At 32.1% G+C, this 56,301-nt stretch overlaps 1 protein-coding gene across 8 annotated transcripts; it reads right to left on the bottom strand.

Annotated features, from left to right (window-relative positions):
* Nucleotides 1-4,129: 4,129 nt before the first annotated feature.
* LOC139517906 (ATP-binding cassette sub-family C member 5-like) lies at nt 4,130-55,687 on the bottom strand. Of its 8 annotated transcripts, none has more exons than XM_071309403.1 (33): nt 55,557-55,687; nt 53,873-53,998; nt 51,771-51,893; nt 50,845-51,003; nt 49,797-49,944; nt 49,223-49,370; nt 47,950-48,035; nt 47,385-47,558; nt 45,324-45,386; nt 44,490-44,574; nt 42,918-43,066; nt 42,470-42,577; nt 33,938-34,091; nt 33,277-33,416; nt 31,945-32,016; nt 31,168-31,292; nt 30,314-30,386; nt 29,720-29,923; nt 29,062-29,221; nt 28,175-28,336; nt 26,742-26,926; nt 20,192-20,368; nt 19,610-19,739; nt 18,623-18,905; nt 17,907-18,093; nt 17,516-17,605; nt 17,039-17,228; nt 16,360-16,519; nt 13,021-13,099; nt 10,462-10,575; nt 9,824-9,988; nt 8,556-8,643; nt 4,130-6,086 (listed from the first exon to the last, which is right to left on the bottom strand). In XM_071309403.1, exons 2-33 carry the CDS (start codon nt 53,992-53,994, stop codon nt 6,076-6,078), a joined length of 4,314 nt encoding a protein of 1,437 aa, XP_071165504.1. In that variant the 5' UTR covers nt 53,995-53,998; nt 55,557-55,687; the 3' UTR covers nt 4,130-6,075. The 8 variants fall into 8 exon arrangements, with proteins under 8 accessions (XP_071165504.1, XP_071165509.1, XP_071165507.1 ...); XM_071309408.1 differs by having other exon boundaries at nt 28,175-28,315; XM_071309406.1 differs by lacking the exon at nt 42,470-42,577 and adding an exon at nt 41,955-42,062.
* Between the last annotated feature and the right edge of the window lie 614 nt (nt 55,688-56,301).

The following is a 56,301-nucleotide window of genomic DNA, read 5'->3' as shown; positions in this document are numbered from 1 at the left end:
AGGGGATTGTAGTTACGACGTAAGGAACATATCCGATATTATTTGTGAAACGGTTATTCCATAACGGTCAACCAACTCGTGATGGCGTCCGTAAAATTTACGAAGGGATGATTTCAACTTCACCATTTGGAACTCTGTGTTTAATAGCTTCCTTGTGAGCAGCAACCCTCTATCAAGAAAATCATGATATGAAATGCAAGCACGGGAATATCGTATCAATTGGGAGATATATACCCCGTATGCAGGTGCTGCTGGAATGTTACTACTTAGAAATGGAAAGTTCACAATTGCCGGAAAGCTGAAATCATCTCTTTTGTCGTAAAGTTTTGTTTTCAACCGACCCTCATTGTCAATTTCTAGATGTAAGTCAAGATATGAGGCCGACTTATCTGTATCTGCAGTATCCTTTATCTCTAGTTCGATGGGATAGATGCGTTCAACATAGTCACCAAATTTTGAATTATTTAGTGAAAGAACATCATTTATATAGCAGAAAGTTGAGTTAAAGGATATTGCTAACTTCTTGTCTTTCTTCCTAAGAAGTTCCTGCATGAAGTCAGCCTCATAACAGTAAAGAAACAAGTCGGCAAGTAGAGGGGCACAATTTGTTCCCACTGGAATGCCGACAGTCTGTTGAAAAACACGTCCTCCGAACGTTACAAATATGTTGTCAATCAAGAAATCAAGCATCTTGATAATATCAGTTTCAGAGAATTTTTTGTTTGAATCAGAGTGATCCTTTACAAAGTAGATTTATCCCTCCCTAAGACAAGATACTTGTATCTACGTTGGCCATTTTTTTTATGAAGCAAAGCAATACCAACTCTTTCAATTTGTCTTTTAGTTTGGAATGTGGAATACTTGTGTAAAGAGAAGAAAAGTCAAATGTTTTAATACTGTTACAAGATGAAAGAGAGTAAGATTGTATGTACTCTAAAAGATGTTTGGACTTTATTTTATAATTTATATTTGTAACAACTAAATGAGGGGTCCAATTATTTTACCAAAAAATAAAGAATTTCAAGTCCAAGAACACTTCAAAATTCTTGTACATGTGTTGAGCATATAATACCAGATAGATCATTATAAGATCTTTAATTCTTTGGGAACAGATTTCTTCAAATAGTATGAATATGGGCTCATTTGTACTTAAAAAGTTGGTTTAAATGTCCTTACATGGAGGGGTTAACCTCGGTGTTGTTCCCAACCTGATAAAAGTCCTTCTTTGTGCATAATTTTAAATAGGAAAAGTCAACAATCATGTAATATCCTTACACATGAAAATAAATCCTGGGCTTATAGCTACATGTTCATCTTTTCTACTGATATAATTTACTAGAATCATGCAAATTAACGTAATAAAAAGACTTGAAAGCTCATTATGCAAATATAACACTTTTTCTAGTCCACAAAACAGCACCCGTAAAATAGGTCGAAAAGAATTATAACCTTTGAAATTGTTGTCGCGCACTAAAAACTCCATGGGCACTTTCAAAAGTTGGCAGCTATGTACTTGTATAACTATCATCCTCTATGTGGGTCTTTTGGGTTATAACAACACATATTTATATATAATCATGTCAAACAGATGACAAATAAAATGGTTTTGAAAAGCGGTATACTACTGTTGCCTTTATTTATAGTATTCATAGTTAATCAAATAAATCATTAGTATTGCGTTCTAAGTGTAAGTTTTTTAACGCCATTTTGGACATGCTGGAATGCCACAATAAAAGGATTTTCTACCATCTTTATCCCTTGGAAATTATGAATAAGTGAAAAAAAATCTCGAGCACTGCACATTTCTAGGCATAATATTTGTTTGCACCCAGACTGGACAAACTAGAAAACCACAATACATAATTTGCCTTCTAAATATTTTAGATAAAATAGTTTTATTTTTCGGAACATGGGCGACATAGCTAAAATAGAACATATGGGTTAAATTCAATGAAAACCACTAGATAGAGAAAATATGACGGTACATTTTCTTTTTTTAGAATGAGGAGATCTAATTGATGACTATTTTCATCAAAACTGTCAGACGACGACTTATATAAATTTTTGCTGATGAGTCTTATGTAGACGAAACGCGCTTCTGGCGTACTAAATTGTAATCCTGGTACCTTTGATAACTATTGAACACGATTATAGCCTGCAATTTGTGTTGGCTAAATGTTCATGTTCATGGTGTCTTGTTAACATTTCTAGTGTTCTTGTTTACATTTTTGTGTATGAGGTTTGCCTTTATGTCACTTAATTGTTTTGTTCGTTGATATATTTCCTTTTTTTATTGAGATTAAGATTATAACACAATGTTCACTGATGTATCCCTTAGTGTACTAAGTTTCAAGTTGATAGGACTTCAGCTTCAGAAAAAACTACCTTGACCAAAAAATTTAACCTGAAACTCTCACTTTTATTTTCTATGTTCAATAGACCGTGAAATTTGGGTCAAAAGTCTAATTTGGCTTTAAATTAGAAAGATCATATCATAAGCAACAAGTGTACTAAGTTGATTGGACTTCAGCGTCATCAAAAACTTTAACCTGAAGCGGGAAGAACGAACTAACGGACGAACGGAGCCACAGACCAGAAAACATAAGGCCCTTCTACTAACGCAGGTGGGGCATTGAAAGACAAACTGACATACAATAGTATTTGACACAACAGAGAAAACTAACGACTTAGCAACATGAACAAATATCATACAAGTGAGAGGTTTAGCTAGCTACAAAACAAGGTTTAATCCACCAACGTTTGCAACAAGTCAGGAACATGACAGTTGTGATCCGATAGTTTGATGTATTTGAGGTTTTGCTTATATCATTTGATTAGGGACTTTCGGATTTGAATTTTCCTTGGAGTGCAGTATTATTGTTATTTTACCTTTTGAACAAGACAATTTATTTTAAGTTTTCAATAGAAAATGCAAGTTTTTGCTTATGTTTTTAAACTGCTTTTGTGAAAAATAGAAGCACGAATTACACACAATTCAGAAATTTGTCAGCTAAATTATGTATTATTTAAAAGTTAATAATGAGTTCACATCCATTGGAAAAATTAAGGTTAAAACTGACAATTTGGGAATGTATTACTTGTCATTGTGGAAGGGAACATTGTCAGTTTTGTTTTTGCATATTTTTTAAAACAAGGATGTGCATGCTGAAATGTCTCCTCTGCTTTATTATTGTGAAAGTCTGTTATAAGGAGGTTTTACTACAAATATCACAAAAACATAATTGTGACTTATCAATGTAAATGTGGCCAAGGTAAGATGAAACCTGCCAGCCAGATATACACTTCACAATCATACCATACACCAAATATAGCTAGTCTATTCTTTTAGTATCTAAAACAGATCTCATTACGAACACTGATCATTGACTAATGAACTACCAAAATGAAGTCAAGATCAGATGAACCCTCAAAGACAAAAATCTACACCATGCAATCATTCAAAATAACCAATCAATAGTCAACCTTGGGTAAATAGCACATTGTGTATCTTATGTTGACAAATACACCATATTTTTGAAGTAAAGGCTGGAGGAAACCTGTGGTAGACAAGTTAACAACAAGATCCATTTGGTTCAGTATATTTCTATTGTAGCCCAGAATATCATATCAACTGGGAGATATTATACTGCAATATGCAGGCACTGCTGGAAATTTGCTACAAATATACTTGTAAAACATATATGACTAGCTTTTCTTATATGACTTCAATATATCTAAATGTATTTTGTGTTTTTGTTGGGTTGAGATCTCATTAGGGGGTAACCCACACCTCTTTTGGAGTTGCAAGAAGTTAATTGAAATTCACTTTATAACTATGATGTCAGATCTTTTGAATATGTCTGTCGGTACAAACTTTAATTTTGACATTTTTCTTAAACATATACTAGATCTGGGGTAAGACCCTATCCAGGCGCTGTAGACATTTCTAAGTTTTGTAGAACCACTGTCCTAGGTAAGGGAAGGGTTTATTGTGTACAAACATGTTCAAAATTTAATTCAAGGTACCAGGCTTATAATGTGACAGGCAAATACAGCAATCTATTCCCAGTGATAGAAAACCTAAATGGTTCGAAATTATTAAACATTTTAAAAATAATAAACCATTGCATTGTTGTAAAATGTTTTTACTTCTTTATTGTAACAAAATTTGAAAAAACAAAATATAATGCTCCTTCATCATAAAAAATCATTTTAATGAACTAGTTTTCATGTTCTAAAAATAGAAATGTAGTAATAGAAGTATATTTTTCTATACATATAAATACATAACATTACCCTTTTGTTTCCAATTTACATAATTACATATAATCAGTCATAAACAACTGTCGATCATTTCATCTAAAAAAACAAAGTGAACATATGATAAAGACTACAATGTACTTGCTTTTCATCAAATTATTTTAAATATTACTAATCATAATTTGTTTTTCAAATTCTCAAATCTTAAAAAAATAGTTCTTGGGGAAAACATTAAAAAAAAATCTAATCTAAATACAAAACTGTACATAAAACAAAATAGCAGAGGAAACTTAACTGTTAAATGGAATTACTTAAGATGTTCTAGAGAGAATTGTTAATCTAATAAATGTAAAAGCAAGGGAGCATGAGTACAACTATATCTTAAACAAAACAGTTATATAAAATAGCTTTAAAATCAGAACCACAAAGTAAAATATTATAATATTTAAAAACAACTGGCAGTACCACATGTTTAATCAATGCTGCATTTGATAGTAAATTATCCCCCTCATTTTAGAGGAAATAATCTACAGTACCTATGAATGTTCTCTCTAAAAAGTATGGTGTATTAGAAAGTAAAATCACAAAAATACTGAACTCTGAGGAAAATTCAAAACGGAAAGTCCCTAATCAAATGGCAAAATCAAAAGCTCAAACATATTAAACAAATGGATAACAACTGTCATATTCCTGACTTGGCGCAGTAAATATATCAGATGACTGAAAATAATATAAATAAAAATTGGTTCTAGAAGAGTACATTAGATTAGATAATATAGTTGTTGATGCATACTATATTAAATCGTTTTAGAAGTGATCATGTGTATTTTATTTTAAAGCCATTTTAAAAGAAATGTAAATAAATTAAACAAAAAGGCTGTTGAAAAAAGAACTTCAGCTAAGAATTAGAGAATTATATTTATAGCAAACAATGGAATTCATAGGAAGACAGAATGACCAGAAAACCAGGGACATGCCCAGTCTCCTTTCAATTTGTATTAATGATTACATGGATATGCCCAGTCTCCTTTCAATTTGTATTAATGATTACATGGACATGCCCAGTCTCCTTTCAATTTGAATTGATGATTACATGGACATGCCCAGTCTCCTTTCAATTTGAATTGATGATTACATGGACATGCCCAATCTCCTTTCAATTTGTATTAATGATTACAAAGACATGCCCAGTCTCCTTTAAATTTGTATTGATGATTACATGGACAGGCCCAGTCTCCTTTAAATTTGTATTAATGATTACAAAGACATGCCCAGTCTCCTTTAAATTTGTATTGATGATTACATGGACAGGCCCAGTCTCCTTTCAATTTGAATTGATGATTACATGGACATGCCCAGTCTCCTTTAAATTTGTATTGATGATTACATGGACAGGCCCAGTCTCCTTTAAATTTGTATTGATGATTACATGGACAGGCCCAGTCTCCTTTCAATTTGAATTGATGATTACATGGACATGCCCAGTCTCCTTTCAATTTGTATTGATGATTACATGGACAAGCCCAGTCTCCTTTCAATTTGTAATGATGATTACATGAACATGCCAAGTCTTCTTTAAATTGATGATAACAGGAATAGATAACAGCCCAAACAGGAATACTTGACTTCATCTGAAGCCTGTGGTGCCTTGAGTCATGTTTCCTCACATGACTTTCTTATTGAAACCATCAACAAAGGTGAGCTGTTCTTCTACAATATTTTGCATATATTTTCTTTCTTGCTATCTGCTCCAATTTTCTTCGACCATTAATAGCTGAAGGTTTACAACCACAACCACTTAGGTGCATCCTTCTGTTATAACATACCTACAACAAAATCAGATTAATTATGGAGAAAAGGATATGTGAGGTACCGGTATAGTTCAATGTGACAGTTACCCAAAAATACAGTCATTTAGTATGAGTTCTGTTATTTTAAGAAATAAATTGTGTACTGTTTAAGTGAAACTTATTGTGCATTATTAACTGTGCACTCCTGAAACAACAATTATAATATGATTTATTAAACTATTTTAGTATTACAGGATTAAATCATGCAATTCCAGTACATATGATAAATAAAAGCAACAATATTTTTTAAAAGTAACACTTTTAACATTGTTCTGATCTGATAAATAAAATCAAGGAAATAATTTCAAAATAGTTTCTATACTTAGGCCAACTAAAATTAATTAGTAGATTTTCATCCAAATTTTTAAAAATAATGGGGCGGGTGGGAGGATTTTATTTTTTAAATTTTATTTCATATGAAACCTTCTTGTCACATGTTATTCATATATGCAAGTGTAATAATAAGCTTATATCATGTAAATACATCCATAAGGTATCGTGTATTATAAGACAATAACAATCAAAACCAAGGAGTAACCAAAGACTCATAAAACCAAAAGACATTTACATCAACAGTTACAAATAATAAGTAGGAAACAACACGAACTCCACTAAAAACCAGGAGTGAAATCAGGTGCTCCGGAAGGGTAAGCATTTCCTGCACCGTATATGGCACCCATCATGTTATTTCTTTGTTCAGTTCGGTAATGATGGAAGGTTGTTATGATTGAGGAAGAATATCACTGAGATATGATTTCTGACACTCTTTTGTCATAATGGCCAATCAGCTCATGATGGCGACCATAAAATTGCTTGAGTAATGACCTTAATTTGATTGATTCATAGCCCTGTCTCAGCAACTTTTGAAAAAGCAGTATTCCTTGTTCAACAAAATTAAGGTACTTTTAGCTAGCTCTAGAGTAACGTATCAAATATTGAGACCCATATACTCCATATGCTGATGCCGCTTTTTCAAATTCGTAAATATATATATCTGATTGGCAACCACTGTTCTACATGTAATTGCCACTTTAGAAACCTATTTTATAGTAAACAACAGAAATGTGGAGAAATGCTCTCTTAAGTTGGACTATCTATATCAAATGTATTTTGCTTTCTAAGCAATGTTTTTTTTTGTCCTAATAAAATGAAACAAAGGCATTGGTATACAACACAAGCACGATAAGTACAGAATAAAATGAAAACTCAAACAGTGTTGAAATAATAGGGTTGGTCCTTAATATGCAAGATGCAAATATAATTACAATGTAGAACATAAAGTTGTTTAATGACTCTATTGTGGGTATTGGGACAGAGGATGTTTGCTGTTTTTCTACAAAAAACGAAAGGCATGGATAAATCTAAATCTAAGAGCTTGCTATAAATTAATAAATTAAAAATGCGTATGTTTGTCGATTTTCTGAACTCAAAATACGGTCACCAATCTATAAAGTTCATGCTTGTGTCAATTTCTGTATTCCAGTCAAACGTGTTCCACGATTCTTACGCTTTTGGGTTTCATTCACAGTCCAAATAATTTTCTTGACACAAAGTCATTGTATAAATAAAAGAAATCCAAGGTGTTTTTCTCACAAACATTTGTGTCATTTGTGACATACTGCGATTTGCGTTCTTGGACACAGCGTATTACTCGTAACCCGAATATTTCACGCCCTTCTCGTAATCAATCTCTATTCTCGGTAAATGATGTTGTCATCATATATCAGCAGAATATATCGACTTAATCATTCAGTAAGAATTCTCTAAGAAATACGAAAACCGAAATTAGAAAAAGGAAGTTTCACATGAAACAAAATTATCGACGGTTACCGGTAACGGAAATGAACAAAATACGGAAATCGTAATTTTTTCAAAAATAAAAAAAAACCGGGCGGGAAGATTTCAGAGGGGCGGGCGGGGATGAAAATCTATCAATTAATTTTAATTGGCCTTAGCTTTCTCTAAAAATATATGCTATCAAGGTCACTAAATGTAAATTATATATGTGTATGACCAATCTCAAGGTCACTAAATGTAAATTATGTATGTGTATGACCAATCTCTCAACAGAAAATACTTTAAAGTCATGTGGTTGTCAAGTTACAAAAATTCTATTACAAAATAATATAATCTTAAAGTATGTCGAACCATAGAGCTTATGGTTCTAGACAAAAATAAGTAAGAGAATAAGGTTCAAGATTGAACTAATGTAGATCTGCATTAAACACCCTGTTTATTAATTGACAATAGTTTAAGAAGTGAAGTTTCCTGACTTATAATTGTTGAGATTACATTAAGTGCAAGTATTGATTTAGGAAATATTTGGGTAAATAAACTACATATAATCCTACAGTGTTCATTTCAAATATTGTTAATGGGGACAAAGATCACATAGATTCCTATCTTATGTCATATTCAGATCAAATGTTTGGATTAATAACTCACCTTGCTGACTCTCGACTGCATCTAACATCATTTTAAATTTAGATTTAGGATTAGCTGTTAATGAAGAGGGTGAATCATACTCCACAACCTGCAAACAAACATCAGTGGAAATCAAAATTACACATCACAAAGTTACAATGTAACAGGAATTATACAGCAACCTCACAGGAACCACAACCTGCAAACAAACATCAGTGGAAATCAAAATTACACATCACAAAGTTACAATGTAACAGGAATTATACAGCAACCTCACAGGAAAAAGACTGAAATAACAGCAATTATACAGTACTGTCCCAGGAAATGGACTGAAATAACAACAATTATACAGTACTGTCCCAGGAAATGGACTGAAATAACAGCAATTATACAGTACTGTCCCAGGAAATGGACTGAAATAACAGCAATTATACAGTACTGTCCCAGGAAATGGACTGAAATAACAGCAATTATACAGTACTGTCCCAGGAAATGGACTGAAATAACAGCAATTATACAGTACTGTCCCAGGAAATGGACTGAAATAACAGCAATTATACAGTACTGTCCCAGGAAATGGACTGAAATAACAGCAATTATACAGTACTGTCCCAGGAAATGGACTGAAATAACAGCAATTATACAGTACTGTCCCAGGAAATGGACTGAAATAACAGCAATTATACAGTACTGTCCCAGGAAATGGACTGAAATAACAGCAATTATACAGAGCTGTCCCAGGAAATGGACTGAAATAACAGCAATTATACAGTACTGTCCTAGGAAATGGACTGAAATAACAGCAATTATACAGTACTGTCCCAGGAAATGGACTGAAATAACAGCAATTATACAGTACTGTCCCAGGAAATGGACTGAAATAACAGCAATTATACAGTACTGTCCCAGGAAATGGACTGAAATAACAGCAATTATACAGTACTGTCCCAGGAAATGGACTGAAATAACAGAATTAATACAGAAATGTCATATGAATGGACTGAAATAACTTGAAATATACTGTAATTTTGCAGGAAATGGGCAGAAATATAAGGAATCATACAGAAACGTCATGGAAATGGACAGATGTAGCAGGAACTATTCACTAACGACATGGAAAATGGGCTGAAATAACAGGAGTTATTCAGTAATTTCATAGGAAAAGGGCTGAGGTCATATTTAAAAAAATTCACTTTGGCCATAATGAGAAACTAAACTCCTGTTTATTGCTGCTGAACATATCACAATGCAAAAACGAAAATCTTATCAAAACTTAGTACATTACATACCCGACCATCCTCCATGACTAATATTCTATTACAGCTAAGTACAGTGTTTAATCTGTGGGCTATAATTAACATTGTACAGTCTGAAAATGCTTCTTTTATTGTGGTTTGTACAAATGAATCTGTTTCTGTATCTATTGCTGCTGTAGCCTCATCTAATATCAATATCTATCGAAAAAAAATGTTCAAATTAGTATAATAATAATACTGGTGTGGCAGCAATCCAACACAATATATAAAAGTATAGTGTATGAAATTCTCTGGCAAATTTTGTTGTCTTAAAGATTAGTTGTACACTTTGAAAACAGTATACCATGAATGGTTTCCCCTTGCATATTTTGTCTTTACATTTGGTCAATAATATTTTGTTATCCTGGAACATACAATTGTACAATTTAAATGTTCTCTTTTTTTTATTCTTTAAAAAGATTGTTAAATTATAGTCTTGCTCGTTATTTTATGTGTATTTGAGTCATTGTCTCATTGGTATATGTTCAACATCTTCCTCTATTTATACCACTTATCGTACATCATATTAGAACAGTTTTGATCTTCCCTTGCTATTAGACTATATGATTAATAGCTGTTTTTATCTTTCGTATTAATCAAATGTGAAGACAAATAAAGTATATATTTCCTACCTTACTATGTCGTAATAAAGCTCTTGCTAAACACATCAGCTGTCTCTCTCCTACAGAAAAATTCTCTCCATTTTCTACAACTGAGGAGTCCAATTGAGAATCTAAAGCAGCTACCTGCAAATTAATTTTCTAAGTTAGATTTTTGCTGTGCTGTGTACTTTATTAAATGTTTGACACTATCAAATGTTGTTTTTTGGGTTTTTTTTCACAACGTAACAATATCTTTATTGCATATTTGTTGTAACAATTTACTAAGTTTACAGCTTTTAACTTAGTATCCCTCATGCTAGCTTACCTAATAGTTAAGGGAAGCACTATTTGGCAAGATATTATTTCTTCATAATATTAGTATTCATAACATAATTCGTTTCACAAAATATATTTGATAAATTATTGTGATTACACATACATTTTTTTTTCTTTTTCTCTTTTTTTCTATTTTTTTTTAGAGTACATATTTTCTAGAATCACCCCCGTTATCAGTATGATCCGTGTTTCCATTAATATTGGGCACAGTGTTGTTTTTCACATGTGCGTTATCGGGTATAGTTTTGATTTGTGTCGTCTAAATATTATTATTATTCACAGGATTTAACTATGTGATTATATATGGTGAGTATTCAAGATATCTTTAGTTATCTACTGATCTTTTGTTATGGTGAAATGTATATGTAATGCACAAGTAAGTAAAGTTTAGCATGTTTAAGTTAGAACACTCATCTGAGATTATACATCATTTTTCCACAATAATTAATAAATGTACGGATACATTTATACCTTAGCAATTCTTTTTATCTTTAGTAAATCTAAAAAATACAGTATAATTCACATGTGGAAACTCGTGCATGGCTGAACATGCTAACAAACTTTGGACATGCATGGTTGAACTCAATGATAAATATTACCATACCAGTATTTGGCTTGTGCACTAGAAACAATATTGTACACAATGTTTTGTGCTTCTACAAAGGTTAATCAATTGGTGGTTTTAAAAAAGGGCTAACTAGATGTAGTTTATTATTTTTTTCTTCTGTATCAACTTAAATACTTGTGTGACTGTTGTTTTGGAGATATTCTACATTCTAAATGAGCGTCACTGATGAGTCTTATGTAGACGAAACACGCATCTGGCATACTAAATTATAATCCTGGTACCTTTGATAATTATTTACACCACTGGGTCATGCCACTGCTGGTGGACGTTTCGTCCCCGAGGGTATCACCCGCCAAGCAGTAGTCAACACTTGACATGAATATCAATAATGTGGTAATTTTAATAAATTTCCTGTTACAAAACTTTGAATTTTACGAAAAATTAAGGATTTTCTTATCCCAGGCATAGATTACCTTAGCCGTATTTGGCACTTAATGGAATTTTGGATCCTCAATGCTCTTTAACTTTGTACTTGTTTGGCTTTATTAATATTTTGATATGAGCGTCACTGATGAGTCTTATGTAGACGAAACGCGCATCTGGCGTACTAAATTATAATCCTGGTACCTTTGATAACTATTTACACCACTGGGTCGATGCCACTGCTGGTGGACGTTTCGTCCCCGAGGGTATCACCAGCCCAGTAGTCAACACTTCGGTGTTGATATGAATATCAATAATGTGGTCATTTTAATAAAATTCCTGTTACAAAACTTTGAATTTTACGAAAAATTAAGGATTTTCTTATCCCAGGCATAGATTACCTTAGCCTTATTTGGCACAACTTTTTGGAATTTTGGATCCTCAATGCTCTTTAATTTTGTACTTGTTTGGCTTTATAAATATTTTGATATGAGCGTCACTGATGAGTCTTATGTAGACGAAACGCGCATCTGGCGTACTAAATTATAATCCTGGAACCTTTGATAACTATTTACACCACTGGGTCGATGCCACTGCTGGTGGACGTTTCGTCCCCGAGGGTATCACCAGCCCAGTAGTCAACACTTTGGTGTTGACATGAATATCAATAATGTGGTCATTTTAATAAATTTCCTGTTACAAAACTTTGAATTTTATGAAAAATTAAGGATTTTCTTATCCCAGGCATAGATTACCTTAGCCGTATTTGGCACAACTTTTTAGAATTTTGGATCCTCAATGCTCTTTAACTTTGTACTTGTTTGGCTTTATAAATATTTTGATATGAGCCTCACTGATGAGTCTTATGTAGACGAAACGCGCGTCTGGCGTACTAAATTATAATCCTGGTACCTTTGATAACTACTTAAATGTATAGACTTGTCTTTAATATAATTAACATTAGTATACTTCTGTTCAAAATTCATAAATCGATTGAGAAAAAAACAAATCCGGGTTACAAACTTAAACTGAGGGAAACACATGAAATATAAGAGGAGAACTATGACACAACAGAAACACAACTCTAAAATGTAACAAACACAAAATGAACTAAAATAACAATATCTTTTTCCTGACTTGGTACAGGACATCTTAAGATAAAAATGGTGGGTTGAACCTGGTTTTGTGGCTAGCCAAACCTTCGGCTTTTATGGCAATCAAAACATTATAACAGATTTGATATACGTAAACCATATACTCACTGTATCTTTTATGTGACACTTCTCTAAAGCTTCCCATAAATCTGAATCTTTATGTTCTTGAAAGGGATCCAGATTATATCTAAATAAACAAAATACCAAATATTATTTTAAACATGTATTTGATTTGTAGAAAACAAAAACATAGATTAAACACATGTACATCAAAACTTAGAAGTCGTCTCCTAAATACTATCATCATGCCTGTAGCAAGGTGTAATGGAAATATTTGTTAGACAAAGCTCAATATGGCACCCCTCTCAGAATACTGTATACTGAATAGTGCCAATGACACAACGCTCTACCCAAGTCAAAACTTGTAAAAGTAAACCATTGTAGGTCAAAGTACGGTCTTCAACACAGAGCTTTGGCTCTCACCAAACGAGCAAGCTATAAAGGGACCCAAATATGACTATTCAAATGGGGAAAACCAATGGTCTAATCTATATCAATTAAGAGCATGATTGCTCTGAGGGATACGATTGCCATTGTTTTCATTGATACAGGTATTAGTATTATTTTCAAAAATAATTCAACTGCATATGTAAATTGCTCGGTAAAATGTAATTTACGTAATCTGAATAGTTATTCAACTTTAAAAATAGCCAATCCTCGATACAAGTGTAGGAACAATGTACTTATTGTGTTTTATTTTTGTACTATCAATTTCAAGTTTACTTTCCACAGCAGTCACTGAGAGTGAGAGAAAGTATTTCACTTTGTACCTTATCACCTATTTTCCTACGTGAATTCTAGGAGGAACCCCATTTTGAACTCTTTGAATACATATCTGCCAACTTTTCAAAATGCCCATGGGGGTTTTGCGTGCAAGATGGCTGTCATAGTCCTAAACAAGAATGTGTCCTCAGTACACCAATGCCCCACTCGCACTATCATTTTCCATGTTCAGTGGACCGTGAAATTGGGGTAAAAACTCTAATTTGGCATTAAAATTAGAAAGATCATATCATAGGGAACAGGTGTACTAAGTTTGAAGTCCATTGGACTTCAACTTCATCAAAAACTACCTTGACCAAAAACTTTAACCTGGAGCGGGACAGACGGACGAACGGACAGACAGACAGACAGACGGACGGACGGACGAACGGACGAACGGACGCACAGACCAGAAAACATAATGCCCCTCTACTATCGTAGGTGGGGCATAAAAACCTTCAAGGGGGCCTGCAAATACATTTTAATGTTGTTTTTTGGCCTCTTCATACTTTTATAAGCCTTAAGTCATTGTAAAATTAGTTGTTTTGTTTAAATTGTGGACAAAACTGCTCTTTCAAAATTTCAATTTGGGAGCCTCCATGGGGGAAATCCCCCGCAAATAGTGACAGTTGGCAGGTATGTAAATATTTAATTTCCTTTGAGTCAGTGGGCATGACTTCTTTCCATACACATTCCTCTGTTTAAATTGTGATTGCTTTTAATATAATACGATGTCTATCCACAGAACGAGCTATTTTTTCTCGGCGTATCGTTGAATTTTGGTTCAGAATTGACAAAAGTATAAGGGAGATAACTCAATGCGATAACATGGAAGACTCCATTTCAGCTGAAGGGGTGTTCTTGTTTCACCTTTACATTGTGGACTACATTTATTTTTAATTTAAATGATGCATATGATTTAAAATTATGCAACAAGAATAACCCTCAATAGCAGACAGACATAGAAAGGATCTCATGAGTTTCAAATTAATCAATGGAGTGGGGAATCCAGAGCAACCATTCAATCTGATACCCCTTCAAGTCAAGAAAACTATACCCATGTACATAATTACCTAAACAAACCCTAGACTTGTGATTTGTAGCAAGGACGTATATTAAATGTTAATTAAACGACCTCCATTTCTTTATGGAAGTACAATATCAAATATCAGTTTCATAACGGTGACATATAAGAAAACTCCACTTCAGTTCTTATATGATAGAAATAGATTTACCGATCGGAATTCAGGGAACTGTCGTGTGTTATCAAAACTGGGGAATTCCCTCTGACATGTTTTTTAATTTATAAAACACCAAATATAGATACTGCTTAATTCTGATTTTCTGTGTTGTTAGGCCTTTTTTTTTTAATTAGTTGGTTTACGGATCCGCCGACCCGATTTTGTTTAAAAGTGAAATAAAATTAAAATTTTGATTTCGTGTTGTTTTTTATTCCGCCGACCCGATTTTTCGAGTGCTGTGAATAAAAAAATCCGAGGCGTTCCAAAACGTTTTGTCTGTGTCAATAAAGCGTTTGTAGTGAACGGCGTATTTTGAAAAGCTTCGAAATGACGCAGACGAATTCAAAAACCCAACGAGGGAGGACCATGGAGTCTGACGGCTTCATCTACTTTCAGTTGAATATTAACTTTGATGGTCAACGTACAAAGACTTAAAAATTGATATCTGCTGCTTCTTCGCCAAGCACGCTGCAATTGCAATTATTAAAGGAGTCAGAATAATGTGTTTGGGTAAGGTAACATATCTTTGGGGGAACTGTTACCTTGTGAGCTACCACATTTAAATTCTGGCTCAGTGTGTCAGTTTAGCATTTCATTTCTCATTATCATATTCTCATCCTAATTATGCATCTGATTAGCCACTAGACATTAAACAACAATTGACCATCCATCCATCAAATGCAAAGCATATCAAGATAAGAGCTAAACTATTTCTCCTCCTCAACCCCTGTAATGTCATGAATGAACAGCATTTTTTTTTTTTTTTCCTCCAACTCAAATTTTTCAGAACAGTTATACGTGAACAAAAAAAAAATCTAAGATTGCTATTTTATTTTTATTTTTTTTACCTCCTCCGACCCTAACCTTTGACACTAGTTGTCCGTAAACCAACTAATTAAAAAAAAAAGGCCTTAATAACATGCATATAAGTCAAGGGAAATATCGAAATATGAAGATTATAAGAAGAACATTATAGGACAGTTGTTTAAATTCAATCCTTTTGTTTGTTTTTACCATTTCAAGCAAGACAATCTTAAGAATCTAAGATGTTCCTTAATGTTTAGAATAAAACGGTTGACATGAGGGCATTGCCCTGAGTCAATGGTAATAGTCTACAGATTGCTTGAAAGCAATCGTATCCCAATAAAAAAAATAGAGAAACACTTATAAACAATATCAACAAACAACAACCACTGAACATCAGGTTCTTGATTTAGGATTTTGAAAACAAATGCAGCTAAATGAAAAAGAATACTATCGAACCTATAAGAAATACATCTAGATGGTGATAAATATATCAAATAAATAAAAGAAAACTAAGATTCAGCATTAATAACAAGTTTTCAATTGGAGAAAAAAATACCTGGCACTTCAACAAACCTACCTAATAGTTCCAACAAATAATACAGGGTCCTGAGGTATGATGGCTAGCTTACTCCTTAGATCATGGAGACCTATAGTAGATACGTCTACATTATCTATAGATATACTTCCTGAGTCTGCTTCAACCAGTCTAAATAAGGCAACACCTAGTGATGACTTCCCTGAAAAATTATGCAGAAACTTTTTTATTTACAATTCAAATTTTAAGAAATATAAGACCACCAGTGTGTAAATATTGTTATTAAACTAAATATTTGAATAGTTGAGACTATCTGACTTAACATTGAACAAAATATCATATTACCCCATAAAAATGGTGTCTGCATTGAGAGTGCACAGGTTAAGCAATTACCAATCAATCACACATTTTTATGCTTTTTACAAAGACATTATTTTCAATATATGGTTTAAATATATTTCAGGCCTAAAAAATTAATAAAGAAAATAATTAATGGTTGATACACTGCTCATTCCATTTTTTTTTTATAAAATCAAGGTGTATGAGAATTTTCATGTACCTGAATATTCTATTTCCTGAAGCCGAAAAAAGAAGTGGAACAATAATTAAGTAGCCAAGGGAGATATCAAGATTAAATCTGGAAATGTTATATTTTCAATTTTCTTGGAAGACATTATGTTTTAGCAGTGTTTCTTTTTGATTTGGAGAAGAAATGACCTACCTGATCCTGATCGACCAACTATTCCAATCTTCTCCTGAGGTAGAACATCAAAGGATACACTTTTTAATGCAAGAGGTAAATTGTCTCTATATTTCATTTTATATTTTTTAAATGATATACATCCATCGGATGGCCAGTTGTCAGGTGGGCGTTGTCCTTTAATAATAGAATCGCCCTCTGATTCCACTTCCTGTAAAATAAGATTTATAATAAGTAATATATTTGGAAATGTTTATGTGTCTACAAACTACAAGATATTGTTACATGAAGGATGCTAAGAAAACATGTTTAGTTCATAATTCATATGCAAGAGGGATCTATTTTCATTCAATAAATAAATTAATTAAAACTGCAGTTTTATTTATAATGAGGTATTTTTTTAAAGTTGATATTGTAGGCATGAAAACTTTTTTGATAGTGTATACCCATTGATCTTTTTATGTCATGTCTTATACTAATTAATATTTGACCTCATACCCTAGAATAATGATTTAATCTTTCTACAGATGTGAACCTGGCCTCTGTCTCTATCGCCATTCTTATTGAAAACTGGAACAAACCCGTCATCTAAAACAGATAAATAATAATTTATGTTTACAACTTGAGATACTTGAATATAACTCACTTGAAGTAATCTTTGCAGGTAACATTCCATACGTCAACAAAAAGTTTCTCTTAAAAATAGTTAAAATCCATCACAATTGATATTATTATCATTATAATTAAAAATAATTTTTATTAACAAATATATTTAACAAATTGAAATAAGCCAGGCCTCTTTAATGAGTTTTTATACAAACATTGAAACATAAATTTGAAGTTACTAAAAAAAATGACAATCATGAAACAATGAAAAGGTTCTACAAACCTGGATGGAAAAGGCCAGCGCCATGCCTGCCAAAGCTGGAGTCATACTCTCATAATTAACAATAACTAGAAGACCTGTAACAAATATCACACACGCACTGATGATATCAAGGCGTATTGCTAACCATCGATTGGATGAAACGAACAGGAAATAGGGAACTGTATTGGTGTCAATTAAATTATGAAATCTGAAAAAACAAATATGGAAATTAATTTAACAGATAATTCCAGTTCATGTCAACCATCATTTATTCAAAAGACGAAGAAACTCTTATCAACAATTATATGAATTTAATTCAGCATAGAATATTTGTACAACTCAGTAAAATTGTTTCGCGTTTTTGACATTACGCAAATTTGACCTATTTCTTCAAGTAAATTCAACATCAATATTTATTCAGATTACAAACAAAAACTTGTTTAAAAAGCTATAAAGTACAAGTCTCATTATTTACTTTCATAGAAATAAACTAGATGTGTTTGACATAAATATCAATGCATAAAAGTAAAAAGTAAATTAGTAAATAAGATGAAACAGGAACCATAATTCCAGCAAAATGTTCAATAAGTGGTATTTTAAACTGAACTAATTTACAATAAATAAGTGACGATAATTTTCTTAAAAAAAATTCCAAGCTAACATTTTGTACTACATCAACTGTGCTTTAAAAACTGAACAGTATTGTATATTCTAAATTAAAATAACATTAGACTTACTTGTCTACAAATTCATTGGATTTTCCATATGCATGAATGGTTGATATTCCTTGAACAGATGCTTGCACATGACTGATCATTGGTGATTTTGTTACAGAATCCAGTCTTTTTAATTGTCTTATGCACGCAGCAAATAATTTGTTTAACATCACAAAAAAGAATATCAATGGCACAAGAGCTATCAAAAACCATGACGAAACATACGATATACTGACTAATGCAAAAATTATCATTAAAATGTTCTGTAAAAATATCTCCATATTTCCTGGAAGACGCACATCAACTGAAAAAGATTACATATGAGATTAACTATTTAGAAGTAGATTAAAAAACGAACTTTTTTGGCATTTAAAAAGCAACTAAAGCACCATTCCGTTGGTTTGAGTTGTGTCAAGTATGTGTATTTTAAAAATATGCAGTTTTATTGAAATGTTAAGTTTCCTGAGTCTCTAAATGTTAATACATATCGTAATCTATTATTCATATAAAATCGCAGGGTTAATTTGGCAAAGCTTGTCACCAAATTGAGCATCAATACAAGGTATTTGGATAACTACTGATTAAAAACATTTTTATGATGTTGAGGTCAAGTTGAAGGAATTCAAAAGTAAAACAAAGATCTAACAGAGTTTCATTAAACACAGGAAATATTTAATTGGTAACTTAGCTTGTTTTAATTAAACAAATATCTGATTTATGCCTATTAACAATAATTTTATATCTGCATTCAGGCGATAGAAACATACAAAAATTTAGCAGGATGACATTCTTTCAGATAAATGTTTAATTTCAGCAGAATTTCCTGATTAAATGGTATATTTTTGATATTTTAATGCACTTTCAAAACATACAAAGAAGAACATGTGAAAGACAAATCAAAGAATGAAAGATTGTAGTTGAACTATTGACATTCATTTTGACATCCTTAACATTGAGTTTTAGTTTTTAATTGTTTTATAATGAACTATTTACTATTTCTAAACTTACTTTCATCCATATCAGCAGAAAATCTATTTACAATTCTTCCAACTGGCGTTGTGTCAAAGAATTGCATTGGACAAGCTAAAATCTTGGAAAATATATTATCATGCATATTACTGGAAGCATGCAGCGTCACCTGTGAAAAGAAATTAATTTTGAAAATTTACGTAAAATTGTGTCAATTTCAAACATAGACAACGCTATATAGGTGTTTCTGTTAAAAGGACAAACAGTTTGGTTTATTTTCCAAGTGGTTTTCTGACTAGTTGGTACAACTTTACTTTCAAAGTTGTATACTTTTATAATATCTATTAAGTACAGAATTTCTGCATTTTTTCACCATAATTGTTTTCAATTTCGAATTCTTTTCCTAATTCCTAATTCTGGTTCATGACCAAAAAAAAATTCCTGTTTTGTTTTTTGTTTGTGATTTTGTTATATTTCTTAAAGTGTTTTAAGGTCAAGTTACAGTAATGACTTTAATGATAGTCTCAAAACACTTTGCACCAATTTAGGTTTTTGGCCAAACAAGGCAACCAAGTAGTATTATTCCATGACTAAACAAGATTTACCACTGTAAAAACCTACCTTCATGAAGATAGTTGCTCTCAGTAGCATTAAAAATACAATAGCAATAACAGAGAGGCCATACACTGTTACATAAAAATTCATATCCGGATTATCCCTTATGTTGCTGCTCAGAACTGTAACTGTTGTGATGTTAGTTGTATTGGACAGGTTACCTACGAAAGGTATGGTTATGTTCTACAATGAAATAATAGGATTATTACTATCTATACTATTAAACGAAAGACCTCATTTTTGGTGTCGCTTCTCTTCTTTCCACAATAAATTAATCAACACGCCTCTGTGTCCTATAGGTACAGTGCATAGTCGCATTTGTCATCCATTCATATGATTATTCAGATTGAGTTATTTTGGGAGAAAAACGAGAAAAAAGGCATCCGGACATTGTCCCGTCATCGGACGAAATTTTAAGTCTGATTAGACTTCCGGTTTGTGTTTTTCTGTATACTGTATTTTAAGAATTTTATCTGCTATCATTTTCAAGTTTACTATCCACGGCGGTCACATAGTTTATTAAATAGAGAGGGTCTGTATACTATATCAATGACCACCATGGATCGATTAGTAAACTTAAAATTGAAAGTAAATACACTATATTTATATAGTAATGAATGTTCATAATATACAGATTTATATAAGCGCTAAAATTATTCATGTGAACTTTTGATACCTTTTCTGAAATTCTCCAGTTATTAAATCTTTTACAAAATTCATTGATTACAAAAAAAGAAGATGTGGTATGATAGCCATGTTGAGACATCTCTCCACAAGAGACCAAAATGATACAGAAATTAACAACTATAGTTCACCGTACGACCTTCAACAATGAGCAAAGCCCATACCACATAATCAGCTTTAAAAGACCCTGAACTGACAAGGTAACACAATCCAAACCAGAAAACTAGCGGCCTTACTGATGTACAAAAAATGAACGAAATACAAATATGTAACACATAAACAAACAACAACCACTGAATTACAGGCTCCTTACTTAAATGTTCATAACATTCTCAATGTATTATGTTCATATTGAAATTGATAGAAAACCAAATATTGGGAATTTTGGAAATAAAGGAGGAGGGATACAAAAAAACATTGTCCTGTCCCCAATAACCTATGACTTATGATACTTTTGCTGAAATTCCCCACTTAATGTATTATGTTCATATTGAAATTGATAGAAAACCAAAATTGGGAATTTTGGAAATAAAGGAGGAAGGATAAAAAAAAAACACATTTTCCTGTTTAAGGGGTGTTACTCAAGGTAATTTGATAGTTCCAAAGCCAAAAACTGAACTGTTTAAAAAATCTTTTGCTTATTCTGGATCAGTTTTATGGAACGGACTACCTTATGAAATGCGTAAAGTGCAAAACACTTATTCTTTTAAACAAATTATAAAACAATACTTGAGACAGTCCCAATATTCAGTCTGAAATGATTGCAACTACATTGTATTACTCTTAGAATGTATGATTTTAATGATTTGTATATACTAGGTCTATTTACTACATGCGATATTTAACTGTTTTATATCTTTTAATCATGGTACATGTACACTGAACTATTATGTCTATACAATTGTGTTTATATGTTGTATGATTGCTTTTTTCTTTTATTATTACCATTTTGTTTTTACTTGTATTGCATACATGTATATGAGGGCCTCAGGGAAGATTAGTGATTGTAACTAACTGTGTTTACCCTCTTTAAATAAAGAATTTATTATTATTATTATTATTATTATTATTATGTCCCCAATAACCTTTGACTTATGATACTTTTGCTGAAATTCCCCAGTCATTCAATATTTTACATAATTCTTCCAACAACACTTTACATACTATAAACTACGCTCTGAATGCCCGCGATTTCGCGGGTGTGTTCTAGTTATCTTTGAAAAGAGAGTAATCTTCAAAAAAGAAATCAATGCTGTACATTCTATCACTTTTTACAACATTTCTGCATTTTCCAATCTTATCATTTTAAAGGTAATATATGTTCAAGATATAGACAATCACCAATAGATGTTTGTTCTTTTTGTAATATAACTAGACAAAGATTTGTTTTATTACCTATCCAATAACATTTGACTAGCCAACAACAACTATCTCTTTTAACCCTAGTAGTCATCACTAGATAGAACCAGACGTATAATTCTCCTTGTTACCTGACTAGCCAACAACAAGTATCTCTGTTAACCCTAGTAGTCATCACTAGATAGAACCAGACGTACAATTTTCTTGTTACCTGACTAGCCAACAATCAATGTATGTTTTTTACTCTTAACAACAACCATAAAAACCCTATTTCATGTATCAAACATAAACTAAAAGAACTAGCCAAGGAATTTGTTTTTGTCTGGGCTGATAAAGCTGCTAATAATATCATTATTGTTTGACATAAATTTTATATTGAGGTTCTGCAAAAGGAAATCACGAATTCACCAACATTCCAACTGACTTCATTTTCAGAAAACGACATCTGTAACAAACACAAACTTTTAGCTACTTCTTTACAAGCAGAACCAAATACAATGAAAGTCCCAACTATGTACTGGCTTCCAAAGCTACACAAAAAACCTTACAAATAAATATTTATTTCATCTTCAAGCCATTGTTCCACTACTAAATTGTCTATTCTACTTACTAGTACACTTGGTACAATAAACAAGAGGCTCTCAAGAGCCTGAATCACTCACCTGGTAAACAATGCCTTCGGCCATGTTTTTTGACGAAATAGAAAATAAAACACAAACTTTATTTTATACACCCTACTGATCATTCAAATGAAGTTTGGTTGAATATGGTCGAGTAGTTTTAGAGGAAAAGATTTTTTAAAGTTAGCAAATATGATGAACAAATTGTGAAAAATTGTCATTAAAGGACAATAACCCCTTAAGGGGTCAATTGACAATTTTGGTCATATTTAACTTATTTGTAGATCTTACTTTGCTGATCATTTTTGCTGTTTACAGTTTATCTTTATCTATAATAATATTCAAGATAATGACCAAAAACTGCAAAATTTCCTTAAAATTACCAATTAAGTGGCAGCAACCCAACAATGGGTTGTTTGATTCATCTGAAAATTTCAGGGCTGATAGATCTTGACCTAATGAACATTTTTACCCCCATGTCAGATTTGCTTTAAATGCTTTAGTTTTTGAGATATAAGCCAAAAACTGAATTTGACCCCTTTGTTCCATTTGAAGTAACGGTGGCCATGTTTTTTGACGGATCAAAAATCGAAGCACAAACTTTGTGCAGGATAATCTAAGGAACAATCATGCTAAGTTTCATCCAAATCCATTCAGTAGTTTCAGAGGAGAAGATGTTTGAAAAATTGTTAATGACGACAGACGACAACGACGGACGCCAAGTGATGAGAAAAGCTCACATTTCCTTTTAGGAAAGGTGAGCTAAAAACTGCAAAATTTCCCTAAAATTACCAATTCAGGGGCAACAACCTAGCAACGTGTCGTCCGATCCATCTGAATATTTCAGGGCAGATAGATTTTGACCTAATAAACAATTCAACCACAGTCAGATTTGATCTTAATGCTTTGGTTTTTGACATTTTACCCCTATGTTCTACTTTTAGCCGTGGCAGCCATCTTGTTTGGATGGCCAGGTCACCGGACACATTTTTTAAACTAGATACCCAAAAGATGATTGTGGCCAAGTTTGGATTAATTTGGCCCAGTAGTTTCAGAGGAAAAGATTTTTGTAAAAGATTACTAAGATTTACGAAAAATGGTTAAAAATTGACTATAAAGGGCAATAACTCCTAAAGGGGTCAACTGACCATTTCGGTCATCCGACTTATTTGTAAATCTAACTTTGCTGAACATTATTGCTGTTTACAGTTTATCTCTATCTATAATAATATTCAAGATAATAACCAAAACAGCAAAATTTCCTTAAAATTACCAATTCAGGGGCAGCAACCCAACAATGGGTTGTCCAATTCATCTTAAAATTTCAGAGCAGATAGATCTTGACCTGATAAACAATTTAACCCATGTCAGATTTTCTCTAAATGCTTTGGTTTTTGAGTTATAAGCCAAAAACTGCATTTTAACCCTATATTCTATTTTTAGCCATGGCGGCCAATTTGGTTGGTTGGCTAGGTCATTGGACACAATTTTCAAACTAGATACCCCAATGATGGTTGTGACCAAGTTTAGTTCAATTTGGCCCAGTAGTTTCAGAGGAGAAGATTTTTGTAAAAGATAACTAAGATTTATGAAAAATGGTTAAAAATTGACTATAAAGGGCAATAACTCCTAAAGGGGTCAACTGACCATTTCAGTCATGTTGACTTATTTTTAGGTCTTACTTTGATGAACATTTTTGCTGTTTACAGTTTATCTCTACCTATAATAATATTCATGATAATAACCAAAAACAGCAAAATTTCCTTAAAATTTCCAATTCAGGGGCAGCAACCCAACAATGGATTGTCCGATTCATCTGAAAATTTCAGGGCAGATAGATCTTGACCTGATAATCAATTTTACCCCATTTCAGATTTGCTCTAAATGCTTCGGTTTTTGAGTTATAAGCCAAATACTGCATTTGACCCCCATGTTCTATTTTTAGGACCATGTTTGTTGATAGATCAAAACTTCGGATACAATTTATAAACTAGATACCCAAAGGAACATTCAGTTAAAGTTTGGAAGTATTTGGCCTAGTAGTTTCAGAGGAGAAGATTCTTGAAATAATTTACGAAGACAGACGATGACAGACGACGGACGACGACGGACGCCAAGTGATGACATAAGCTCACTTGGCCCTTCGGGCCATTTGAGCTAAAAAACTGATAATGAATTGTTCAAATAAGACTTTTGATATAGTGGAATTAATTACTTTTGGAGTGTCAAAAACTCTTTGGAAGTACTTGATAAATTGCATGCATATATTGGTGATTTTTAATCTGTTCAAAGTTTTGATTTTTCTACCCTATATACTACTTTGCCTCATATTCTCATTAAGAAAAAATTGACATCCCTAATTAACTGGGCATTTAAAAAGTCAGAATGGGAGTACATATGCTCAAACTCTTTTAGGTCACTTTTTAGTAGCAATACACAAAAGAACTATGTCAATTGGACATGCTTTGATACTATATATGCGCTTGAATTTTTACTTGATAATATTTTTGTTCGCTTTGGAGTTTCCGTATATCCTCAAGTTATTAGAATTCCAATGGGGACTAACTGTGAACCACTTATTGGGGACCTGTTTTTGTATTGTAATGAGTTACAATTTATGACTAAAATTAGCAAAGACCCATCGAAACAACATTTGATACAAAAATTTAACAATACTTTTAGATATTTGGATGATATATTGGCTCTCAATAATGACGACTTCAGTATGTATACTAAAGAAATTTATCCTGTTGAACTTACTTTAAATAAAGCTAATACTAACAATGACCACTGCCCTTTCCTCGATCTTTGATATCATTAATGGGAAGTTTAATATAAAAATTTATGATAAAACCTTTAAACAGACTTATTAAGAAGGGATATAGTTATGATACTGTTGTCAGGTCATTACAGATTGCATATTTTGGCTTTAATATTGATTCACTTAAAGGGTCTTTGCATTGGATCTAAACATATTTATTTAAAAAAACAGTTGTTGGCATGTTCTTCTCATATATTTCATGATAGTATGAGAGATTGTGCCTGATATTCATATGATGAAGACATAATATTTCAATCAGTTTAATTGAGGTCTGGAACTGTCATGTCAGTTAACTGCTAGTAGTCTGTTGTTATTTATGTATTATTGTCATTTTATTTATTTTCTTTAGTTACATCTTCTGACATTGGACTTGGACTTCTCTTGAACTGAATTTTAATGTACGTATTGTTATGCGTTTACTTTTCTACATTGGGGGAGGGTTGAGATCTCATAAACATGTTTAACCCCTCCACAATTTTGCACCTGTCCCAAGTCAGGAGCCTCTGGCCTTTGTTAGTCTTGTATGATTATGTCCGTTATAACTGTACTAGTATACAAATTTTTTAAGGGGCCAGCTGAAGGACGCCTACGGGTGCAGGAGTTTCTCGCTACATTGAACACCCATTGGCAACCTTCGGCTGTTGTCTGCTCTATGGTCGGGTTGTTGTCGCTTTGACACATTCCCCATTTCCTTTCACAATTTTATTAATACCTGGTAGCCAGCACTAGATTTAACCAGACCATACAATCCATAGACTCTGGACTATTGGTCCAATCACTTTGGTCTAAACACTTTATATTTGATTAGTCTCTTTGGTCTAACCACTAACATTTTGCTTTAAATCTTGGTGAAGCAAATATGACATCCTCTAACAACTTGACCTATTTGAAGCCTAATATTCATAAGAACATGTAAATATAAAAATTGCCAGAAGTTTCTTATAACTTGATCCATCTATTAGATATAATGAATATGACAGCCCGCACCTACTGGCACTACCTGTCTGGACCTAGATATTTGCTACAAGATTCAATAACTTTATTATAAGAACTCATACAGGTTTCTACTCACCCCACCTCCTTGGTCTAACCAGTATGACAGCCACCAACTACTGCCAGTTTGGATTCCTATATTTAGAATAAACATGAGAACTGCTAGGCAAGATATTAAAACACCACCAGCAGCTTGTATATAATCCCAGTAAGTCCTAAATGTCACTTTGCCTTTTCCCATCTCCTCTGCAACCATTAGCTTTCCTATAAAACAAATAGATTAATGGTTGAGTTTCTTTAAGAATGTTTAATAGACATCAGCTTTACAATCATACAAATAATAGAATATTTAAACATAATTTTCTATAAATCAGCATTAACAACAAGAATGTGTCCATAGTACACGGATCCCCACTCGCACTATCATTTTCTGTGTTTAGTGGATTGTGAAATTGGGGTAAAAACTCTAATTTGGTATTAAAATTAGAAAGATCATATCATAGGGCACATGTGTACTGCGTTTCAAGTTGATTGGACTTCAACTTCATCAATAACAACCTTGACCAAAAAGTTTAACCTGAAGCGGGACGAACGGACGGAAGGACAGACGGACGGAAGAACGAACGAAGGGACGCACAGACCAGAAAACATAATGCCCCTCTACTATCGTAGGTGGGGCATAATAAAGAACCAAGATTGCACACTTTGTTGTGCTCATTATATCCCCACTGGTACTTCAAAGTACAGGGAACCAGGATGTTTGTATCTGTCAGATCTAAAACACTTGCATGTAACAACTCATCACTGTCAGCTGCTGATTAATTAAGTTTTACTTGAAGAAAGTGCGACACAAAATTTCAACTTTGTTCACCAAATTGAAAAATTCAAAGTATCAGTAAAAAGGAAGTAGGTGTCTGACAGAATCATAAAATGGTTACTCATTTCAACTCACCAATATGAAGTTTTTCTGTTCAGTAATTCAGAGAAAAGTGCGACAGAATAGCTGTTGGATAAAAGACAGGGTGAATGAAATATAGACTTCCTACTAGAGTTATACTATAAGGAAATGGGGCCTAATTTCAATGATAAAACCATCAATTGTTGGTCAACAAATTGATCTATCAAATTGCAATCTATATCTTCATGTATATTAACAATGAAGCGAACCAATAATTTAACTTGGTAATGCATGCTAATTTGTAATTTTCAACATTTCAATCAAGAGTTGAGTGCAATTTAGAAGTAACAGTTTGTGACAATTCTTAATTGGCTGAAACCATCTTTGTAAAAAAGCTGGGATTAAAAGACACAAACTACTAGAACTGATGTTTATATTCTGGTCTGGTCACTTTATTCAATGGTTAACATTAGGCTTGAGCATATAGTTTGAGGGGAGATAATCAACAAGAAAAAGAAGTGATGAATTTGAAATCACTGAAATTAAACATGCATTACCAGCTAAAGACCTGCTGATGGACCTCTGTATCAGTACTATATTTATAATGACCTCACCTGCTTTTTTCATTTCTTCTTTATCATTAGTAGCAGACATGACACTGGCCTGCTGATGGAATCCTGGTTTTTGAAATCCTGATTTCTGTGAAGAATCAGAAAATGTCCTCTGTCTTACAGTGGTCACTGGCTGTGGTGATCCTGGGATGGAATTAATTCTTTCTATAAAATATTTATTGTTCTTTTCATTGCTTAAGCAGAAGTTAAAAAAATCACTCAATTTTTCCCCCTTGAAAAGACAGTCCAGACCTACATGCTGTTTTAATATATTTATATTTTCAATAATAGAAAAAATAACGGTATTTTGTATCCATCCATGACACATAATCAATAGGGTATTAATGCCCTTTTCCGTCAGGCATCAAATGCTCATTTTTGACTACTATTAGTGTCAAATTGGTTAAAATTTTACTATGATTTGTCAAAATAATTTATTGTGATTTGTCAGAGGTGTAAAATAAATATCATTACTGTGAATCTTCAAAATCAGTTGATTATTCCATCGTCTAAAAGAATGTGTACATATTATCGTCATGCACCAAAAATTACAGTTAACGTCATTTGGCAAGATTTTTTTACCTTTATTCTTCATGAAGTAACCCCCATTACAACCATAAATCACTACATGCACAGCACAATAAAACATATGCTAAAAGGAAAATGATGTTATTGCTTGTCTTTATCTCAAAATTACAGTGAGGTCTTTTACATGGATAAAAAAAATCCAACTCTACCTCACTGTCAGTTTAAGACAACCCATAGCACATTAGGCATTTAATTTAAGAAAGGAATATACACAATAATTGAACATCAAACTTGTCAGATATAACAAATCAAGACATCATTACTCTGAATACACACTGTCAGAAATAACAATACAATATTACCTCTGATATCATCGTCCACATCCTCGTTGTCATCTTGGGTATAGTATGTAGTGATGAGGTTAGAATATTCTCCATTCCTAGCCATCAGTTCATCATGTTTACCCCTCTCTGTTATTCTCCCATTAGATAACACAATTATTCCATCACATTGGCTTAGATACTGTAACAAAATATATAGACATGTCCATAGAAAATTATATCTGTTACTTTTTTTACTAGTGTCCAGGTGTTTTGTGTAATAAAATTTATTCTGTTGCTTTCAAAATGAAGCTTCATGTACTTTCAGTGATTTAAGCATAATTTAATAAGTTTTCCTTTTTCTAGGTAATGTTTCTCAAACTAAGTAGCATAACTAAGACTTAACTTCTTGCTTTTTGCTTCTTGTTGTGTTCAGAGAGGGACGGTAGGAGGGGGTTTTCATTCTTAATTCCAAAAAAAATATAAAATTCCTTGCCCTAATCCTGAAAAAATAATCATCAATCCCTTAGTCCTGATTAGGGTAAATCCCAAATTCTTATAAAATAAAGGCATAATCCTGACGTGTCAAAAATGGTCCATCCATCATTTTCAAAACATTTGATCATTGGAATAAAATTAACTAAGAAATATATATAGACTGCACTTGTTTTAAAGATATGTCACCCTACATGTATATTACCTGTAACTGATGAGTAACAAAGATTACAGTTTTCCCTTTGAGAGCCTTTGTCAGGTATTCAGTAAAGATATGTCTTCCTACATGTATATCTACGGCTGATAAAGGATCGTCCAATAAATATACATCTTTATTTGCATACAGAGCCCTGGCCAAACTGATCCTCTGTTTCTGGCCACCACTCATATTTATACCTTTCTCTCCAATCTACAAAAGATAACAAGGTATCGTGAGGGATATAAGTCCTAATCAGGAAGTAATTCTTGCAATCACTATTGCCATTTTTCAGAGCATGTCAATGAACATGAAATATTTGTCTGAAAGGCTGCTGTTTTAAAATGAAAATGTTTCAAGTTGATGGATAATAAATGTGAGAAAGTGAAATAGAATGATGTTTGTAATGATTTTGGTTTAAAGTCTTGTCACTGACAATGTACCTAAGATAGGCCAAACATAGATATTTGTGTGAAAGTAGACATAATTTCAATTACATAAAGTCCTACGCTATGAATCCTATAGCACAAATCAAAACCATAATTAAAAGATTGCCTATAGATTTCTAATGTATGAATTTATAACAAATCAATTTCTATTTACCTCTGTTTCACTGCCAGATACAAAAGATTCCAAATCTTCTTGTAAACAACAGGCATGAATTACATCATTGTATCTAAAAATATAAAAAATAGTATAATTTATTAGTCTGGATTGTATGTAATAGTAAAAAGAAATATCCAATATCAAAAATTAAAACATAAGAGGTCTTCCCTTTGTCTGTAACACTCTGATCAGTACTTTATTAAATTGCACATCACAGCTTTGTAATTTAAAATTTTAATGCCCGTCAACTTATCAAGTCCTCTTTGAGGTTTGCTATTAAAAAAAAGAAACAACCGTTGATTCTAACACAAAAAGCACACAAAATTAACACCCCCCCCCCCCCCCCCCAATCATATTGATATCATCAGCTGATCAACAAAACACGTAGCCTTTTTTAACTCATTTACTGAACTCATTTAAAATCCTGACCTAATTTTTCAAGAAAACTCTTGTTTTCAGTAACAGTGACCATAATATTTGACCTCTCGGATCTAAAATCAATACATGTCTTCTCCTTCCCTACATCAGCCATCTGTATAATTTCTTGAAAACATGCAAAAAATAATCAAGTTACCATCTGGAAACAATTTGTTTGCAACACATAGATGGAAGGGAGGAAATACATAAAGATCATGAAAGATGGATGGAAAAACATCCAAAAAAACTATATATGATATATATGCTAAAAAAAGATTCAGGAAGCATAAGATAGTGGAATCTACTGCATAAAGTAAAATAAAAAGGAATTTTAATTAAAGCCTTTATTTAAAAGCATGCATGTTAAATAAAATTTAAAAGAATCAAAATTCTAATGCTTTTGTATACTAAGATTCTTTATATAAAGGATTTACTTTTTTTCATCATAAAGTTCTTCAAACAGAATATTTTCTTTGACTGTGGCATTCATTATCCAGGCTTGCTGAGAGACGTAGGCCAGACTTCCACTTACACCTATCCTACCTTCCACTAAAGTCATCTGCAAAAAGTTAAAATAAAATAATAACATTTCCATCAACCTTGAAGGTAAAACTGTCTTTACATGATTTGGTCAATTCTTTTTGATGCCTCATCATCATTCCATCAACCTTGAAGGTAAAACTGTCTTTACATGATTTGGTCAATTCTTTTTGATGCCTCATCATCAACCTTGAAGGTAAAACTGTCTTTACATGATTTGATCAATTCTTTTTGATGCCTCATAATCAAATTATAATTTGTTGTTTTCATTTGTTTTAGATGTACATCTCTTAAAATGGCTTACAGAACTTTATTCCCAGATGCACACGAACCGAGAAATAAATCTTAATTAATTATAACAAGACTGATTTTAATGGACAATCATGTACAATAAAACATAAAATTTTATAAATAGACATAAGTGATAAACCAAGAAACAATAATGATATTGGTAATGGTTATATAAAGTTATAGTTGTTTTCTTAATTAACTATATAACAAATCAAAGGGATAGGGTTGTATATTTCTTTATGTTCACATCAAAATTAGGCACATAAATCTTTTTTCTGTATCTAAATCATTTAAATAACTACAATTTTTAAAGCATAATCTGACATAACTTGTCTTTGTTGTTTGAAGGCTGAATATAAATTGATATGAGGTATACTTACCCTGCCAAGGATACTAGAAATAAGGGAACTTTTACCACTTCCAACACTGCCACATACACCAATAATTTTACCCTACAAAATAAAAAAAAGTTTGTCTTCTGTTGTGTCTTAAAATTGCATATTTAGAAACGATCAATTATAAATATAAGGAAAATTAGTATGATTGCCAAGAAGACGTCCAGGTTTTAAAATGGTCAAATCTTTAAAAATAACTAGGATGCAAAATAGGAGTATCAGGAGGACAAGTGCATGTCCTGTAGAAGAATCTGAACAAGGAAAGTTGAATTCTGTTTTAGCGATTTCCAAGCATTTGTGGATTAAGAAACTAACTTGTATAGACAGAACGATTTACTTTGGATTCATTATCATTTTTTGGATACAAATTTTCAATATCACCTATTCCAGGTGGACCACAAAATTTAAATGTTGAACAAATTGTAAATTTTCTAAAGGCTTATATATTTTTCCTCAATCTAGGAAAATTGGTTCCTGAAAAAAATTAATTCCACAGAAGTTTATATTTTTGATATGGTAAAATCCAAAAATTTATGTAGATCAAAATAAGTTTTAAAAAAATGCATAACTTCACGTAGATTGATTTTATGTGTTTAAATAAAAAGTGGCTATTTCATGGCATTTTTATTGGTGTAGGAATACTGGAGAAAACAATCCACTATTTGGCACTGGAGTTTAACACCAGTCACATGTTGAGTTTAAACTCATAACCTTTTTGTGTGACAGGCTAATGATTTTAAAAGATGAACTTCTTATAAGTTGTAATACCACCAAATCATGATAAGTCACATCCGGTTGTATACCAAAATAGGTCGAAAAAAAATATTCCCTTGAATTTGACAGTTGTATAGGTAATTAATCCTACATTTTATTGCAGTAAAAGGTTTCTGTGTCATAAACATATGTCTTGGGTATTTTAAAGCACCATTATTATTATTTGGGGGGATTTCTATATAGTATTTTGTAATCTTGAGGTTACATGGTGACTAAACCTTGTACACAGATAAAATAAGGGGAGAAATTTGATTGGTTAACTTCCAGTTATGGTTATTTTCTTATATGCAATGAAATGTTATGTGATTTTTTTTCTATAGTACTGGACAGGATAAAACTTTACTCATGCCAAGTATTTCTTTATTTGAAACAAAGATAAATTCTACACATTTTTTTGAAAAGTGCAAATTTAACAAAGACTAATAGGAGAAAATCAATGGTGGTATTACACCTATAACACTTGGCCATGGAGGCTGAAAGGAACAGGACCACATTGCTAAAAGCTAAGAAACTGAAGTATAACTATAATAAATATGTCTCAACCTTTTCTAAGGTAAAGTCAATATCACAAAGAGTTTGGTCTGGAGATGATGAGCTCTGATTATCATCTGTATCTTCTTGAAGTTTCTGTTTCTCATCAATGCTCTGTTTGCTGGACATGTCTTTTCCATTTGCAGCATTAACTATAATTATTAATAATAGATCAACTTAACAAGAAAGAAATAAAGGGAAATGATCAACCATAGAAATGAAAGGAAAAAATAATAACTTATATGATTCTTCAGTGGTCAATATCTTTGTGACTGTTTGATTTTTCAAAACAATATGATCATTGTTTTAAAAGACAGCAACTTCAAGAAAATCACTGTTCCATTAATCTTTGGTCTTTCTCCAATATTTTGTGAACTTTCTAACTTGTGCACATTCTTTTTTCTCCAAGATTGTCTTCTTGTACAAATGACATGTATTGTCCGTATCAAAACACTCATTTAAATCATTACAATTCTTAAAATAAAGCTAAAAACAAAACAAAACCTTACAGATAATGACCAACACAAGCCTATCTTTTTTAATTTTTTCTAAACATAGAGATCTACAGTTTAAAACTCTAAAAACTCTAAAGAAGGCAAATGAGTGGCTCTTTCATTGATTGATATAAAGACTTTCGTTTCAATCCTCCATTAAACAATTAGGTAATGCTAACCTTTTATTTCAATATCAATTCTGCCATCTTTGATTATTTCTATGTTTGCTCTATCAACATCCCATACAAATGAGGCATTTTTCATCACCACCATATGATTAGGGTTACTGATTTTGGTGGGAAATTCTTTGATTTCTTCCATCAGCAACACGCTCTACAACAACATAATTCACACATTTAATACACAGCAACTTATGCATACAATCCCTATATTATTCTAATTTATTTAATAAATTTAATTAACCATGTAATATTTGAAACAAATCTGCACAGCAAAAATAGGTAATGGTCAAAAGCTAAAGTGACTTTAAAAAGACATTTTTCTTCATTGCAATTATTTTTTCATAAATATTCTTATTTTGTGCATTCTCTCAATTCTTATTTTTATACACATAAAACTTCACTTATCTAAATTTTCAATTATATAATTAAGGAATATTCATGTTAGCATTTGATGAAATTAAATGAAGCTTGTTTCAAAGTAATATGTATCTACAAATTCAAATGAGCTGATCTAAAAGACCTTTGGTTCCTGTAATAAATGTAACTAATTTCATGATAACAAATCTTGCTTTGCCACAGCACAAAGTTAATAAAAGCATGAAAAGAACTGAAATATAGGTCCTCAGCAATAAGTATGGGTTCGTTGGATGTTGATTCTTAGATTACATTTCATGAGATGTACGCCCTTGATGACAAGTATAATAGCATATATAAGAAGTTGGGCCTATGAATAGGGATTAATTCATGAGATATGGCTACTTATCAATAGGTATCATCTCATTAGATTTAGGTCCTTAGTAACAAATACCAATTCATAAGATGTAAGTCATTATGTTGTGACAGATACCATTTCATGAGATGTAATCCCTTAGTAAATTATCATTTCATGAGATGTAATCCCTTAGTAAGTTATCATTTCATGAGAAGTAATCCCTTAGTAAGTTATCATTTCAATAGATGTAGGTCCTTAGTAACAGGTAATGCAATTATAAATGAAAGGTGAAACCTCATATTCTGTTTGAAAATGTATTATTGTAATATAGATGTAACATCAAACCAAATATCAAAGCTCTCTATAAGTGTTTCTTTATAAATGCAGCAAATAAAAGAAAACATTTAAAATATTGAGGAGTAAAGCCCCCTGTTTGAACCTATTTGTTACTACTTGTTATACAATCATCTACCAATTATCTTCTAAAGACATGTGAAAACAGCTAAAAATGGAGTAACACATTGATTTTATTGAACATAAGACACATTTCATGTGTCAACTGTCACGAACAATTTTTTGTGTAATTTTTCAAGGGAGGGTTGTAATAAGTATTACCTTTATCCTCTCTGCCGTTATAGAAACTTCAGATAAAGTTCTAACAAGCTTGGCAGCTTGTGCTATACTTCTTTTCATTGAGTTAAGAATTGCAACTAAAACAAATGCCTACATGCAAAAAGGAAGGTCTTTTAAATTAGTAAAATTCAAATCCACAACCAACATCAAATTAAAATTCTCAAAGTAGCAATTTCCTGTAATTAATGATAACCAATAATTTTCACATCAAACGCTTCCTTCCATATTGAGCATTTTTTTAGGGCACTAAGCCAGGAACAGAACTTCCATTATGAGGAGGGTCAGGTGACATTCAGGCCTAGTACAGGCAATAAAGTAATAACAAAATGTCTATGCAGCAATATGATAAAACTGCATGTTTAAACATCAGAAACTTGAACCACAGTTTTTCAAAAGCAAGTTTGAATGCATTTTCTCATTCATAATAGTACTAAATTTTCTTAAGAATAATATTCCAAGAAAAAAGCATACAAATAATATGCAAGACAGATAAAAGCCGAACAAAATGTAGTGCCCTAAATTTGTTTCTGGACTTTTAATTTTGTTTTTTAAGAATTGTTTAAGTGGCCACAAGCAAGCTTCTGTGAAGTTCTGCTAAGAAAATATATCTAATAATGAACACAGCATATCTTATAAGTACTCACTGAACAGGTAATATTGATAGTACTCACTGAACAGGTAATATTGATAGTACTCACTGGACAGGTAATATTGATTGTACTCACTGAACAGGTAATATTGATTGTACTCACTGAACAGGTAATATTGATAGTACTCACTGAACAGGTAATATTGATAGTACTCAATTTCGAAAAGTTAGTGAAACAAACTTTGCATACATTAATATGCGTTTTTTTTTATTTAAAACTGTACCATCATCGCCTGCTACTCTTACTATTAAACAATGGACCCTTTTAGTCATATTGGATGGATCCCACATGTATAAAAAGTATGAATATATTATAGTGATCATTTATTCAGTCCATTATTACTTTGAAAATAAAACTTTCAACCCAAAGAGCTCAACCATATATCAAAGCATGTCACTATCGATGGGAGAATTATTTTTATTTATAAAAAGGAACAACAAAGGCTTTTTATTGTTGTAATCAATTTTAAAATATTGAAAAAAGTTAAGGAGACAGGTAAGTTAAAAGTTCAAGTGCAATTATGTGACAGCCAGGACCTGTGATGCAGTACGTTTTGTTGGTCCCTCTATGTCCTTTATTTCATAAAATGTGTAGTGACAATATCTGGTCATCAGCTAGGAGTGAGAAGGTTTGAATGAAATGACAGTATTGGGTCATCGGCCAGTAGTGAGAAGGTTTGGTGGAGATTGAAGCATTGATTATTATGTTACCTTCATCCTTCTCCCAGCAACATGTAATTCAGATAAATATCTCACAGTTCCAGGGATCATTCCTACTGATATCCTCATACTATTATACAGAGCAACAAGAGTAAAAACCTGAAAAACCCTCATCTTATCTAGATTGGTTTAAAGTACGGATGTCAAAAGATCTGAAATTTAATACTCGGATACTCGGTCATAATACTCGAGTACTCGCTAGTACTAGGATGAATCTCAAACATTTACTGAAAAGTTTAAATTTTAGGTGGGATGCAGTGTTTTTGTTATAACCTTTCATAAACATATTAACGAAATACAAAGTACTACAAAAATAGCTTGATCCTCTGTTTTTTGTATCAATTAAACAATGAATTACCGACCGCCGTTTCTACAAATAATCTATCATAATAGCAATTATTGTTTGGGCACATGTTCATAAACCAAATATCAATAAAATCATAAATATCTGCATATAAAGATTGACAAAGTAGACAATATATGTATCATCTGTTCCTGAGGAGTTGGTATTTTTTTATAATACAATTTGTCCATTAATTTGTCAACAACCCTATTGGCCTTTTCGTATTGATCAGTCTTACTTTTTCTGTGTTTTGTTTTTTTTGCACTATTGTTTGTCAGATTTTCTTTCTTTTTAGCCATGACATTGTCAGTTTATTTTGGACTTTTGGGTTTGAATGTCGCTCTCGTACTTCCGACTTTCTTTAAATTGTAAATTAAACAATTATAGTTAAGTTTCTAAAACAGAGTAATTAAAATAATTTAAATGTACAACTCATACCAATCACATTTACATAGAAGTCTTGAATAATAAACAAAGATAAGTTTTTACAGCATTTGATGAGTTAATTATTAATCCATGGAAGTGTTGATCCTTGTACAAACACCGTTAAAAATGTCCTTAATCAGTTGCGTAAGGGTTCACTGCAGGTCACTTTGATTTTGTTCTTGATTAGAAATATGATATGTTCAACAATTTCAGAAGAATGACTGTTTGACTTATACTATTTTTTGTTACAAGTAGTACACATGACAAGAGTGCACACGCTGAAATGTCTCGCCTTCTATACTGGATGACAGTTGAACAGAGAATAAAATATCATAAGTTAGTGATGACATTTAAGTGCATTAAAAATGATGCCCCATCATATCTTACTAACAAGTTTCATTATGTTTCAGACAGAAATCCATACCCCTTGAGAAATGCTGTTCAAGGAAACCTCATACTCCCTAAACGAAAAAGAGAATTGTTCAAAAAATCTTTTATGTATTCTGGACCATTCTTGTGGAATAATTTGCCAATACCGTTAAGAAATATTACAAATGTTAATTCTTTCAAATACAAAATAACAGATCATTTATTGAAATCAACCTAGCTGTATCAATAATATAAAAAAACTGATCATGTCATCATGTTTATCTTTTTCATCACATTTTATCAAGTTGTATTAAACATTATTATCATACTTGACTTTTTATACTAATGTATGCAATGTATATGTTTGCATTTTGTTTGATTTCTCATGTCGAGGGCCTCAGGAAAGATTAGTTATATAGCTAACTGTGTAATCCTCTTAAAATAAAGTATTGTTGTTGTTGTTGTTGTTATACTAATCATTGATATTATGTTGATAGTCCTAAGTATAAAGCTAAGCTTTATTACAACTATCACATAAACTTAACATTAACCAAGATAACTAAACAAAGACCAATGAACCTTGAAAATGAGGTCATGGTCAGAAAAACCTTGCCAGGCAGACATGTACAGCTAACAATGCTTCTATACAACATATATAGTTGACCTATTACTTATAGTTTAAGAAAAATAGACCAAATCACAAAAACTAAACACTGTGCAATGAACCATGAAAATGAGGTCACGGTCAAATAAAACCTGCACGACTGACATAAAGACCATAAAATATTTCCATACACCAAATACAGTTGACCTATGGCATATAGTATTAGATAAAAGACCAAAACTAAAAAACTTAACTTTGGCCACTGACTGAACCATGAAAATGAGGTCAAGGTCAAATGACATCTGTCAGTTGGACATGTACACCTTACAGTCCTTCCATACACCGAATATACTAGCCCTATTGCTATTAGTATCTGAGATATGGACTTGACCACCAAAACTTAACCTTGTTCACTGATCCATGAAATGAGGTCAAGGTCAAGTGAAAACTGTCTGACAGACACGAGGACCTTGCAAGGTACACACATATCAAATATAGTTATCATATTACTTATAATAAGAGAGAATTCAACATTACAAAAAAATTGTACTTTTTTTAAGAGGTCACTGAACCATGAAAATGAGGTCAAGGACATTGGACATGTGACTGACGGAAACTTCGTAACATGAAGCATCTATATACAAAGTATGAAGTATCCAGGTCTTCCACCTTCTAAAATATAAAGCTTTTAAGAAGTGAGCTAACACCGCAGCCGTCGTAGTTGCCGCCGCCGAATCACTATCCCTATGTCGAGCTTTCTGCAACAAAAGTTGCAGGCTTCGCAAAAACATTCCCTCGGAATGAAAGGAGGTTGTTAGTACATTTTTTGTACTACTATAACAAATAGTAGCCTCAGGATAAACATATTTATGTTATCAGTTGATTTTATTTAGTATTACGAAGGAAATATTTTAATGGAAAAGTGAGTGAAAATATGAAGAGGAATATCTCAAGATGTAGAACATGCTAATGAGCATCCAAGTACTAAAACTGTACTAGAGTACTCAGCCTTCAGAGCGAGTACCTGAGTACTCGTTGCCATCCCTAGTTTAAAGATATCAATTTACTTATGAAAAAAGACTAGGAAAGCTGCTAACAGGTCAAGGAGTTACAAGTTATTCTATTTTAAACAGAATGTTTTTGTTTGATTTGATTTTCAACTTTGCCACATAAGGGGAGATAACTCAGATAAGTGGAGATAACTCAGATAAACTACATTTTATAATAGAATGTGTTGTGAATTTACCTATTTTATTTTACTACAAGAAAAGAGTCTGGCGTCCCATTATTTTTCTTTTTCTTATCTTATAGCATAATTTTAGAGCTATCTTCTCATTTTTCATCTTAAATTCTATTGTGTAGTTTCTTTTTATCTCACAAAACTGGGTTTTCCATGCTTAATTAATACAAACTCTGACAGTTTTGCACAACCTGTAGCATGAACAAAAGCATGGTGACCCATACCTTTTACAACCTGTAGCATGAACAAAAGCATGGTGACCCATACCTTTTACAACCTGTAGCATGAACAAAAGCATGGTGACCCATACCTTTTACAACCTGTAGCATGAACAAAAGCATGGTGACCCATACCTTTTACAACCTGTAGCATGAACAAAAGCATGATGACCCATACCTTTTACAACCTGTAGCATGAACAAAAGCATGGTGACCCATACCTTTCACAACCTGTACTATGAACAAAAGCATGGTGACCCATACCTTTTACAACCTGTAGCATGAACAAAAGCATGGTGACCCATACCTTTTACAACCTGTAGCATGAACAAAAGCATGGTGACCCATACCTTTTACAACCTGTAGCATGAACAAAAGCATGATGACCCATACCTTTTACAACCTGTAGCATGAACAAAAGCATGGTGACCCATACCTTTTACAACCTGTAGCATGAACAAAAGCATGGTGACCCATACCTTTTACAACCTTCAGCATGAACAAAAGCATGGTGACCCATACCTTTCACAACCTGTACTATGAACAAAAGCATGGTGACCCATACCTTTTACAACCTGTAGCATGAACAAAAGCATGATGACCCATACCTTTTACAACCTGTAGCATGAACAAAAGCATGGTGACCCATACCTTTTACAACCTGTAGCATGAACAAAAGCATGATGACCAATACCTTTTACAACCTGCAGCATGAACAAAAGCATGGTGACCCATACCTTTTACAACCTGCAGCATGAACAAAAGCATGGTGACCCATACCTTTCACAACCTGTACTATGAACAAAAGCATGGTGACCCATACCTTTTACAACCTGTAGCATGAACAAAAGCATGGTGACCCATACCTTTTACAACCTGTAGCATGAACAAAAGCATGGTGACCCATACCTTTTACAACCTGTAGCATGAACAAAAGCATGATGACCCATACCTTTTACAACCTGCTGCATGAACAAAAGCATGGTGACCCATACCTTTTATCATGGTGACCCATAGTTTTTCTCACATTTTTTAAGAGACCATCATGTAAACTACATTGTGAAAAATTCTCAAAAAATTCTATGGACCCTCTAGCTAACTTACACACTTTCCACTCATTTTTTATTCCAGGACATTAAATTCTTGTTCAATGTCAGTTGCCATTCTAAATCTCTGTGTCCTATGACAAATGACAATGTGTTGCCTGTTATAGACTGTCATTTGCTGTGACTATACTTTCATAACCTGCCGCTTGTTAGGTATATGTTAATGTTACCCTTGATGAACACTTGCAGTATAGAGGTATAGAGATTAGGGAAAACACATGTTAGTCTAAGGACGTTCTGGGATGCATCAATAAGGTTTGTCTGTTAACTATTTTACCTTCATGTGCAAAATAATGGCTACACTGAAGTATGCTCATTCATTGGAATAATCTGAAACATGGTTCAAGAGGTAAATCTTCAACAGAATTTTTGAGTTGTAATCTAAAGAAATGTTATTTGATACTAAAATGATGGCACTAGAATTATCTACAGAAATTATAATGTCGTTAGTTTTAAAAGCAACATGTCTTGATTAGTATATGGTTGACATCTTTTTATTAAAGAAACTACAAAAGAAAATTTGTTGACAGTTTCTTTAATAATAATCTGAGCAAATAATATCTCTATGAAGAGGTGTAAATTTATCACGATGTGAACTATGTAATGTACACTTCTATTTAAATGCTTTAAAAATGAAAAATATGTTTTGAGGAAAATGATATGGTAAATTTGTTCCACGTAATCACTCCTTTTGATAAATTCACTCATATGAAACTGTCAACATTTTTCAAGAAATAAGTAATACAAACAAGTGCTAATAAATAATACAAACAAGTGCTATTACAAACCAGCTAGATTTCAGGTAGAAAATCTTAATGATTCCACTATGCAATTATAATGCAGACATTTTTAAAAATACAGCATATTTTCAAAATAACATCAATCTGAAGAGACTAACCAAACTTTCAATATAATTATACTAGTGTCTTTTAAATTTTCTACTAAAAAAAAGAAAAAGTTGGTTGTTGATTATACCAAAACCAATGTTAGTTACCTTAAATCTATTCATTGATACAGAACAATTAACCAAGTGACTAACAATTAATGGAAGTCCGGCTAATGAGTGTCTCATGGCATTAAATATGGCAATCAGTATAAAAGCCTACAAAATAGGTGTTATAGTATACTATGATCAATATCAATGTATTGTAAAGTGTAAGTTTAGTTACAGAAAAAAGAGAGTCTAACATCAAGTGCCACAATTTTACCTTCATTCGTTTCTGAGACACATATCCATTTACTAATTGATCGACCACATGTGGTAAAGCAGCAAGTGGATTTCTCATTGCATTAAAAATAGCTATCAAAACAAAGGCCTGAAAAATTGGTTATAAAATGCATTCCCTTCACCTCTATTCAAAGCTTTGTTTGTCTTATATCACTCTGTTGTCTTGATTATGTAGAGAGCTAAAGAGTCATAGCAATATTTGCATTATAAACAAAGTGAAACCATACAAGATTTTCTACATGCAAAGAATAAAATCAAATATATTTTTTGGTTTTTTTTACCTTACATCGGTCAAGTGAAACCCTGACCTCTGACAAAGCTTTAATGGCAAATGGGATTACCCCTAAAGAAAATCTCATTGCATTAAATATAGCAACAAGTGTAAAGGCCTGAAAAAATAATAATACTGATGTAAATAAGGGAGATAATCAAAATTATAATGATACATGGTAAACCGACTAATTTAAATTCTAAAATGTTTCCTAAATTGACTATAAAAGCTATTGTAACTGATCTTCTATATCACTCAAAATTAAATGGATATTTATCATAGTTGAAAATTTTACTGATATCATTAAGTGTTCATGTTATTGTTTCAGTGCACACATGTTTATGAGTGTGTTTTGGTCTTAACTATATCTTTTTGATATCTGTTGTCTGGGGAAAATTTCAAATAAAATGTGAAGACCAGGTTTTTAAACTTGCCTAAATATTCTTAATTATTCCTACCTGTGTGGCTGTGATGTCATTTCCTGTCATGACATGAGCAGTGATAACAAATATTCCGGAGACTATGGGAACCATAGGTGCTATAGACTGACTAACACTCTGTACAAAGGCTGTCCTTTCTAAGTAACCTCTCTCATGCTTACGGATCTCTAACAAAATAACAATTAGTTATTATACATACAGCTAATAAAAATTATCAGTAACAACATTGTCCTCTCTAAGTAACCTCTCTCATGCTTACGGATCTCTAAAAAAAATAACAATTAGTTATTATACATACAGCTAATAAAAATTATCAGTAACAACATTGTCCTCTCTAAGTAACCCCTCTCATGCTTACGGATCTCTAAAAAAAATAACAATCAATTAATATACATACAGCTAACAAAAATCATCAGAAACAACATACAAAATTTTGAAGAGCATTGGCTGAATATTTTATTAGTTATTGCACAGAAATGAAATTTTCCAATCTATCAAGGACTAAAACTCTTGAGCAACAAAAATGGAAAATCATTGACATGTAGCTTGACTTCCATTTTGTCATCAGTAATACCATATTCAACTTTGAAAAGCATTGGTTGAAAAGTTTAATAAGTAATTATTGCAAGAAACAATACAGTGCAAATTTTCCAATCTTTCAAGAACCATAACTTCTGAACAACAAAATTGAAAATTGTCTATATGAAACATGATATCTATTTTGTCATCAGTTACAACATATCAAAATTTAAAAAGCTTGGGTTGAATGGTTCATAAGTTACTGCACAGAAACTATATAAAGTGGGCTTGACCTTCATTTAATACATTTACAAACTCCAATTACAGGGAATCTAATGATACATGTAGAAAGCTATTTCAGATTTTTTTTCTCTGCTTCTCTGTTCAAGTGTTCAAATGGTGTCCGCCAAGGGGATAATTTATTGGCTTCTATGTTGACTTTATTTGTCAACTATTTATCTACTGAACTAAGATATATAGTGAATGGAATACTGTCTAATTGTCATACAGATTACAATATGTAGGTCAATACAAATATCTTGGCGTTATTTTCCATGATAAAATGATTAACGTGTTGCCACCAAACCATAAGGTAAAGCTGGAAGGAATAATATAAAATAAAATCACAAGTTTAAGGATATTAGATTTTGAGTCAAGTGTTGTACCCATTATTGACTACTGTACAGGTGTTTGGGGATTTAAAACGTACAACTCCATTGAAGCTATACAAAACTGTGTTGTAAGATTCTTTTTGGGATTACACAAACTTGCACCAGTGATTTCTCTAAACAGGGGCATAGGATGGCTGCAGCCCACTTTAAGATCGTGGATTTGTATGATTGGACAAAAAATGACTCACAAATTTTTTTTCTCCATTGAAACTATAACAATTTGAGTCAGTGGAGCTCACAAAGAAAGGATTTTTATTCTAAAGTGAACATGGCCATGGTCAGTTGCTATGAAAATGTAGATGCATACAATAATGAACTATGTAACAAAACTTATGGAATATCATGAAGACAATTGGAATGGTCAAATAGCTACTCTCCCAAAACATATCAAACATCTTACCTGAAATTTTCTTTGCGAATGGTTTCTCCCATGCATACATCTTTATCAATTTTATACAATTCAGTAACTCCGTCATTCGTTGTACCTAATAATCAAAACAAAAGCTTATCAAATTACCTGGGTAAAAGACTTGGTCTTAATTATTAACTTCAAACAACCAGTAACAGATATTTGATTTATTTCAAAATCTTAGAAAGCTTTGGTAACACAACTTTTGTTGTAAATAAACTCTAAGGCATTAGTAGACTAACTAAATATCATCAATTATAAACTGGTCTTATTACAAAAGAAAACTCAAATTTTAAATAAATATACATGCATTAAAGGATATTTGAAAATGCATTACATTTCAATTTCTATATTATTTAAATATACATCAGACTTGTATATCCATCCCCATGTCAATAAACAGCATCAAAGGGTTCAAAATTATGTATAATTCAAATTCTATTGGAATGCATTGAAGCTGATATAAGCTAATTTGTGGTGTGGTTTAACTCATTTTTTAAAACTCAAACTTGCCAACTTTTCAAAATTTCCTTAGGAATTTTAAGTCCTAAAGGAACATATGCTCTTCTAATATTGTCATAAGTGTTTTAATCTTCTACTATATTGTTTGAATGAGTATGTATGTGATTAAATACCCTTTTAACTCATTTGAATGCCTGTGCTTGGGGTGTTTATATAATAAAGACTTTCAAAATTCAGGTCAATATCTCTCATAGGAGAAATCCCCATAAACCATGAAGGTTGGCAGGTCTAAAGGAGGGGGTCTTAACTCAACCTGTTACTACTGTATAAAAAAATTTAAAAAAGTGACTAACTTATACTTACTCTTTTATCAGTGATAGCAATACATTTACGTCTTAGACGAGTTGTAATTCTTGATATAAACCCCTACAATACAATACATGTACAAGTGAAACACTTAGACGAGTTGTAATTCTTGATATAAACCCCTACAATACAATACATGTACAAGTGAAACACTTAGACGAGTTGTAATTCTTGATATAAACCCCTACAATACAATACATGTACAAGTGAAACACTTAGACGAGTTGTAATTCTTGATATAAACCCCTACAATACAATACATGTACAAGTGAAACACTTAGACGAGTTGTAATTCTTGATATAAACCCCTACAATACAATACATGTACAAGTGAAACACTTAGACGAGTTGTAATTCTTGATATAAACCCCTACAATACAATACATGTACAAGTGAAACACTTAGACGAGTTGTAATTCTTGATATAAACCCCTGCAATACAATACATGTACAAGTGAAACAAACACTAAAATGATTGGGTTGCACAGAATGTTTCTCCTAACAATGAAGAATGCATGATAATGAACATTAAAATATATGGAAATATAACTTGTAAACATATCTAAACAGTTCCATACTGGAGGGTGCATATTTTCAAAAGGTGTGCAAACAGTCTGTGAGGTTTCAGGTTCATGATTGAAACTTTAAAAGGTCTAGTATAGGAACAGTTGATTATCCAAAATGTGCTGTCTTTTGTTATTGTAACACTATTCAGTGTCTTTTGTTATTGTAACACTATTCAGTGTCTTTTGTTATTGTAACACTATTCAGTGTCTTTTGTTATTGTAACACTATTCAGTGTCTTTTGTTATTGTAACACTATTCAGTGTCTTTTGTTATTGTAACACTATTCAGTGTCTTTTATAACATAAAATCAGCATAAAATGGCCTACTTTGTAAAATGTCTCCCTATCACATTCCCTGCTGTTTTTTCTGTCTTTAATTTGGATTAGTATTTTAGTAAAAGGGAGAAAATGTCTGTAAATTGACCAATCAGATCTAAGGATCTATCAGTCAAGTTTTTGGTCTGCTTAGAATGAAATAAATAGTGAATAAACCGTTCATATTATTGAATCTGTAACTAGGTACATTAGTCAGCAATATCCAGAAGGATAGCCGGACGGTACAACTCATCATCATCATCATCATACTATTATTCCTATCCATGTTAATCTAAATTTGCAAGGCAATTTCAGAGGAAATCTGCCTTATAAGGTAACTACTGAAAGTAGGTCTTAAAACTAGAGGCTCTTAAGAGCCTGTGTCGCTCACCTTGGTCTATGTGCATATTAAACAAAGGAAACAGATGGATTCATGACAAAATTGTGTTTTGGTGATGGTGATGTGTTTGTAGATCATACTTTACTGATCATTCTTGCTACTTACAATTTTCTCTATCTGGAATGAACTTGGCCCTTTAGTTACAGAGAAAAACATTTTGTAAAAACTTACCAAAATTTACCCAATTAATGAAAATTGTTAAAAATTGACTATAAAGGGCAATAACTCCTTAAGGGGTCAACTGACCATTTTGAGCATGTTGACTTATTTGTAGATCTAACTTTGCTGAACATTATTGCTGTTTACAGTTTATCTTTATCTATAATAATTTTTAAGATAATAACTGAAAACAGACAAAATTTCCTTAAAATTACCAATTCAGGGGCAGCAACCCAACAACCCATTATCCGATTCATCTGAAAACTTCAAGGCAGATAGATCTTGGCTTAATAAACAATTGCACACCTTGTCAGATTTGCTTTAAATGCTTTGGTTTCAGAGTTATAAGCCAAAATATACATTTTACCCCTATGTTCTATTTTTAGCCATAGCCGCCATCTTGGTTGGTTTCGGCAGGTCACCGGACACAATTTTCAAATTGGATACCCCAATGATGATTGTGGCCAAGTTTGGTTAAATTTGGCCCAGTAGTTTCAGAGGAGAAGATTTTTGTAAAAGTTAACGAAGACGGATGACAACGGAAGACGGACGACGGACGCCAAGTGATGAGAAAAGCTCACTTGGGCCTTTGGGCCAGGTGAGCTAAAAAATGCATACCATGAATGGATAAAAAGCAAGAAAAGTAGCACTGCCAACTAAAGCCCATGGCCCTATAAGGAATGCTGTATATATTGTCCCATAGATTAATACAACAGGTCCACCAAATAATAGGGGTCCAATGGCACAGGCATCAAACAAACGTTGACCATCATTACTACATATGTTGACCAGCTAAAATGGATTAAATATTATATGTCATACATTTTCTTCTCCAAAAAAGTTAGGAAAAATATTTGTAATGAAAAAGACTTATGTTCATACATGTATATATTTTGAAATTACTAAGTGTATTATATTTGGCACTTTAAAAAGTATTTTTCTAAAATGTATAAGTGGAAACTTTGTACAATTTCTATGAGAAGGCAACTCAAAAGGTAATGGAACCGAAATTTCATATCTTCAGAAGGTCATTATATAATCTTCAATAAGATGTCCCTCAATATAGAACAAGTTTTTTGTATTGTTTAATTTCAGATCTGTCCTCTTAATGTGAAAGTTAAATGGCAACAAAGGGAGGTAAATCTCTACCACAAAAGGATATCTATTCTCTAGGATAATTTACCTCTCCAACGGTCTTGTCTTTTAATCCTCTTAGTTTCAATATTTTTTTATATAGAAGACTTAAAGCTCCGCCCCTCATTCTAACACCTGTAGAAAATTAACAGAAAAATCAATGAATACTAGAAAATTAACATGTCAGCAAGCACCCCTGTTGCACAATTTTGTGTGAGGTACATAAACAAATTATAAATATAGATAATAAATCAATACATATTCATGTTAAAGTTTTCCTATATGGTGATGCAGGGAAATAATTCAGAACATATTCTTCCTAAATATATAGTTTACATGGATTATGAATTTTCTGTCTATTATGATCCTTATTTCTAAAATAATGCCCCATAAATAACTTTATCAGTTGTCCCACTGTCTACATCATTCTGCTCAGCTCTTAATAAAATTGCATATCACGGCTTTGTGACGTTAAATAGATGACCCGGCCATATTAACTTTGACCTGGACATATCAGCGACATCATAATGTTTGAACCGACGTTGATTAGTTTGACCCGACGTAATTAAGTCATCTTCTGGTTGCTGGTGAAACTAAGAAAACACTTCCATTTAAGACACAAATACAGCCCGATAAATCGAGTATCAGATTATCTACATATTGATATTGTAAAATGTCAGCTGCTCGACACAATTTGAAGGCTTTTTGATCTCGTTCGCTGCGCTCACTCAACAAAAACCTTCATATTGTGACTCGCAGCTGATATTTTACAAAATCAACATGCAGACAACATAATCAGTACTTTGACACCAGGAATTAATGCAGGATAGTATATCATATCTAAAATCAAATTTAGTAAAATTCTTACATAAAAATGTTAAACACAATTTTTCCCTCAAATAAAAAAAAAGTTTAACACAATTTTTTTAACAACTAAAACTAAGTTTTTTTAACCTAATTTAAGTTCAATATTGGCATATTTCAAAAGTAGATGAAAATACATGTTTCAACTAACAGAACTGCATTTGATGTTGTATATTTCAATCTCTTAAAATAAACACTGATTCAAAAATTAAAAGTGGTATTTAGAGCTTGAGATAACATATACAAAAGCACTACACCTTTACAATTTCTGTTCATGAATGTTCAACTTGATAATGATTGTTATTTTAGATTGGAGAAAATACTAGTAAGGTATTTCTTCAATAAAATATTTAAATTTTCTTGTATGGGGTAATTTTAAGGTAATAACTAAGTTTGAAAATATATTTTTTTTTAAGTAAACAAACTTTTCATCATTTTTAATATACAATGTGACTTACCTGTTTTATAATTGAGAACCCAGCCAATAGCAAATAGCATAGACCTACAAAACTCCATTCCAGATATGGCCGCTACTAATAACATACCATAGCCCAGACTCATGTTACCCTTAGATAGGTCAGTTAGTAACTGACGCATTACAAATGCCTGTCAAAACAAACATACAACTAAAGTAATGCAATCCTTAAAATAGTGTAATTATGCTTAATCCGTAAATCTTATTTTCAAGGCTGGAAAAAATGTTGTGATACGAATTCAAAGAACAGTAATCAGTGTTTTGAATAAAAAGGTTACATGACATATTTATTTTACAAGAAAGATCATAAAACATTCATTAAGCCTGCATTAGTCATGTTAGTAGTGTTTGAGTCATACTCATATTAGAATTATGATTTCTTCAGAATCAATTCCATCAAATTTTGAAAATACACAAAAAATGGCCTAGGTTAAATTAGAAAACAGTACAACAGAGAACTTTACATTGATCATTAACCAATACATGCCTTTGAGCTGACCTATTGGTATTGTTTAAGAACTAATTCTATTTTCGTATAATTCTTAGATTACACTTACAGGAGCAGCAAAGCTGAATGTTACAGACAACATAATGGTCAGGGCTCCAATAATCACTCTAGTCCTCGTAGCCCTCCAAATTACTCTAGAAAACGAAGCTTTATCAGGTCCTTTCTTAGCTAACTCTTCCATCCATAACTTTTCTAGTCTAAAAAAGGTCAAGAGAGTATACAGAATTACATCAAATATAATGTCAATTGTGCTATATACAGATCTTTTTACATATCAAATCATGGGTGTCTATCTTCAATGCTTCTGACATTCAGCTATTCAGAATATTGTAAAATATAGAAACAAACAAACTTTAATTAAGGTTTTCTCATTGAACTGTTTTATATTTATCTGTCAGAGCCTTTTATAACTGATTATGCAACATATGATTTGCTCATCGTTGAAAGCTATATGGTGACCTATAGTTGTTAATTTCTCTGTCTGACATTTGGTCTCTCGGCATTTGAACAGTTGTCTCATTGGCAATCATATCACATCTTCTTTTTTATATTTGTTTTAAGGAGGTAGACCTAGGTTAAGGGAAATAACTCTTTAAATCAGTCAAGCGTTTGTAAAAGTCAAGTTCACCAATGTATTTTAAGCATTTACCTGAAACAGATTGAAAATAATCTATGTAACCTAGAAGCTTAGAATATGTTTTTGAAAATGGTTGACACAAAAGTACTGATGATTTTAAGAGTTATTTCCCTTAACCTAGGTCTACCACCTTAATTGGACATTGTTGAAAAATATAGTTTTATTTAAATTTGTACAATTAAATTACAGTTAATATCATTATTAGTCCATTTTTGTACAATTCTGTAAATTCAGAAATTATTGTGTGCATTTATTATTGCGGTTTTGTCATTTTAGACTAAAATGCGATTTGAATTTTTTCAATATCGCAATAATACTTTTTTTATTTCATATAAAAAAATAAAATGTGAGTATAAATCATTGTGACTATTATAACCCTTTCACTGTATTCACACTAATAAAAACATTGCAATAATTTCTGAATTTACAGTTACGTACTGCTATAAATGTGGATACTCACCTTTCACCATTGATCTCTGCTCTGTCAATATCACTGCATCTCATATGTGCCAGAAACCCCTCCCCCTTTTTATATAGCTTCCATATAATTGGAGTCAGCCATGCATATGTTAACAAAGATAACAATCCTGCAGTTCCTTCTGGGATCTCATCTTTAGGACTGAAATGTAGATTTAAATAAAATTACTGAGTTTACAAACAGTTAAGTATGCTGTTAGATAATATTGACTTGACTGATGTCAAAGCTGTCAATATGAAACTTATAATTATTGTATGTTCTTTAATGTGTCTTCTTGCACACTGCATATTTAGAATTTACAGAAAAGATTGGTTAGAATGTTTTGTGAACAAGCAAATTCAGACCCAGCATGTCATTCTAGCACAATTTTAAGTTAATATTTATATTACATTTAATAACCTGTTTTTTCAGATATGCATGATACATATCAAAAAGTAAAATGAATAACCCTTATTCTAATGCAACAACGTTTGTAACGTTCATTTTGATTGGATAATGTCACTTTTTTACATGGCATCAATGAACAATTGATGCTATGGGACGTACGCGCAAGCGCTGACGGCATTTGACAGATTTTTATTACATGTTTTAACGTGATTCTGTCAGTTTCATTAGAATGGAGATAACAATATTGTATTTTAAGCTCCAACGGCATCAATTGGGGATTTGATGGTTGCAAATAGCTGTTTACTGTCTCCCCTAAAGCGTCGCCAGTAAACTTAATTTGCAACCATCAAATCCCCAATTGATGCTGTCGTGCTTAAAATACAATACAGTTATCTCCTAAATGGTAAAAGAAGTTTTAATGTAATCATGGACTTCAACTGTGTAAACAGAATTCTGCAAATGCAGCAACTTGAGACATGTATTTTAACAACAAGGAAATAATTTGATAATTTCTATTTTACCTTTTCTCAAATCTGATTGGTTTAAGATATTTGACAGAATTCCTGTATTTCTTCAGCCCTTGATGTTTTCTGTACTGACTTAGATCTACAGTTGACTCAAGCTGGCATTCAATATCTAACAAACTAAAATAATAAGAAGCTGGCATTCAATATCTAACAAACTAAAATAATAAGAAGCTGGCATTCAATATCTAGCAAACTAAAATATTAAGAAGCTGTTTGATTTCTTTTCAATAAAAATGATAAGTTGATTGCTTATCCTTATGTTTATAAAATAACTGCCACTTATAGGTGGTTAAACTTTAAAACAAACAAAATCTGCAATTTGATACTCTAATCCATGGTTGTCATTTGTTTAAGTGTTAAATATTTGCTTTTCATTCATTTTTTGTACATAAATAATGCCATCAGTTTTCTCATTTGAATTGTTTTACATTGTCATTTCGGAGCCTTTTATAGCTGACTATGCGGTATGGACTTTGCTCATTGTTGAAGGCCGTACGGTGACCTATAGTAATTTCCATGTCATTTTGGTCTCTTGTGGAGAGTTGTCTCATTGGTAATCATATCACATCTTCTTTTTTTATATTAGTCATCCCTTTGGTAGCCTAGGTAATATAGTTGTATCATTATTTTTGCTTTTGGTCTTCCATTGTGGTACATGGTTTAGAGGTAACCTTATCCATTATTGATTTATATAATATACTTCCAACTACAACAAAACTAGACAATTTTGTATGTTTCATGACCTCTCGCTCTGAATTATTAAGAATCAGAAGTAAAATCAAAGTGCTTGTAAGCACTGAGGGTAAAGATTGCTTTGAATTATCACTGGGAAGTAAACTTTAGTATTGACAATTTGCATTGTATAAAGCATTGGTTGCAGTTGCAGATTCAACTACAATTCTGGACAAAGAAAGATAATTCCAAGTTTTAAAGATGACTTTCACAATGACATCATGGATATTTTCTCGACAATTATAACATCATTTTGTAACTTGAATATCTGAGCATATGTTTCATTGATAAATTTCTGGAAATGTTCAAGGATTGGATGTATAGAATGTAATTTTCAATGCAATATATTTTGAGTATCTCAATTAGTAGTGATAAACCTTGGAAGATTTAGATATCAAGTCAGACCCATAGGGTTTTATTGCTTTTCATGTAATCTTTACCCAAAAAAGCTAGATAAAGCTGGTATTCATAATGTGTGCTACTTCTTTAATAGCAGTCGTACCATGGTCAATGAACATCTCAGCTTACACATGTTACATGGATAAGAAATTTAGCATTTGAGGGTTTTTAGTCAGGCGCTACTGAGGTATTCCCCATTCCAAAATTAAGTTTTCTGATCAGGAAAGGTTGACAAGTACTGAGTTTTAAAGGGAATGTGCTGAAACTATGGTTCATAGTAAATTCAGATCCTATTGTCATGATTGTTATCTAGTACAAATTATCATCTGTCTGATATGTAATAATTATACCTCTGTCTGATATGTAATAATTATACCTCTGTCTGATATGCAATAATTATACCTCTGTCTGATATGTAATAGTTATACATCTGTCTGATATGTAATAATTATACGTCTGTCTGATATGTAATAATTATAGATTATCGTTGATCATCTCAATGAGATTTATTTTCTCGCTTGAGCCGGTACGACAAAAGTGAGAAAAGCAATTGAGTTGAGATAACCAATGATAATCTGGTTATCGCTATTTTACCTATGACAGCGATGTCAATCTCATGTCAATTGCCTTAGCAACGCCACATGCCTCCTTAGTTTCTAGCGATAGTTTTCCATCTCAAGTGCGTAGCATGATATGAAAAAATATCACAAAAAAAGATGAAAGGAAAAGGGCACAAAATATCTATAATTATACCTCTGTCTGATATGTAATAAAAATATCTCTTTCCGATATGTAATAATTATACCTCTGTCTGATATGTAATAATTATACCTCTGTCCAATATGTAATAATTATACCTCTGTCTGATATGTAATAGTTATACCTCTGTATGATAAGTAATAATTATACCTCTGTCTGATATGTAATAATTAAACCTCTGTTTGATATGTAATAATTATATATACCTATCTATTTCCTCATCATCATCCACAAGATCATCCTCTGTGGATGGAGATCCAGGATGCTGGTCCAATTCTTTTTCAGCCAACAACTTGGCAGATATATCTTGATCGTCTTTATCAGACATTGTTCTGAAACAAAATACATATAGAACTTACAACTTGGCAGACATCTTAAGAATATAGGACATTGTTGTCCAACACACGAAACAAAGTGCATGAACATTTTACATGTACAATGTAGGTATTTAAAACTAACATCTGATACACCAATGATGGTACATTGTACATGTACAATGTAGGTATTTAAACTAACATCTGATACACCAATGATGGTACATTGTACATGTTGCCTTTGTTGGTAAAGTCAGGAAATCAAACAACATATATTACCGACCGATCAGTTTTCAGTAAATTTAAACTAAGTGCGCATTCCCTAGCAATTGAAAGAGGGCGCTGTACCAACATTGAAAGAAGTAAATGCATTTGCTTATCCTGTAACAGACAAGAAATTGAGGATGAATACCATTTCTTCTCAATCTGTCCATGCTATAAATCATTAAGGGATACATATATACAAAATATAAATAAAAATCTTAATTTCAATTTTATTAAGTTGCAGTCTACTATAACACTAAATCATTTGACTGAACTTCTAAATAGCAGTCTACTAGTCATTATAAAAATCACCATAAAGTATATTAATGATTGTCTTTTATTAAGAACATCTGTATAACTTTTTTTTAATATGCAACTTATTTTTGTTTGTGTTCTTTTTTTAATTGTTCATGAACATTAACAATGTGTTAACTGTTGATATTTATAGCCTTTTTCTTCTTCGCTGTGAATACCACTGTCACGTACTCTAATATAATTATAATCAATTTAACTATTGTCAGTTTATTGTCTTAATTTTGTATGCCATAACCATTTCATGTAAATGTGTTTGTGCGAATAAAATATTGTCTATTGTCTATATTTACAGCTATATAAAAAAAACTTACTGCACATGTACTTCAATTTTTCTGTACTAAAACTCAGTATAGATTCAAATAATTGTGAACTTTCCACTAGGAAGGTATTTAAATGTAATAGTTTAGTCAATCAACTCATATATATATATATACATCAAGTTTGCATAACACCTTCTGGCTTCAGCTCTAAATTCAATATGTTAACTAGAACTTTAAAAAACTTTTAATGTTAAAGGGCATTATCTAGAACGTTATGTCATTGTATGTCAACTATTTTCAGTCATTCAAGTAGTCATTTATTTACATTTTTTAAATGGCAGTATTGCAATCTACCTCTTGACCTTTAATGTGACAATAACTGAAAGATAACCTATTTCGCAGAAACTGATAATTTTATCTTTGGGAAAACCCCTTTTTCAATTTTTAAAAACTTTTTTAAGTAGTGTTGTGTAGTGATAACTTTCGAAAAACAACTAGTATCCAATGACCTATATCAATTCCCATTTAATTTTAATATTTCTGACTTTATGCTATGTAAAAACAATTGTGGTGTGCCGTCTTACAGACAAACATGTACTGTAACTGTCTAAACGTAAGCCGGAGGCTATGGACAGGTGGTCTGTAATGTACATGTTCATCCTGTTACATGATACATATAAGTAAATGTAGGCGTATTTTGTCATTTCTAGAAATCCAACGTTTTCATTTAAGCTTACCATATAATTTTGTCTTGCTTTCTACCTTAATCAGGAAACTATTTTCCACAATTCAGAAACACAAGTCATAATCCCAAGTCCAAAAAGAAAGTAAACATTTGTTAAATCATAAATTCCAATCAATTACGGTTAAGCTGTGTATTTTTATACCGGATATATCGATATGGTCCAGTTTCAAGATATGGAGGTTTTATAAATGGGGGTATCTTGATCACGAATAACGATAACAAAATAATAGGCCAAATAACTTGAATGTTAAAAAAAACTTTGAAACATGACGATGAAAATTGACAACTTTAAATTGCAAATTTATTTCAAAGAAGGTTTTGAACAATTTAGGCAGTGGCTATCTTTGGCGGCCTGATTAAAGTCTCTTAATTCAAGCCGGAGAAAAACTTAAAGCATAATTCCGAGTAAACAGGGACTTTCTATACTAACAATACTTTTTAGTATAGAAAGACCCTGTTCTAAATAAAATTGGTTTACTTTTTTGTTTACACATGCATTTCGACAAACTAACTTTGATTTTAAATCGTGGAAAGGTTTCAACATGCCTGCCACTAAAAAAAGAAAAGTCAAGTTAAAGCTACATCTTCTACATCTACATCTACATGGGTAACCCGTAAAGAGTCGGTTGACTCATCACACGAATGTATTAAAATTAAAGTTGTGTCATCCAAAATGTGCTCTTTTAAAATCATATGTACAGGTGCCAGTGCAGATAAAAACATGTGTGTGCTGATTT

This window comes from Mytilus edulis, chromosome 3 (genome assembly GCF_963676685.1).
Source record: "Mytilus edulis chromosome 3, xbMytEdul2.2, whole genome shotgun sequence".
NCBI lineage: Eukaryota > Metazoa > Mollusca > Bivalvia > Mytilida > Mytilidae > Mytilus > Mytilus edulis.
The sequence above is the reverse complement of the archived record's forward strand: the minus strand, read 5'-3'. Positions and strand labels throughout refer to the sequence as shown.

Coding starts and splice junctions, on each gene's coding strand:
- LOC139517906 (XM_071309403.1), bottom strand. CDS start 53,994: ATGTCTGATAAAGACGATCAAGATATATCTGCCAAGTTGTTGGCTGAA. Junction 28,337..29,061: donor TGTGGACGATGATATCAGAG/GTAATATTGTAT, acceptor AATATTTTATAG/AAAGAATTAATTCCATCCCA. Junction 17,606..17,906: donor CGCTGGCCTTTTCCATCCAG/GTTTGTAGAACC, acceptor TATCTGTTTTAG/ATGACGGGTTTGTTCCAGTT.